Raw genomic sequence first — 71706 nt, forward strand, 5'->3', positions numbered from 1 at the left:
CCCCCCACCCACCTCCCCTCCAGCAACTCTCAGTTTGTTCTCTGTATTTAAGAGTCTCGTATGGTTTGCATCCCTCCCTGTTTTTACCTTATTTATCCTTCTCTTCCCCTATGTTCATGTGCAGTGTTTCTTAAATTTCACATATGAGTGAAATCATATATTTGTCTTTCTCTGACTTAATTCGCTTAGAATAAGACCCTCTAGTTCCATCCACGTTGTTTCAAATGGCAAGGTTTCATTCTTCTTGATCGTTGAGTAATACTCCATTGTGTTTATATATATAAACCACATCTTCTTCATGCATTCATCAGTTGATGGACCTTTGGACTTTTTCCATAATTTGACTATTGTTGAAAGTGCTGCTATACACATTGGGGTACATGTGCCCCTATGAATCAGCACTCCTGTATCCTTTGGATAAATACCTAATAGTGCAATTACAGGGTCCTAGGGTAGATCTGTTTTTAATTTTTTGAGGAACCTCCTGTTTTCCAGAGTGACTGCACCAGTTTGCATTCCCACCAGCAGTGCAAAAGGGTTCCCCTTTCTCTGCATCCTTGCCAACTTCTGTTGTTTCTTGAGTTATTAATTTTAGTCATTCTGATGGGTGTGAGGTGGTATCTCAGTGTGGTTTGGATTTGTATTTTCCTGATGATGAATGATGTTGAACATCTTTTCACATGTCTCTTTGCCATCTGGATGTCTTCTTTGGAAAAGGTATCTATTCATGTCTTCTGCCCATTTCTTCACCGGATTATTTGTTTCTTGGGTGTTGAGTTTGGTAAGTTCTTTCTAGATTGTGGATGCTAACCCTTTATCTGATATATTATCTTCTCCCATTCCGTTGGTTGCCTTTTAGTTTTGTTGGTTGTTTCCTTCGCTGTGCAGAAGCTTTTTATCTTGATGAGGTCCCAGTAGTTCATTTTTGCTTTTTTTCCCCTTCCTTCTGGAGCCATGTCTAGTAAAAAGTTGCTGCAGCCGAGGTCAAAGAGGTTGCTGCCTGTTTTTGTCTCTAGGATTTTGGTGGTTTCTTGTCTTACATTTAGGTCTTTCATCCATTTTGAGTTTATTTTTGTGTATGCTGTAAGAAAGTGGTCCAGGTTCATTCTTCTGCATGTCACTGTCCAGTGTTCCCAGCACCACTTGCTGAAGAGACTGTCTTTATTCCATTGGATATTCCTTCCTGCTTTGTCAAAGATTAGTTGGCCACACATTTGTGGGTCCATTTCTGGATTCTCTATTCTGTTCCTGTGATCTCTGTGTCTGTTTTTGTGCCAGTACCATACTGTCTTGATGATTACAGCTTTGTAATATAGCTTAAAGTCTGGAATTGTGATGCCTCCAGCTTTGGGTCTCTTTTTCATCATTATTTTGGCTATTCAGGATCTTTTCTGGCTCCATACAAATTTTAGAATTCTTTGTTCTAGCTCTGTGAAAAATGCTGGTGGTATTTTGATAGGGATTGCATTGAATGTGTAGATTGCTTTGGATAGTATCGACATTTCAGCAACATCGATAACATAAAGTCTTGCTACTGTTAACATAGCACAAGCAATGAGTGTCCCAGACACTGTAATAATTATGCCTTGCTCTAGTAAACATAGTTGACTTGGATATATGAAAACCCAAATTATAAACCTTAGTATTATAAAAGTGCTTTCTCTTTGGAAATAATTCATTGAGTGCGTTCTTTAAAAATTCCGCAAGCACAACTAGCGTTCAGATCTTGATCTCCAATAACCTTCTGGAATCAAAGCGACTGGTGCTCCTTGGGAGAATGGTTGGGTTTAGGGCTGGGCCAGGGAATATGCAAAATGAGCCTGGAATGTCTTATAGTGCCGAAAAAGTAAGAAAGCACTGAACTAAATAAGCCCAATGACAGTAGGCACATGTCAAAAGGACACGGGAGCCATCTTAAAGAGCTTCCTATGACCAGAGCTGGAATAGTTAAAACGAGAAAATAATGTTGGATTATAACCTAGTGTATAAAATAAATATTCTTGTGTCCATAGTGATATACACAAATGATGGAATAAATGGGGGAGAGAAAAGGCAAGTCTGTGCAGAAAAGTTCCAGATAATATGTGTAGTTTGTCTGCCCTCAAGAAGGTGGCACATAACTCCCGGCTCCTTAAATATGCACTGTGTAGAGAGGACAGGATGGAAAGGTGGAGGGAGAGAAGGACATATGCTAGCCCCTGCCAGGTGATACACAGAGATAAGTTGTGTTGACAGCATGACCCTCGATGTCATGTAATGAGAATGGCACTTTACCTTCGTGATCTTACCCCAAATCCTATAACTGCAGCGTAATCGTGACAAAACCATCAGACGGATCCTTGTTGGGAGATGTTCTATAAAATGCCTGAGCGATATTCCTCAAAATTGTTAAGGGCGTCAAGAACAAGGAAATTCTGAGAAGTTGTTCCTTAGGAGAAACTGGGGAGACACAACTAAATGTAATGTGGTACTCTGGGTAGGGTCCTGGAACAGAAAAAGGACATTAAGTTAAAAAAAAATTTGGGGGCGCCTTGGTGGCTCAGTCGGTTAAACGTCCAACTTCCACTCAGGTCATGATCTCATGGTTCTTGGGTTTGAGCCCCACATCGGGCTCTGTGCTGACAGTGTGGAGCCTGCTTGGGATTCTCTCTCTCTCTCCCTCTCCCTTTGTCCCTCCCTCATTCTTTCTGTCTCTCTTTCTCTGCCCTTCTCCCTCCCCTGCTCACGCATGAACTCTCCCTCTCTCTCTCGAAAGTAAATAAACATTTAAAAACAGCAACCACAATTAAAAAAAATCTAAATCGAGTGTGGGCTGCAGTTAATATTAATGTCCTCAGACTGGCTCATTAATTATAACAAATGTAGCACATTAATGTAAGTTGTTAATTGTAGGGGACACTGGGTGTTGGGTGTATTGGAACTCTTTTATTGTCATATTTTTTCTGTAAGTCTAAAACCATTCTAAATTTTTTTTAATGTGTGCTTATTTTTGAGAAAGAGAAACAGAGTGTGAGCCAGGAAGAGGTAGAGACAGGAGACACAGAATCTGAACCAGGCTCCAGGCTCCCAGTTGTCAGCACAGAGCCCAATGTGGGGCCCAAACCCACAAACTGTGAAATCGTGACCTGAGCCAAAGTCGGCTGCTTAACCTACTGAGCCACCCAGGTACCCCTAAAACCATTCTAAAATGAAGTGTTTATGTAAAATTTTATTCTTGTTTAAGATTTTATTTTTGAGGGGTGCCTAGGTAGCTCAGTCGGTTGAGTGTCCGACTTTGGCTCAGGTCATGATCTCACAGTTCCTGAGTTCGAGCCCCGCACGGGACTCACTGCTATCAGCGCAGAGCCTGCTGCGGATCCTCTGTCCCCCTCTCTCTCTGCCCCTCCCCTGCTCATGCATGCTTTCTCAAAAATAAATAAAACATTGAAAACAAAAGATTTTAATTGTAAGTGATCTCTGCCCCAACATGGAGCTCAAACTCACAATCCTGAGGTCAGGAGTCACAATGTTCCCCTGACTGAGCCAGTCAAGCGCCCCCTAAAATGCTCTTCTTTTTGTTTGAATGTTTATTTTTGAGAGAAAGAGAAAGAGAGAGCATGAGTGGGGGAGGAGCAGAGAGAGAGGGAGACACAGAATCTGAAGCAGGCTCCAGGCTCAGAGCTGTCAGCACAGTGCCCGATGCGGTGCTCAAGGTCACAAACCATGAGATCATGAACTGAGCCGAAGTCCACCACTTATCTGACTGAGCCACCCCGGCACCCCCAAAATGGTATTCGTATAATGCATTTTGAGTTACTCAGTTTGTAAATATTAGGAACATACCTTTTGAACAGTGAGTGGGGTGAAATATCTAATCAGCCACCATCTTACTGGACGTGTATTACGTGGGTGGGTGTGCCCTGTGCACTGTGTTAAGGGTGTGGCCTGGGGCCAATTTTGCCTTGTCTTAGAAACAAGACCATGTACTTGGTAAATAACCAGTGGACATGAGAAGTCTAGAAAGAAGGTAAGCTTTGGGGTTGAAGACACAGGTTTAAATTCTCATTCTCATTACATCAGGCCACCTCAGTTAATGACTTCATGTCCCTGGCCTACAGCAGCCTTCCTCGGAGACTTATTTAAATGCTTCCTAGATATAACATTAATGCATCAGCACAGTGCTGAAGATAAGTAGGTGTGGATAAAAGGAAAAAGTCACTCTTACGGATATAGCAGTAACATGGAAGGTACTGCAGAGTAGTATGTGTGACTCGGTTAAATGAGCAAGACTCAGAACTAACTGCCATGAATTTAGAAGAGGCTGATAGAAGCAGGTTGAAAAGAGAAAACCTATCTTGAAGTTAGGTAAGCACAAGACTCGGGAGGGCTGGGACTGTCCAGATGGGAGGGCGCTGTTAGGGCCAGTGGTGGGTGGGAGCATGCTTCCTGTACTGGGGCAGCATTGAGGTCTTGGGCTGCTTTAGGAAGGGAGGTGGAGGGCAGGGACTTTAAATATGGATCATTGTGAACTGATGAACTGGTAAGTCACGGTCAGCCAAGTCACAGTCAGGCTGTGACTTCTTTGTCTTCTTCACTGAAGGCTTTGCACACAGTAAAACTTCCGGAAATACTTTATCAGTTGTTTGGTAGATTATGTTCCTAATGAGTGTGTAATAAACCCAAGAGTAAAGAGAATGCAGATAGATATAAAATAGGCTTTTCAGTGGGTTTTTTCTTTCATTGTTCTGTCTGATTTTATTATGGTTTTAGGGTCGAACAGTGTATCGCACATGCTATGTGATTAGCATAGTTAAATAGACAAAGCTCCATAAAATACATTCACTAGGCTTTCCTGTGTTTCCTCCTTTTAAACGGTAAGGAGGAAGACACCCGAGGCTTTTGGTAGCTTTAAAAGGGCAAGTCTTTGGGGGTGGGGGTTCTAAGCATAGAAGCCTTGGGAATGTTCCCCCTGAGGTCAGCAGTTGTTGATGAAGTAACATGAAATACAAGGGAGCCTTGAGTCAGGGAGGTTAGAGTTGACAGAGCCTGCGTGAACTTGTCCATCACGAGGCAGCAGGCACAGACAGGCCAGCTGCTGTGAGCATGGCTTTGAGGCTCCTCTGTGCCGGAGGCAGCTAGACCCAGGGGCTGCGGCAGGGTGAGGCTGCCCCGTCCCTGGAGGGAGCACCCCGCCGTGTTCCCGCTGCTCCACCACCGGAGGCAGCCAGCGGGGAGCCGGTAAGAGACTCCCGGATTTGTTCTTAGGCAGCTCGCCCGGGATGGGACCCGTCGCCTCATGCCTCTGCTGCTTCCATGTGTAGCGACGAGTGTCTCTTTTGTTCTCCTGTCTTTACGAGCAGGTTGTCAGCTCAGGCAGCACAGTGGGTGAGATCCGGGGAGGTCTGTAAATGTTTTCCTTGTTTATTGTGCTGCCTGGAAATGAAAAATGATGCAGGTTGGGGTGCAGATTCCAGCTCTGCACTCACGCACGCACGTACGTGTGCAGACACGCGCCTGTGCCGCTTCTGTGCTTCTGGATCCATGCAGACTTCGCAGCTTTCGGTTTGGCAGTTGGCTAAACGTGCTCTGAAATGAGAAGGCAGTGGCTTTCCGTACCGCATTCTGGGCTGCGAGCCATGGTGCTGGTGGGACCGGTAGCCTGGGATGTGGGAGCATCGCTCTGCGTGAGATCGGCGGAAGGCCGGCATGGTGTGAACAGCGTCTCGCCTTTGCTTTTTCTGTGCCAGTAGGAAATTAGCATTTTCATGACCGAGGCACTGACTGCGGATATTGAAAGGAAATGGTGAGTCGGCCACATGGAAATGGGGGGGCGGGCAGCAAAATCAGGTGTGCACGTTTAGGTATGGAACAACACTCTGTGGCTAGATTCACACGTAGACTGCTAATTGCAGTGAAAAACGCCTAAATGTATAAAATGGAATCAGTGTGGTTCTGAGTACTGTGCAGGTCTTAGGTTTTGCTCCCCACTGTGATTGTGATAGCTTAGAGGCATGCCGTTTCTTCACAGGTTTTACTGTACGTGTGCTCTGAGTCTTTACCTTCTATATTGTAAAAGAAAGATTTGTGAAATGCCTTTGCTATTAGCAGATGCTTTTGTGTCTGGAGGGAGGATGCCGTTTTCAGAGAAATTGCTGCATGTACGTGTGTGTGCGTATGCTCACACATGCATACACTGTTTGAGTCTGCATTTACTGACTCCCATGGGCAGGCATTCTTTTAAAATGCATATGTAGTGGCCATGCTATTGAGAAGTAAAAAGGAAAAGGAGTTTGAAGAAAGGTTTCCAGAAACCTATAAAATGGCCTGCCGCCTTCCACACTGAAGACTTACAGAATGAATGAATGAAACATGTCACGTAAAATATCTGCAAATTGGGTGCAGGTCAGATGAAGGGCTGGCATATTTCCCTTGCGAAGCAGAATCTTTGAGGGGTATTCTATAAATATTTTTCATTATTATTTTGCAGAAAAGTATTCCACGGACAGTAGTAGGAGGTACATCTCCACATTTGCTTTTTGTCATGCATGGTGGAAGAAATATGGTTTCCTTTTCTCTCTCACATACATACACACTCAAGCTGACACACACCCCTTAAAAATTTGCAGGGTATCCTTATAGATGCACGAACGGAACACACATGTATGTTGGTGTTAACCATACAGGTTGTACGAGGCATCTCTTGCCCAGCTGGAGTGACATGGCCCTGGGAAGCCTGTGCTAACTGCCCCCTGTTTAACATGGACTGGCCGCTTCCCCCAAATCCACCTTTGAATTTCAGTGGTGTGTTGGGAAGCTGATATGTTATGTGGTTTTTAGAATGCGTTTGCTTTACTTTCACGGCCTTTAATTCTTTGCCTCTTACGTGCATTAAAATTAAAGAAGGTCAAGGTGGTAGAAACCAGGGCTGCTATTTTGTGTCCACTGGATCAACCCATCTTTCCCTGGTTAGTGGACACTTGGGTTTTCTAGCTGGCTTTTCCTTAGATAATTAGGTCCTTTCTGGGCAGCTTCTAGACAGAGCTGGAGGTCTGACTAGATCCTACAGTTACTTAGTTTTTTGCCTTTAAAAAAACATTTGCAGAATCTCTTGTGTTAATTCTTAAAGTTCACAAGCATTTTCATACACACACACACACACACACACATCTTGGGCCTGAGCACATTGCATACCATGTTCACTTTACAGTAAGCAAACTGGGGCTTAAGTGCTGGATTCACACAGCCCTTGCGTGCACTATGGCTGGTTTTTAATCTGTTGGGTTCCTGCGGATTCATGCCACCTCTGACGTTGAAAGGTCCTACAAGGAAGCAGGAGAGGAGATGGCGGTGCTCGTTGCCAAAGCTAGTCTCTTCTGACCTTTCATGTCTCAAATCCAGGATGCTTATAGTGCAGTGGGAAGGAATTGCAGTGTGGACTCCCGAGGGGGCGTGTGGTACAAAGAATCCCTATCCAGGCTGAGAGACTGGGGACGTGTATCCTGAGCTGCGCGGGTATAACTTGCAGGCTGCCTTTCTGACCCTCCGTTTCTTTGTCCATACGATAAGGAGTTTGGGGCGCCTGGGTGGCTCAGTCAGTTAAGCATCTGACTTCGGCTCAGGTCATGATCGCAGTTCGTGAGTTCGAGCCCCGCGTCGGGCTCTGTGCTGACGGCTCAGGGCCTGGAGCTGCTTCAGATTCTGTGTCTCCCTGTCTCTCCACCCCTCCCCTTCCTCACACTCTGTCTCTCTCAAAAATAAATAAACATTAAAAATAAATAAAATCTTTAACAAAAAATTATTTTTTAAAGTGTAATAAGGGAGAAGACAAGTCCTCACAGGAACTTAAATGTATTATAAAGCAACAAGAATTCAAGTAGTGCAGCAGTGGTTCAAGAACAAACAAAAGTTAATTAATACAAGAGAATCAGTAGCCCAAAAATGAGCTTATTTTTTAATTGAAGATTTAATAACGCATGAAAAACAACAGAAGAGAAAAAATCATGTCACGGGGTGCCTGGGTGGCTCAGTCGGTTAAGCAGCCGACTTCAGCTCCAGTCATGATCTCGCGGTCCGTGAGTTCGAGCCCCGCGTCGGGCTCTGTGCTGACGGCTCAGAGCCTGGAGCCTGTTTCGGATTCTGTGTTGCCCTCTCTCTGACCCTCCCCTGTTCATGCTCTGTCTCTCCCTGTCTCAAAAATAAATAAAACGTTAAAAAAAATTAAAAAAAATCATGTCTCATATGCTGTTGAAAAAAATAGATTAGGAAAAAAGTATATTCTTATTTTGTGTCATCTATCAAGTTAAATTTCATGTGGACTTAGGATTTTTTTTTTAATTAACTATAATAAGGGGTGCATGAGTGGCTCAGTCGGTTAAGCGTCCGACTTCGGCTCAGGTCATGATCTCACGTTTCGTGGGTTTGAGTCCCGCATCGGGCTCTATGCCGACAGCTCGGGGCCTGGAGCCTGCTTCAGATTCTGTGGCTCCCTCTCTCTCTGCCCCTCCCCCGCTTGTACTCTGTCTCTCAAATATGTAAACATTGAAAAAAAAAGACTGAGAAAGCTTTAAAATACTTATAAAAAAAAAAAGAAAAGGAAGGAAGGATAAAGCATTTGGAATCACTGATTTCTGAGGTCCCTTGAGACCATACTAGTTTTTCATTTGCAGGGACAGAAGCCAGGCACTGCAATCCCCCTTGAGGTCACACACCCAGCCCCCAGGTTGTATTGTCTTAGTGCCATCAACATTCATGGGAAAGAAGACCTATAAATATAAGTCACACACACACACACACACACACACACACACACACACACACACACACACATTAATGTCTTTGAGATCCATTTAAAATAAAACGAGCTCCTGTCTGCCAATGAGGTTCCTGCCTGCAGGCTTTGTTGATGGAATAGCAGTGCCCTTGACAGTCAAACCCGTCCGGTGTCCTGTGCTAATGCCTCATAAAGTCAGCTGCTAACAGATGAAGTGCTTTGGGGTATAACTTGCATAACATTTGTTATTTAATGACTCTTGCAAAGTCTAGCCAGTGGGCCCTTAAACATACTCAGAGGCCATTAAAGATGGAATAATTAGAAACTCTAGGAAGGTGTTTTAACATTTATATCCACGTGCATGCACATATATGTATATATGTGTACAACATAGGCACACTCACATATTAGACATTTTATAGAGTAATAAAGTATATAAGGTAAGCTTTTATGTACAATTAATATATCTAAAGCCTATTGGGTAAATAACCCATTTCCAAATATGGTTCAGCTGAGTGACAATAATTAGACAATCCAATGTATAGAATTTTGAGAATTTGGGGTCACATACAATTGTGGTAAGAGAAAGACAGCTGAAGCAAATGATTTTCTCTTAAATTATGGGGAGACCAGGGGCGCCTGGGTGGCTCAGTCAGTTAAGCGTTCAACTCTGGGTTTCGGTTCAGGTCACGATCTCACGGTTCATGGATTTGATCCCCACATCAAGCTCTGCACTGATGGTACAGAGCCTGCCTGTGATTCTCTCTCTCCCTCTCTCTGTGCCCCTCCCCTGTTCGCATTCTCTCTGTCTCTCTCAAATATAAATAAACATTAAAACAAAAAAGTAAAAATATAAGGAAGTTCTTTGGTCAGCACAGAGCCCTCTTTGGATCCTCTGTGCCCCTCCCCAACTCGTGTGTCCCTGTGTGTGTGCGCGCGCTCTCTCTCTCTCTAAAATAGATAAACATTTAAAAAAGAAAAAGTTTAGGGGCACCTGGGTGGCTCAGTCGGTTGAGTGTCTGACTTCAGCTCAGGTCATAATCTCACACTCTCTGAGTTCGAGCCCTGTGTCGGGCCCTGTGCTAACAGCTCAGAGCCTGGAGCCTGCTTCAGATTCCGTGTCTCCATCTCTCTCTGCCCCACCCCACTTGCGCTGTCTATCTCTGTCTCTCAAAAATGAATAAACATTAAAAAAATTTTTTTAAGAAAAACTTTAAAATATATATAAGGAAGTTCTGTGTATGATGCGTGGCATTGTAAGATACGAATGTCCAGTAGAGGTCCTGTAGACTTTTAGGATTATTTCCACACTTTCACGGTTATATAGGTGAGGCTGCAGCAAACATCTTGTGAAATACTCATGTTCTGGCATGCTGATTTCCCTAGGATCAAATTCTAGATATGGAATTGCTAGGTAGGCTTTTGGGAAATACACGCAAATTGCCTTCCATAAAGTGCGTGCTGTTTGTGCCCTACCACCTAGTAGCCTAGGGCAGTCCTGCTTTCTCAAAACTCTGGCCACATCAGACATTTATTTGTTCATTCATTTATTTATTTTTATGCTTATTTATTTTTTGAGAGAGAACAGAGGAGGGGCAGGGAGAGAGGAGGACAGAGGATCTCAAGCAGGCTCTGCACTGACAGCAACGAGCCCAATGTGGGGCTCGAACTCACGAACCCTGAGATCATGAGCTGAGCTGAAGTTGGACACTCAACCAAGCCACCCAGTGCCCCAAGTATAAATTTTTTTTTAAATTGTAATGTTTATTTTTGAGAGAAAGAGAGGCAGAGTGTGAGCAGGGAAGGGGCAGAGAGAAAGGGGGAGACACAAAATCTGAAGCAGGCTCCAAGGTCTGAGCTGTCAGCGCAGAGCTCGAAATGGGCCTTGAACCCACGAACCGTGAGTTCATGACCTGAGCTGAAGTTGAATGCTTAACTGACTAAGCCACCCAGGCACCCACATCAGACATTTTAAAAGTTCTGTGATTCGACAGGGAAAGAGCAATTTCATTTTTAACTTGCATTTGCCCAGTAACTAGTGAAGTTGAGTTTGTGTCTTGTCTAGCCATTTGTATTTTTTCTTTGGTTCATTACTGTTCATATCTTGTGTTCATTTTCCTGTTGGCGGTAGGACCTCTCTCTTCATGATCATTGTTATTTAGGTTGCAGATAGATCCCTGAAGTGCGTTGTGTGCTTTTCAAACATTTAGGGTTGTTTATGCTTAGTTTTGTCCTCTTCTGTGTATAAGTATTTAATAATCATGCCATTGCCCCTGCCTGGTGGTTTTGCACAGTCCATTCCTATCCTGCTGGCTCCTGGCCCCTGGCAGTTGTGTACTAGCCTTTGCATTAGTGACGTCACAAGCATAACCATCTGGGGCTCTGGGTCTGTGACCTTACTATGAGCTGTAGACTGCCACCTGAAACATTCTACAGAGTTTTTGCAAAGAAGATAAAACTGGTCAGGAAGAGAAGAACATAGGGGTTTCAGAGGAGTGTCTCACATGATGTTGTAGACAGAGACTAGGAGTCACAGATGAATATCTACACCCTAGCTCAGGTTATCAGTAAGTCACTTAGGCTCTGGGGCTGCAGTGTCCTCACAGGCCAGGCAGAAGTACTGGATTTTCTCAGTTATGCTTGCCCTCTGCCAATGGACGTTAGGGTAGGGTTAGGGTTGTGTGTGCTGAAGAATCGAGAAGTGCCCACCTACCCAGTACCCCAGCACCTCCGGCCACCTGCTCTGGTTGACAAGAGCCCGTCTGAGGCACAGCTGTCAGACTTCCATACCTGCCAGGGTCTGCTCGCTTGAGCACTTTTCCATGCCTGTGCCTTTCTCCTTTTCGTTCTCCCTCATCAGGATGTTTTTATGTTCATTATAATGTTCCTTTTGTGTGTTTTGCTGTGGCCCACCGCCCCAAAAGCATTTGATTGCTCAGGGTGTAAGTGCGTCCAAGTAAAATACATAGAAGCCATTTAACTACAGATACAAACACATTGGAAAGAGTAAAGGGCTACTCAGTCCCCAGTTAATATTTTTATTATGGTCATCGCTTTTTTGAAAAATTGAGGGGCTTCAGATTGTGTTTAATGGGCAAGGAAACCTAACTGCTTCTGTGAGTTGCATCGGTTCCTACAGCATTCATGCAACGTGATGTGAAATTGCAAGGACTGAGTCAGGACACGGCTGCGCAGTGGAGCTGACGCGTCTGCCTCTCATTTAAGACTAGGTCGGGGCATGGAATCTTCTCCCAGGCCTCACAGCTCCAGCATACTGGGTGCACGTGTGTGTGTGTGTGTGTGTGTGTGTGTGTGTGTGTGTGTGTGTGTGTGTGTTTGCCCCTATGTTTTAATTAGTATTCGATCAGAACCACGGGCTCTGTGGACAGGTCTTTGGGTGACATCAGTATGTTTCTGGTTACTGATCTGTATTTACGTGGTGAGGTGCCAGGAAGCCTGCAAAATGGAATCAGGTACAGAGAGAATCTCCCTTGAAGGATCTTCTCCTCTGTTGTCAGGGAAGATAATAATATAACAGATTACCGTAGACTTGGTGCTTAAACAACAGACATTTACTTTTCACCAGTTCCAGAGGCTGGAAATCCAAGATTGAAGTGCAGCTGACTTGGTTCCTGGTGAGACCCATTTCCTGGTTTGCAGACAGCTCTGTTCTTGCCGTGTCCTTATGTGGTGGAGGGCAGAGAGAGGGGCCACAAGCGCTTTCCTGTGTCTCTCTCTCTCTTTTTTTTCTTTTTAGAGAGAGAAAGAGAGCACGCACAAGTGAGGGGGGGGACAGAGGATCAGAAGAAGCAGGCTCCGTACTGACATCAGCGAGCCCGATGCAAGACTCAGACTCATGAACCTTGAGATCATGACCTGAGCCGAAGTCAGACAGTCAGCCAGCTGAACCACCCAGGTGCCCCTCATGTCTCTTTTACAAGGGCACTCTCCCACTGCTGAGGGCTCCATCTTTATGCCCTAAATACCTCCCCCACGTCCCACCCCCTAACACTATCCCCTGGGTGAGGAGGAGTTAGGATTTAACATATGAATTTTGGAGGGTTACAGAAATAAATACTGTGATGTCAGGTAGTCAGAAGGCCCAAGAAAATCAGCCTGCCGGCCTTGGCTTCCTCTCCTCCCTTACTCCCTCCCTCCTTTCTTCCTGTTACCTCACTGAGTCTTTGCTGAAGCCTGCCTTGTGCCAGGGCACTGCGTTAGGCCTACGGACAGAAGTGGGTGTTATCACCGTATCCAGGAGAAGTGATATTCAACGAAAATAATACAGATAAATTGAGTATAGTCTGGGGACAAACAGGTAAAGATTAAATCCTTATGGGGGTTCATCAGAAGAAAGGCTTGTTTGTCAACAGGTCCTGGAAATGGGGGCACCTGGATGGCTCCTCAGTTGGGCATGTGACTTCAGCTCAGGTCATGATCTTGCAGTTCATGAGTTTGAGCCCCGCATCGGGCTCTATGCTGACTGCTCAGAGCCTGGAGCCTGCTTCAGATTCTGTGTCTCTCTCTCTGCCCCCCTGCCCTTGCTTACTTTCTGTCTGTCTCTCTCTCCAAAAACAAAACAAAAACAAAAACAGGTCCTGGAAATGCTTCATGGAAAAGATTGGATCTTAAAGAAAATGGGAATGGTGTCCATGGGGCGTATTCTGAAGAGTGTGGATCAAAGCAGAGATATGGAAACCGTGAGGCATAAATGGCATGGGAGGGCCTTTGGCCAAAATGTATGTTGCAGGAACATGCATCCCTGAGGAGTGGCAGGTGGCTTGGGAGGAATGAGAGGGAGCCTGCAAGATCAAGCATGCAGTCTGGCCTTGATCTGGTGGTGGTGGCAGGAGGAGCCAGAAGTTTCTGGGGGACAGGGTCAGGCATATCTACTTTCCATGCTAATGGTGGCTAAAGCATACGCATGTTTGTAAAATGCAACAAGGGGAGGACAGAAGAAGAGTGGAAATGCCCAGGGTGGCTGATCCTTCCCATGGAATACTTTGCTCACAGTCTGGAAAGGTCACTGCAACGTGGCTTTGCTTTCAGAACATTAATTTGTGCAAGTCGTGAATAGATTCACTCTCAAATTTGTTGAAATGGGCATTTCCCAATGATTTCAGTAGGGTTTGATTTGTAGGTGTTTTTTTTCCCCAAATGTTTATTTTGAGAGAGAGAGAGAGAGAGAGCATAAATGGGGGAGGGACAGACAGAGAAGGGAAGAGAAGGAATCCCAAGCAGGCTCCACGCCATCAGCACAGAGCCTGATGCAGGGCCTGAACCCATGAACCATGAGATCATGACCTGAGCTGAAATCAGGAGTCAGATATTTAACTGACTGAGCTACCCAGGCGCCCCTGACTTGTAGTTTTAAGGAATTTTAATCTTCTACGTCTGCCTAAAGTTGGCTGTCCTTGCAGACAAACACACTACCTTACAGGGTTTTCAGTCAGGGCTGCAGTAAGTGCCTTAGAGCAATAGGGAACTTTCTGGGGCAGTGCAGTTGTATTTTGACTTGATTGTGGTGGTGAATACACAACTCTATACATTTACCCAAACCTCCCATCGCTTGAATTTTATGCTGTGTAAACAATACCTTGATAAGATTGTGGTGTGGTCATGGGATCGAGCTCTGAGTCGGACTCTGCACTGAACTTGGAGACTGCTTAAGATTCTCTCTCTCTCTCTCTCTCTCTCTCTCTCTCTCTCTCTCTCTCTCTCTCCTCCCTCCCTCCCTCCCTTTGCCCCTCCCCCTCTTGCATGCATGTGTGTGTTCTCTGTCTCTCTCTCTCCCAAAATAAAAATAAAAGATAAAATTGTGGTGGGGTGTGGGGAGGAATAGAGGTGGAGATGTTCTATAATGTCAAGACCTCCCAGATCCATAGCTAGATTTCTAGGAATACAAACACGTGTTTTTAAAAACTTAAGTGGCTCAGGAGAAAAGCTTGTACATGTAGGGCACAAGATGTAGGGTAAACCCAAATTCATGTATCACTTGTTCCCTGTGCCCTAATGTTTGCAGCTTTTAAGTTTTTATCAAGAACAGATCATACCTAATAAAAACTTATGCAGCCTAGATGTTCCTGAAACTATTATTGAGGTAAATGAAGTGTCTGCCATAATAAATCAGATACTAACCTGATTTTTCCTTCTGACTGCTTCTAATGATTTGCAGCGACAGGTTGCAACATTCACCATGGTTCACCCAAGGATGTTCACAAGAGACCATTGCTCCCACTAATAGCTAAAAAGGAGCCATTTGCAGTTATAAAATCATAGCTTTAGAGGAACTCAGCAGGCCCTCCTCTCTGTAAAGTCTCTCCTCTTTTCTCCCTTGGCATTCGCTTCATAGTACTTAGCAAAGGAGTTAAAATTGTTTAGAAATTAATATCTGCCTTGCCTTTTAGAGCAGAGTTTGACAAACTACAGGCCAAGGCCCAAATCCCCTGGGCCCAGGGTTTGAGAAGCCTTTCTTGGTGGAGAATGCAACATCAAGGCTTTATCCCTCCAAGGCTGGTACCAAGGGGTACTTAATCTCACTGTGTCTTCAGAGGATGATCGTCTGGTTTCGAAGGGACATGCCAAGCCAAGGATTAAAGCTTCAGGCATAGTTTGTAATACTCAGATCAAGTGGTTAGAACAAGGGGAGAGAAGGAATTTGGGAGGGGAGGGTCCCATAAAGCAGAGATTCTCAGCACTGGCTTGACATCCAGATTCCCAGGAAGGCTTTTGCTAAGATAACAGATTTGCAGGCATATGTGTCCTCATCAGCTCCTACCTCTGCCCGGAGCTGGCTTCTCGTGGAGTAAGTTCGAGGAGAGCTTAGATTTGTATGTCTGTAGTATCATCCCCTACATTCCTTCAGAATGTTCTTGAGAATTGGAGGGGTGGGTTCAGGAAGCTGCTTTTTACACATCTTGGAAAGAAATACGGACAGGGTAACCTCATGCCTGGGAGGGTCGAAAGCCTCTGACATTGATTACGTTTCCCGTGTTTTCTTTGATAGGCTTCAAACTGGTAATAGCTTCCCATGAGTTGCGGAAGGAGCTGCCAGGGTCTCAGAAGGCAGATAGAACTTTTTACTGTATCTCTTGTGGTTTGTATTGTGTGTCCTGCTTCAGGTATTTTCTGGTCGGATGTGGGCTGACCCATGCTGAGAGTGGGGTCCTGGCTGGCCGCAGGTGCAGCTGGACCAGGGGATCCAAATGCCCATCAGAAGAGATGGCAGGGTGCGCTGAGACTGTGGGGTGACTTGTGGCACACACTCTTGTGTCTTGTGGTTTCAGAAGACTAATCGTGCCCTGCCGGGTCACCTACTTAAAGCCTGCAGACCACAGTGAGTGCATTCTGTAGCCAGCAGTGGAGCAGTGTCATTGGCCAGCACCACTTCCCCCTGAAATCTTTATTTGATCAGTTCGGCTAGTTCTAAAACCTTCCAGTTCGGATCGGGCTTGCCCACTTTGAACTTTGCACAGAACGTATTTTTAGGAAAGCTGATAACAGAATGCCTGAAGAAAACTTTGCTAACCGAGCACGTGAAAATGTCATCTTTAGTCCATTTGTGCCTGTTTCTCACTGGTCTGGAGCTTTCATTGGCAGAGAGAATTTGCCTGAGAGAGAAAGAGTAAAGAGAAAGAGAGAGAGAGAAAGAGAGCAAGCTGGGGAGGCACAATCAAAACAAAACAATTCATCAATTTTCAAGGGTGCCTGGGTGGCTGAGTAGGTTAAGTGTTTGTTTGACTTTGACTCAGATCATCAGATCATGATCTCACAGTTCATGAGTTCGAGCCCCATGTCGGGCTGTCTGCTGTCAGCATAGAGCCTGCTTCAGATCCTCTGTCCCCCTCTCTGCGCTCCCCCCACTCATGTGCCCTCTCGCGCTCTCTCTCTCTCAAAAATAAATGAAATAAACACATTAAAACAAACAAAAATTTCCAAGTGTCACATCTTGGAACCAGGAACAAGTGTCTCTAGCCACAGAAATGAAAGAGGTCTGGAATAGATTCAAAACACGTGTTCTGAACACAGAGTTGGATACTTGAGGGGCGGTCACAGACTACAGTCTCTAAATCTAAGTATTTTCTGTGATTGGACACTAGTCCTTCAAGAAATCTGTGTTTGTACGTTCTGATTTGGATCCTCTGTGTGTGTGGAATCTATTAATCTGTTCTCCTCCACTTAACTACAAACAACTTACCAGTTTCTCTCAATTCAGCTTCATTCCTATTTACCACCCAAATTCCTGCAAGTAAAAAACAAAACCCAAAGGAAGCAAGTCTTTTTATCCATCTGTTAAGATAATGAAAAAGTAGCATTCATCTGACTTTCTAAAGTGATTGCTTTCCCCGTGTGGCATTAGAATCACAGAAGAGAGAGCCTCTTTGGGTCTGACGCAGAGGGAATAACTTTAGTGGAGACGTTGCAGTAAAGAGATGACTGGATTGAAAACGATTTCAGCGCCCCTCCCCTCCCAGGTGATTCTGCGATACACGGAATTGGGACAGGACTCATGGAAATCGCTCTCTCCCTCATCACTAGTGTACCTGTCCATGCATTTGGTAGATGTTGTTTGCATACTCGGAAACTGGGATACGACAGCCAGACAGCCTTTAGCCTCCAGGGGCTCACCATCTGGGAAATCCTGTGGTAGTCTGGCATTTCCAAGGAAAGAGTGGGTGATGCCATTATCCCTGGGTGTTCATGCTGTTGGAGACGTTTCTAGTCGTTTCCGTCCTTTCATCAGTGAATCGTTCGATTGCCTCTTTCGCTTCCATGCCTTGCCCATCATCGTCACCTTTTCCCACCTTGTTTGGCCCTGAGGGGGTGCTGTGTAGACAGAAGACCTTCCTGCGTGTGCTTCACTGCGGCCATGTGTGTGTGCTGGGAGTTCCCTGGGGCACACAAAGATCAGCGGAGACACCAGGGACTCGTTCCAGAGACTTGTACTTGTGGCATGAGCGTCCCGTGTCTGTCCAGCCACCTGGCTCGTCTGAATGTCCGGTGGCAGTGTTGTTCTTGAGACAGCCTGCCTGGTGGTGTTCCGTGCAGATACAGGGAGAGAAGCTGTGATTTCTAATAAACGGTTCCAGCCTTCGCAAAATCGCCGTCCTCCATACCCACAGGCAATGGATGTGTGCCACCTAAAACTGTGACTGTCGACCTCCACCGCTTCTGGGAGGCCTGTCTCTGCCTGGAAGGCAGCACTGCTGAGGCGCGGGGGGGCGCCACGCGAGGCAGAGGCGGCCTATCCGGTTGGCCTGTGGAGTCATTTTGTCCCGTGCAGACCTGGCTTTGCCACATACACTCGCAAGTACTGCTCTTGAACCATCTCCAGTACGCCAGCCACCCTGTCCGTCGCTGACGTCAGCGGCGGGCTGGCTTTGTGAACGGTAGGAGTTAGCATTTTTCGCAATATTGAAATGAAAGGAGGAAACACCCGATTGTTATCTTCCACCGGAAGGTTGCTCTGTCGTTCACTTGGGCAGTTCCATTCCACGAGATTGTGGCGGTACCGTAAGCGCCCCGGAGCAGCTGCCACGGGGATGCCCTTCCCCAGGTGGAGGCCTGGGCGGCCCTGCCTCGCTGTGCCGCCCTGTGGCGTGGCGTGGCGTGGACGGGGGGTACGCGGTGCTGCCGCGGAGACCTGCGTTCGGGTCTGCTCCGCCACACGGGGCACTCTCCCGTTGGGGGCTCCGCGCAGCGTGTGGCTGGTGAGGGCCGCCACATGGATCCCGCCGCGCAGGGGGCTCTGCCGCCTCTGCCTCGCGTGGCGCCCCCCCGCGGTATCCCATGGTGAGGAAATGAGGCTTGGTGACACACTGTCTCTTGCCGATGTCACACAGCTGGTAAATGGTGCTGTGATGGGAAGCGTCTGCCTAGTGAAACCCCAAATGAAATGTGGGCCAGAGCCTCACCATGGCCTCAGACATTGAAGTGCATCAGGAGGAAGAGCCGTGAGCAAGAAATGGGTGTCCAAGTCACAAGTGACCGTGTGTCCCTCTCCTCTCATTGTACCTCTAAGTACTTAGGAAAGGAGGACCCTGTGGTACACGTACATAAGTCATCCGAGAGCTAGAAATGTTTCTCTTTTCCTTGATGGAGACAATGGTTAACCCTACTTGCAAAGCAGTGCTGAATTAATGAGTGATTCCAGAGCAGTCTAAAAATATTCACTTATGATGGGAATGTTCACCTGCAAAGTTATTTCTCTGAGAACCTGACTGCCTGCATCTCAGAAAATGCAGCCTCGCAGGGCGCCTGGGTGACTCAGTCCGTGAAGCATCCGACTCTTGATTTGGGCTCAGGTCATGATCTCACAGTTTGTGAGTTCGAGCCCTGCATCAGGCACTGAGCTGACTGTGTGAAGCCTGCTTGGGATTCTCTGTCCCTCTCCAGTCCCTCTCTCTGTCCCTCTGTTCTCTCTCTCTCTTTCTCTTTTCTCTTTTCTCTTTTCTCTTTTCTCTTTTCTCTTTTCTCTTTCTCTTTCTCTTTCTCTTTCTCTTTCTCTTTCTCTTTCTCTTTCTCTTTCTCTTCTCTTCTCTTTCTCTTTCTCTTTCTCTTTCCTCTCTCTCTCTCTCTCTCTCTCTCTCTCTCTCTCTCAAAGTAAATAAGTAAACTTTAAAAAAAAAAGAAAAGAAAAAAGAAAAGAAAAAAAAAGAAAAGAAATGGGGTACCTGGGTGGCTCAGTCGGTTAAGCATCCGACTTCGGCTCATGTCATGATCTCACAGTTTGTGAGTTCGAGCCCCACGTCGGGCTCTGTGCTGACAGCTCAGAACCTGGAGCCTGCTTCCGATTCTGTGTCTCCCTCTGTCTCTGCCCCTCCCCCACGTATGCTCTGTCTGTCTCTCTCAACGATAAATAAACATTAACAAAAATAATTTTAGAAATAAATAAAAATGTAAAAGAAATTACCCTGCTCTCTGCTGACTTGGATCTCTTGAGCAGAGCTGCTCACCTCATCTCCTTCAATGTCCGGCCCCTCCCTCCTTCCAGCTACCCCTTGACCATGAGTGTGCACGCGCTCCTGCCTGCTGGGGCGCCAGCCGGGGTGCAGGGCAGGCTCCCACCTTCACACGCTGTTGAGCCTTCCCTGTGTACCAGGCCCTGAGCCCCCAGCAGGAGTGCGGAGAGAGGAGAGGAAGCATTCCTAGCCTCTGAGGGATTTCAGAATGGGCATTCCTACCAAAACAAATGCTTCAACTCGTGTGCTAACACTAGGTAGCTGACTTTTTTACTTGTTTTTCCAACGTTTGTTCATTTTTGAGAGAGAGAAAAGTGTGAGTGGGAAAGGGACAGAGAGAGGGGGAGACACAGAATCGGAAGCAGACTCTAGGCTCCAAGGTGTCAGCACAGAGCCCGACACGGGGCTCGAACCCACGAGCCGTGAGATCATAACCTGAGCCGAAATCAGACGCTCAGCCGACTGAGCCACCCAGGTGCCCCTAGGTAGCTTACTTTTAAATCTTTAACAGTCGTCTGGGGATTTTTTGCTTAAACTTCAAACGATCCTCTGCTCCCCCATCTGCCCGTACCCCACTTGCACTTTCTTTTTCAAAAATAAACATTAAAAGAAAAAAAACATAGGCAATCTTTCTAGAAGTCTCCCGGCGGCCCCAGAACCACGCAGGCACCCGTGGGTATGTACTGGCCCTGCTTTGAGAGGCAGCGAGGGAAGGCTTTAATGATAACTGTGAAAGGAAGCCTGTTGCAGGTCCCCCGACAAAGGAGAATGTCACCGAGCAGGGCCTGTTAATGTTTGCACTATTATCTGCATGAAAACGCGTGTTAAACCACCCTCCTCTCAGTCAGCAAGCCCAGGGATACACCCCCGGCTCCCCTAGGGGTGTGGGTGATTTTGAAAATGGAAAAGGCGTCCAGACGCTCAGGGTCAGGAACGCAGGCCTCCTCGACCTCCATCCCCTGTCCTGGGTCTGTGATCACGGAGGCTCCTTCCAGCTCAGTGGCCAAAGGTCTTTGAGCCTGGGTTCCCCAGCCGGAAGAGCAGGTGAGGGACCAGCGGGTTTCTCTCCTGGGTAGGCGGCGACAGCAGGGCTCGCTTTGCATTTTCAGCACACGGCTCTCCTCTTTCCAGAATCGAGTGGGTGATTGACAACAATACCACTGTGAAGATGGTGCCCATCAAGATTGTGCACTCGGAGAGCCGGCCTGAGAAGGAGAGCCGCCAGGGCCTGGCGTGCCACCAAGATGCCCACACTGCCTAGCGGGCTGGAGAAAGACCACATCAAGACCCTCAGCACCTCGGAGCAGTTCTACTCCCGCTTCTGCGTGTACAGCCGCCAGGGCGCCGAGCCCCCACCCCAGCCCCCCAGAGCCCCCGCGCCCACTGCCAAGGACAGCGGAGCCTCTCCATCCGGGCTCAGCTACATGAAGACCAAGGAGAGGACAGCCGAAGACCTGAAGTCAGAAGAGCTGGCCCGGGAGATCGTGGGCAAGGAGAAGTCTCTGGCCGACATCCTGGACCCCAGCGTGAAGATCAGAACCACCATGGACCTGATGGAGGGGATCTTCCCCAAAGACGAGCACCTGCTGGAAGAAGCCCAGCAGCGGAGGAAGCTGCTCCCCAAAGTCCCCTCTCCTGGGACCACGGACGAGAAGTGAGTAAGCACCGCCTTCAGGTGCGCGGTGTGGCCACTTGGTGCGCTGCTCCCTCTTAGCATCTGGTTCGCTCCAGGGGGCAAGTGCCTTCTCCGTGTGTCTGTTTTCATGATTGCTTCTGGGGGGCAGGTTTCCGAAAGTACTGCCCAGTGCTTACTTAGCACGTTTTGGCCATCCGGGGACCCTCCCAAAAGAAGCGCTAAGGCCCATGGCTGGGGATGACGACTCTGAGGCCTGGCAAAGATGTGAGGATAGTGCAGCTCCTGCGATGCCCGCAGGCGCCTCTCAGAAGACAGCGCTTCTCAGCTGGGCCGTCGTCTCCCTCCAGGGGACACTGGGCAATGTCCGGGTACGTTTTTAGTTGTCGCCCCCGCGAGGTGCTCCCGGCATCCTGTGGGTGGAGACAGGGAGGCTGCCCAACACCCTGCGGTGGACAGGACACCCCCACAGCCCCAGATGTCAGTCACGAAGGCTCCTGAATGTCATAGTTACTAAGGAGGCTTTCTGTTCCCGCTTGTGGAACGGAGCGAATGGATGCATTTCCACGGTTTGGGGCAACGTGCTTTGCGACCTGTCTCATTCCGTGGGCCACCTGCACAGGCGTGTGCTCACATCTGTCCTGTTTATATCCATTGTGTCCATGCACGTCGTTAACTGACAGTAGGTGGGAGTGCCCGTGAGATGCCCGAGAGAGGGGCAGAGGGGGTGAGTCGGATCAAAGCAAGAGGGAGCAGACATGGCTGCAGCCAAGGGCTGCCCCTCCGCCCCCCTTTGGCGGTCCCATCCCCTGGCTGTTGTCTTTTGGTTAGCGGCCCCATTGGCTCATCGGGACCGAGGCCGTGAGCTGGAAGGGGGCACGTGCGTGTAGGGGCACAGCCAGTTGCGGTTCTGACCTTTTTACGTAGGAGAGAGGAGCCGAGCGTGCCGGCGGCCATGTCCCTGGCCACCAGTTCCACGTACTACAGCACTTCGGTCCCCAAGGCGGAGCTGCTGATCAAGATGAAGGATCTGCAGGAGCAGCAGGAGCCCGAGGAGGATTCGGGGAGCGACTTGGACCACAACCTGTCGGTGAAGAAGGTAGGAAAGGCCGTTGCCAATGAAATCGTGCTCGTTGGCAGAGAAGGGGCCGCACGTCACAGTCCAAGTAATCTGTGCCTTCCACCCTAGTTAAAATGCTGCGGACTTCATTCTGTGACCTTCAGCAAGTTACCTGTTCTCTTTGAATATCAGGTTCTAATACCTGCAGCCAGGAGATCATAGTCCCCACATAGTGCTTGTAAAGTGCTTTGTCTACCAAGCAGCGTCATTTCTTGTCTCCTAGAACTCCCAGGCGCTTAGGGGTACAGCAGGAGACCAAACAGAATGGAGCCCTTCCTTTCCAGAGGGGAGCCTCTGTTCAGCCCACATGAAAACAAATACACAGTAGGGGGTCGGCACACTGCAGCCTGTGGGCCAAACCTGGTTTTGTGAGCAAAGTTGTATTGACACACAGGCACTTTTATTCATTTAGAGACGCGCTCTGGTGGCTTTCCTTCCACAGAAGCAGGCTTGAGTAGTTGCAGCTGACCACGCCACCTGGAACGTCGAGGATCTTTACTGTCTACCCCTTTATGGAAAGAGTTTGCCAACATTTAATGTGGTACATTGGATGGTGAGAGAATCAAAACAGAGTGAAAGAATCGAGTGAAACAAAGGAAGGTGATTCTAGAGAGGGCTCCGGCGAGGGGATGATTGAACAGCAACCTAGAGTGGTGTGAAGGGTGAGCCGTGTGGATATCTGGGTGCACTGGGGGAAGGGGACCAGCCGCTGCGAAGGTCCTGAGGTGGTAGGCTCGGGACACATTGGAGAAGCAGCAGTGGCTTTAGCTGGAGCTATGTGGACCAGGAGGCTAGGACTGAAGATAAAGTCAGAAATGAGGTCAGGGACTACATAGTGAGTGGCCATGAAGTCATGGTAGGGACAGCATTACTGCTGTCAGTGTCAATGTCATTACTGCTCTGTTAGCTTTAAATCTCCATGGTCTGTTAGCACGCCAGACCTGTGGCATCTAGGTGATTACCTAGTTTTTTAGGAAGGCCTTAGCATTAAACAGATGACGGGATTGCCAAAGAAAGTCCGTTTCGGAGGCTAGCACATACTCTTTATTCCAGGGCCTTGAGCCCGTCAAATACTACCAGGGAAAGAAAAGGAGGGAAGCAGCCTTTTGTGAACATTTGCCATATGCTTAGTACTTTGGAAAACTGCTTTCATAAAAAAACACTTTTTTTTTTCTTTAACAAAAATCTTCCCAAAAGATTATGCGTGTATAGTTGGTGGTTTAAAAACACCACTGGCTGATTTCAGATATCATAGAAGAAATATTGTGACCCATGCATGAGAGAAATTTACTTTCAGTTTGGGGAATATACGCTTTTTTGTTCAAGGGAATTAAAGGGAATAAAAGATAAGAATTTTAGTCCTGGGCTTGTATCTGGCTTCCAAAAACATACCCAATTTCTTTCTTTTTTCTTTCTTCTTTTTTAATGTTTATTTTTGAGAGAGAGAGAGACAGACAGACATACCAAACGTGAGCTTGGGGGGGTGGAGAGAGAGAGAGGGACACGCAAAATGTGAAGCAGGCTCCAGGTTCTGAGCTGTCAGCACAGAGCCCGACGTGGGGCTCGAACCCACGAACCGCAAGATCATGACCTGAGCCGAACAAAGGCAGACTCTTTTTACGACATGGCCTTGTTTCTCATGCTGTGATGAGTTTGGGGTGAGGCACGCCCTGGTACTGCCCAGCCTCCATCTGGGTGGCTCTTTTCTCTTTCTGCTTTTGGGAGGTTCAAGTTGCTGGGCAACTGCCTCACCTTAGATGACTGCTTTGGGATTGAGATGAATCCCTGTGAACTTGGCTCCTGACAGCCTACTCCCCGCACCCCCCAACCTACTCCGCATGATTATATTCTTGGGTTTTTTTAATGTTTATTTATTTTGGGGGCCAGAGGAGCAGCAAGAGAGGGGGCCAGAGGATCCAAAACAGGCTCTGAGCTGTTCGCAGAGAGCCTGATGCGGGGCTCGAACTCACAAACTATGAGATCATGACCTGAGCTGAAGCCAGACTCTCAACCGACTGAGCCACCCAGGCACCCTCGCATGATTAAATTCTTAACCCAACTGACATATCTTATTCCAGATGCAAATGTTGAGTAATTTCACAGTAAATGGCAAATGCTATAAATCACAGTTCTCTGTGGTGTTAGTGACTCAGTAATCCTGCTTTTCGGCTTGATTTGACAAAGGCAGCTGGCACCCTGTCTTTTCAGCCTTCTTCCCATAACCCACAAATACACTGTGTCGTGTGGTTGTACAAAGTGTTCACGGTGGGGAGAAGGAGGTCCATGCCGTGTGGATGTACCTGATGGGCCATAACGGTAGAGCGGCTTGACCCCGAATCGCATGTGGACCCACGTGCCCAGAGGGACCTTGGCTGTCATGGTCCCAGCATCGCTGCATGCTCACAGAGCCCGAGTGCCAACTCGGATGACCCTGTGTTTTAGGAGAAGGCTGAGGACACAGGGATGCAGAGAGGGAATTGTGGTGGCTGGTTGGAAGCATTACCCCAGGAAGGCAAAATCCATTTTTACACCTGAGGCGGCTCAGGCACACTCTGCCCAGAAAGAGGCCCCGACTGAGATATGGGATTCTTCGGCAGAAGCAGACACTCCATGGTCAACATCTGGAATCTGAGGGTTGTGGTTCTTCCCTGGAACTTAGAGGTGGGCGTGAGGCCCAGAGAGAAAAGACCTCATTCCCCCCACAGAGGGGGACAAAAGTAGGTGTGCAGGGGGCACCGGAAACAGAGGTAAGGGGCAGGAGTGCACCTGCTGTGAGACCCAGGGTGGGCGGGGGGTGGCTGGCCTCTGCCACCACTTGCTCTCCCCCCAGGCCCTCTTGAATGCCATGTGCTGCAGAACACAAGCGGATGGGCTCACGCGAGGCTCATCTGACGTGGCGGGTGAGGCCTGCTGCACCCCGGCTGGTGCTGATAACCAGTGATCCGTATGCTTCCTGGGCCAGGCCTTGTCCCAAGATCCCCGAAAGTCAGTGTCTGGCCCTTTATGGAAGAAGGGGAGGGTATTTCTAATAAAAATTTACGCACGACATATAAAGGAATCAGAGGAATTTGGGCTCCTTCCAAAACGCCCAGCTTCAAGTTCGCTCAGCTGTTATTGCAGGTTTTGAAGGCGCGTATCATGCATTGGTGTGAAATCTTTATCATGATAATTGCTAAAGAAGAATGAAACAGGAAAGTTACCAGAAGCCCTGGCTAGGGGTCCTCACACATCCACAATCCTCTGAATTGCTTGAGGTGTTCACTCGGGTTACGGGTTGCCTGCAGGTGACAATTTGGAAGGTTCTCCATCCCTACAATCCATTTTGTGCTCTTCCCTCAAGTTATGAGTGTCTGAAAAAGGCCATCTTAGCCGTGGGACTCAATGTTGACTTAAACCATCTCCCCAGATAGGTAGGTAACCAGACGCACCGAGACACAAGCATCAGCCCACATTCTGAGAGAAAATATCAGAACTGTAGACGCATACAGCTTTACATTAGTGAGGGAAGGGGCGCCTGGGTGGCTCAGTCGGTTGAGCGTCTGACTGCAGCTCAGGTCATGATCTCACAGTTCGTGGGTTCAAGCCCCACATCGGGCTCTGTGCTGACAGCATGGAGCCTGGAGCCTGCTTCGGAATCTGTGTCTCTCTCTGTATTTGCCCCTCCTCTGCTCTCCCTCTCTCTCTCTCAAAATAATAAGTAAAATAAATAAATTAGTGAGGGAAGACTAACTAGAACCTGACCTGAAAAAGCCCAAAGCAGTTTATAAATTCCATGTTGGGTGTTTTAGGAGAAAACCCATGCCGATTAATCTGCAGTGAGGACCAGGACAGCTCTCCTCTGAAACTGCTTGCCATCTTAATCAGCAGGATACCCAGACATTGCGATAAGCCCTAGGCAGATTGGACCATGAGCAGGCAGTGCCCATGCCTTTCCAGGCCGTGGACTTATCGCCATACTTACTTGTGCACGCGCATCAATGCCAGATGGGGATTCTCGTCAGCATCTCCTCCGCAGGCAAAGCGGACACGTCATCGGCTCCTGCAAAGCGTGCGATGGCTTGCTCGTGGTTCAGCGTGTCTTTCGTGCCGCCGTGTGACTTTGCCCACCTAAACTGTCATCGGGACAGGCGTTTTTTGTTTTTGAATTTTTGTTAATGTTTACTTATTTTTTAGAGAGAGAGTGAGGCAGAGCACGAGCGGGGAAGGGGCAAAGAGACAGGGAGACACAGAGTCTGAAGCAGGCTGCAGGCTCTGAGCTGTCGTCTCGAGCCCACAAACCGTGAGATCACGACCAGAGCTGACGTCGGCCACTTAACCGACTGAGCCACCCTGGCGGCCCCATGACAGGCGGGTTTTACCCCACTGTTGTCTGTTAAGCCGGGGCACCTTCTCAGCCTGCACACAGGACTGCTGATACCTGCCAAGTACGGGTACCTACCGCAAGCCGCCAGGCTGGTGATTGTCACGCAGGCACGCGTTCAGCTTTCGTGTCAGTCCTGGAGGTGCGGGCTCCTTTTCCCCTGTGCAGCCAAGATCACGGTCCTGGAGAGCTTGATGAGACGTCGCTCCCTCCAGGCGGGTGACTTCTCTCCGCTCGGCTCTGCCGGCTCCCTGTGGGGTTGGAGTCTGTAAAGGGTCCAGGACACGCGGTGATGGTGTGGGGGGACTTCATAGGTCCACTTTCTATACGTGGTGTTCCTTGTTGCAGCAGGCTGAGCTGAACATCCTAATTGGACGTGAGCGTTCACATTCTGCAGTCTTCATTTGGGTTTGTGCACCTCGGCGCTGTGGTGTGCGGGGGTTCACGTGGGCTGTGTGTGGTTCAGCACGTGGGGGTGAACGCCCTGGTGCTTCTGCTGTGGGTGGGCCTGACGGCACACAGACATCTGTGCTCGGAAGACAGTGGTTTTGGCAGTCTGGGCTCACCTGCTGCGTTCCTTTAGAGCCATCCCTGTACGTTTCCCCAGATCTGCCAGAGGGGGCAGACCATCTTTGCCACTCAAATCCTGCCACTTCAGCAGGAAGGCCAGTTTATATGTCTTGTTTCTTATTTTTGCCCCTTTAAAAGACAATCACTTAAAGGGCCTGTGGAAAAGGGGGGTGGGGAACTCACGTTTAATGGTCAGAGTGTCAGTTGGGTAACATGAGGAAGTTCTGGAGATGGGCAGTGGTCACGGTTGCCCACGACGTGAATGTACTTAATGCCACAGAGTGGTACGCTTAAAAACGCATAAAATGATAACTTTTGAGACGTATATCTTGCCATATTTATTTTATTTTATTTTATCTAAAATATTTTTTAATGCTTTTGTTTTTGAGAGAGGGGGGACAAAGCATGAGTGGGGGAGGGACACAGAGAGAGCGAGGTGGGGGGCACAGAATCCAGAGCAGGCTCCAGGCTCTCAACTGTCAGCAGAGTCCGACTCGGGGCTCGAACCCACAAACCGTGATCATTACCTGAGCCAAAGTCGGACTCAACCCACTGAGTCACCCAGACGCCCCTTTCTTGCCATATTTTTAAAAAGTTAGTAATATATGTGCATTTCGGTCACATTCAAGTCAGGTTACTCTCAAAAGACTTTTAATTTTACTGACATCCCTTTATTTTTTTTTAACGTTAAATTGCTAGTTGTGTGTGGAGCATACGTTTAAATCACGCCATTCAGTAGCAGGCGTGAGACTCCATAACTTGTGTACGTGTCAGTTCTTGCACTGGAAGATTGCAGACTATGAAGCACAGAATCTCACGTGGGCCCCGAGAATCCCGGCCAAGGTGAAGGTGAAATGAGGTTTATCTCGAGGGGCCACGTCCTACCTATCGCTGTGTGACAGGACACTAACGGGAGGAGAATAGGTTAGTTTCATGTCTAAATGTCACGCCAGGGACTTCACCGGGAGTTGTTCTCCCTCCCCGGGTCTTAGAAAGCCTCTCTTAGAAAGTTGATGCAAAATCAACTCTTCCCCACGCAGGTCACTTACGTGAGACCACAGGGCCCGGGCAGCCGCTGTAGGTGCCAGGTCAGGTCACCCTAACGAGTGTTTGCATGCCCCCCTGTGCCCTACAGCAGGAGCTCATCGAGAGCATCAGTCGCAAGCTGCAAGTGCTTCGGGAAGCCCGGGAGAGCCTGCTGGAGGACATCCGTGCCAACAGCGCACTGGGGGACGAGGTGGACGCCATCGCCAAAGATGTGTGCAAACCCAACGAGTTTGACAAGTTCCGCATGTTCATTGGGGACCTGGACAAAGTGGTGAACCTTCTGCTGTCGCTGTCGGGCCGTCTGGCGAGGGTAGAAAATGCCCTCAATAATTTGGATGACACTACTTCTCCTGGTCATCGGGTAGATACAACGTGTCTGACCTGGACTTGGCAGGGAGCAGGTTGGGAGATGGTTATGGGAAGGTTCTGTGTGGGGCGTCATGAGTTGGTGCCCTGAAGCCTCACGCGGTCCCTGCGGCGGCCTGTGCACCTCCCAGCGCAGGACACCTTCGGGTGTCCAGGGCTCTCCCTCACTTTGCTGGTAACTGAGGGAGACAGGTGCTGGGGGGTGTGGTGGGCAGGGCCTGACAGGCGTGGTCATGGGACTGCAGGGCTGCTGAGATGTTCAGGAAGAACTGTGGGCTCCTTTTCACACCTTCTCACCTGTTCCCACAGATCATTACTGCTAAGCGTCTCTTCCTAGGAAATAGTCTCTTTCACCTTTCTTGACCATGGGTGTACGTGGGTCTCACTGAGAATGGAATGCGATGTTGTCGCTGCTTTTAACAGGAGTGCACACAGCAGTCTGGAAGCAGTCGAGGACTTGTCTGCCTCTTCCCCCTCTCTTGAGGTGTGCAGCCTGGAACGTGTCTCTTAGGGGGTTTGCAGAATGCAGGAAGTAATAGCCCCCTTGTTGGCTTCACTTCCTGGGTCAAATATCAGTAGAACATGGAGTTTGCTTCTCTGTGTAGGCCCTCAAATGATCATCTTTATTATTAATAAGGCTCCTTCTCTGAAAGGGGAGCAGAAGAGTTAGCCCTCTCCCTTACTCTAGGTGAGAGCGCTTTCAGGCGACCTAAATGTTCTCGAGCGCAGCTCGCAGACGTTGTCGTTCTGTGCTTAGCTAAGTCGTTGATGACTACCGTTTGAACATACTGGATAAGCATTGACAAAATAGCCGGGACCCTTGGGTGATGTTCAGATTCCACTTTCTGATTTCCTCGTCTTTGCCACGTGTATCTGAGGAGAGGAAGATAACGCGAGGGGTGCCTGGGTGTCTCTGCCTGTTGAGTGTCCGAATGGCTCAGGTCATGATCTGTGGTTCGAGCGTTGGAGCCCCGTATTGAGCTCTCTGCTGTCAGCACAGAGCCTGCTTGGGAGTCTCTCTCTCTCTGCTTCTACCCCACTCAAGTGTGCTCTGTCTCTCTCAAAAATAAAAATATTCTTAAAAAAAAACTAGAACGAGAAAGAGATTCGTTTATACATAATTGGAATGTTCTCGAGTATTGATTTAAGTGAACAACTAGTGTGGTCTTTGCAACTCAGCTCCTCTATAATCTATCTTTCCCTCCGTGTGGGTGGAACGGACAGATACTTTATTTAGAATTTGGGGATGATGAAGGAATGCCAACGCTAAGGACCACGCACGTGGTCCTCCTGAATACCAGGCTCTGGAGCCCTCAGCATGTCCCGGGGGCTCCCTGTGAATGGAGTGTTGCATTCCCCCAGCCAGGGGCAGTGAGGAGGCCCCGTCTCCAGCAGGGTTGGCGTTGGAGGAAAATTTGCGTCAGGCAGCAGAAGTTTGGAGACGCTAAGGTTTTCAGAGACAACATAGTAACTAGTTAAAAGACACCGCAGAAGGTTTTCTGAGGCTCCCTCCAAAGACACCGCAGAAGGTTTTCTGAGGCTCCCTCCATCTTTCCAGACAGAAAATGTCCCCATCAGGTCCTCTCCCAGCCTCTGCAGCCTCCTGTCCCTAGTCAGCCTGACTGGTTTTGTTTTAAGTTTTTATGTATTTATTTTGAGAGAGAGTTCCTGCACACACCAGCATGGGAGGGGCAGAGAGAGAGGGAAAGAGAGAATCCCAAGGCTCTTTCCCCTGATGCGGGGCTCGGACTCACAACCCACAAGATCGTGACCTGAGCCAAAATTCAAGAGTCGGACACTTACCTGACAAAGCCGTGCAGGCGCCCCAGCCGGACCGATGTTAATAATCCAAAGCACACTTCTAGGGTCTGTTAGCACCTTTCCCTTTGGGTTTAACGGATTTGCTTTGCCTCCTCTTTGCGTGAGAATTCCTTGTGCGCGTGACCTGAAGAGGGCGGTGTTGCACGGGAGTGGGCAGGGGACCTGACGCCCACCAAGACAGTTTCTGCTTAGTGACGGTGGCCGCTCACGTTCATCGCGCGCTCTCTGTGTGCGGGCGTTTTACAGAGAGCCGCCGCATGCTGGACTCTCACGGTGGCTGTTGGTAACTGTGCGTGGCCACGTTGCAAAGTGGCGGAATGAGAGCGGCTGTCCTGCTGCCCAAGTAAAAATCACACGGAGGAAATGAAGCCCCGGCCTCCCCCAGCTGACGGTGGGAGACTGAATGCACTCATCTCTTCCTTTCTTAGTTTTCGTTAAACTTAGAGAAGGCAGGGACCGTTAGGTGTGTATTTTGCGGGGAGACGGTGCGGCGGTGAGTGCCACATTTTGGGAACGGGGTCGTCCGTGTCCCCCAGAGCGGGCCCGTGTGGGGAGCCGGGGAGTCTCCCCCGTCACCCTGCGTCTGTCCTGCCTGTCCTTGCTCCCTCACGCGTGCCCTGCAAGCTCGCCCAGGGGCTTTTCTCCTGCGGAAGGGTGTACACACCCTGCTCCGCAAGTTCTTTGGAATCCGCGCCTTTTGCTGCCTTTGCCGCGGTGTTGTCACGGTCAGGCCTCTGACGCGCATGGGATCCCTAAGTCCTTTACACCTTTCGAGCCTCTCAGAATTCTGTCCTTATCTGTCCGGGGACAGCTCTTCTCGTCAAGGCTGTTCCTGTGAGCAGCCTTGTTCCAGGCCAGTGGGAAGAAATGGGAGGCGGGACGAGCCTGTGAGCTCTCGAGGAAGGGCTGGGGCTAGCCGTGCCCGAGTATCTCCGTGCAGAGGCTGTCAGACCTCTGTTCCCTAACCTGGCGTCAGGGTGTCCCCTGAAGCAGCCCGCAGCGTGGCCGGCATCTTGCGGCAGCCGCCCGGAGCCCCTGCTCTCGCCCTGGTCCTCAACGGGCTTGTCTCTCTCTCTCTCCCCAGCAATCGCTGCTCGAGAAGCAGCGGGTCCTCATCCAGCAGCACGAGGACGCCAAGGAACTGAAGGAGAACCTGGACCGCCGGGAGCGGATCGTGTTCGACATCCTGGCCAGCTACCTCAGCGAGGAGAGCCTGGCCGACTGCGAGCACTTCGTGAAGATGAAGTCCGCCCTCATCATCGAGCAGCGTGAGCTGGAAGACAAGATACACCTGGGCGAAGAGCAGCTCAAGTGTCTGTTCGACAGCCTGCAGCCCGAAAGAGGCAAATAGGAGGGCCCTCCCTGGCGGAGGCCGGAAAGTGCCCCCCTGAGCTCGGTTCCGGAGGATGCACGCGGAGACCCCAGCCGGTATTTATGTCCTGCAGCCCAAGTCGTCCCCTAGCAGGATGGCTGCTTTAGAGAAGCAGTAACTTCCGTGTGTGTTTGCGATGGTCTATTTAATGTGTTTTAGCTTCCCCGTTGAACGCTGAGCAGAACATCTCACCATTAGCCATTTTGCTTTGCCAGTTACCACACGTGGCCCAGCCTCTGGAGGGTGGCGGGTTCCCACAGTATAGACTATGTAGTGCATGCAAGTGGTCCTTCTCACTGGTAGGGGTGCCCTTCCTCCCGTCTTCACATCCTGAACCAACTGCCCGGGAAGCAGCCTGAGCGAGTCTCGAAGGCGCATGAGCGGGGAACCCCTGGCTCCCGTCTTACCCTGCGATTCCTTACCCTGGGAAGCGTGGGCTGCCCTGTCGTACCCCATTCGTCCGATGGTGTGGACCCTTCCTCGTCCTTCATTTAGTCTCCCAGCAAAACCACGATGATATGATGAGAAGTTACTAACCTTTTGGAAATGGGAATGGTTTCCCAGTGGTTAAAAACCCACTGTGAAATGAACACCTTATGTGTTGGCTTCACGCATCCTGAAATCGCCACAGAAAGAATCGTGTGCATGCTTTAAAACACATGCACAGCACAAGGAGCTTCAGTCCTGGCGTCACGGTTCAAGTGATCTTTTCCTGCAAAGTGAAAGTCCTCGGTCAATAGTGTGTCCAGTAGGAGTCATGTGCTCGCTAGATACTTGTTTCATGAGACCAACAGCATATTTCTGAAATTACCTTCTGCCTGTAACACTTATTTTGTGTGTGTATGGTTGTTAGTGACAATTGCCTACGTTTCTGTTTTTGCCTCTTTAAATCTATTGCCATGCTGTAAGGGTTACTTTCCATTTACTTGTAAAAACGTTTCCTCTCTGTGCTTTCAGAGGCCCCATGGAGTATTACAACTCCCAAACCCGATCTTTTTCTGCCACAGTTTATAGATTCTGTCCCCTGTTTATCAACTGAAATCGCAAGTTTCTCAAGAGAGTCTGCTCACTAAGAAAACACTGTCATGCTGTCAGTTTCCAGTGGACAAGTCACAGACTGGGAGGAAAGATGTGCTAATCATGTCTATGACAAAGGATCTAGAACGTGTGAAGAACTTTCAGAAGCAAGAGAACAAACAGCTGGTTAGTACATGGGCAAGAAACATAACTGGGTGCTTCAGCACAGAGGCCGTGTGCACAGGCAATAAAATAAGCACGTGGAAAGACATTCAACCGCCATCGGCTTGGTTATAACTTCCGTTTAATCTACGCCGACGTAGAGCTTCTTCACAGATGCTCATCTGATTAAACACGTGGTAAATGGCAGGACAGCCCCTTGGACGACGTCATGTTGAAGTGATGATTGGACATTTGTTTGATCGAGGGATCATTTAGATCCTCGTTTCCCCTATTCCCATGAAAGTTTTCCGACAGGTGGGGACACGTCCCTTTGTCCGCGGCGACGGTTGCCTTCCCAGAACACACGTGCACACAAATGTCTTAACAGACCGCTGTCTGTACTTGATGAGCCATAGGGGGGGAGCTGGACCCCTGAGCCACAGCACTGACGTCTCTGCACCCCACGGGGGTCCCAAAGTGGCAAGCTTCAGTAACGCATGCAATAAACCCTCTTTTTGGCAATTCACTCATGCCAGAAAGCTCTATGCCTTTTCAGAAGTTTCCAGTCCTATTGAATTAAGCGATTTCTGACTTGAAAAAAAATCCCCATCCTGCCAATGACGTGTCCTCCTTTCCTCCTGCTGTAGTCCCTTCCTGTGAAAACTGGTCACTTCAGAGAAGGTGAAGTTGGCTGTCCACGGACCTCTGTCATTCTCCTCAGGGGGACAAACACAGTAATTTCAGCGTGTTTTGCTTTTAATTTAGACAAAGCATTTATCTGTGATCTTTCCCCTCGAATACAGTATTGTGAATCATTCTGATGATATACATGTAAAATGTGAGTAACAGGAGGTGTGTGTCTCTATCCAGCCTTTTAGGTCTTTTGAGGACCTTCTCTTACACACAGCAATATACAGTGCTCTGTCCCCCTTGCCGCGAAGCACATGGGGTCACTGTCCTGTACCTTCCCCTGTTTGCCTCTTCAGCGTCTAGTCAGCAGGGACCCAAAGATTCCAGTGAGTCGATGTACATATCTTTGTACATAGCTATGTTATTGCATACAACAACAATCTGGTGCTAATGTTTTGCCCTTGGCATTCTTAGGGGGCGGCTGATTCCTCCCCCTCTGTCGTAGCACAGCTGTGGAATGCTCTGTATGGCGAGATTTCAGTCAGGGGTATGGCCTGTGGCTTTTATCCTGCAGTCCAGTGTGGAAAATGTGTACATACTTCATGCTCGACCCTTACCACTTAGCTCTCATCGTATCGTCCTGCTTGACTTTTAACAGAATAAATGTGTCTTTGAGTGAATGGAGCATGTCTTTGACTTACCTATGTTCTATCTTTTCTTTTTTTTAATCAAACTGTCCTCACCATAGGTCAAATTCTTAAGCCACTGATAAATTGTGGGATGGATTCTCTATATGTGTGTAACTTTAGGCCAGCCTAGCTAAGGCTGATCAGTTTGCAGGCAGGCAAAAGTCAGGGGACACAGGTCGTATCAGTCAGCCGTGGCCGTAGTTATGCTGTGATGCTGTGTAACAAGCAACTGTGAGATCTCAGTGTGCAGTACGGTATCTCTTTAGCTCACGCATGCGGCGATCATGGTACTCTGCTCCGTGTGTCTCTTGTCTTTCTCCTGGAACCGGCAGCCTGGCCTGGGGAAGTCCGTGGCGGATGCACGAGAGAACCGACCTGGGCACAAAGGTGTTTTTCCACATACCTGATTATATCACACCGCTAACCTTCCGTTGCCAAAGCAAGCCCCACAGCTGAACTCAGAGAGGTGGTGGGATGTGCCCCACCTCTTCGGTGGGAGGAGCCGTGTCGTCACGTGGCAGAGTGTGGACACCAGATGTGAAGAATTCGGGCCACTGATGAGCTGCATCTCCCACGCCGGCATCTGCTATGATGGGGTAGCGCTCAAGCGTCCTGGACCCAGAAGCCACGTCCCCAGGGCGAGGCCACCTCTGCCTGCCACTCCCTAGTCGTATGGCCGTGACCAAGGTACTCGGGCTCTCCGAGTTTCGTCCTGTGTCACTGGAGAAGGCCTGGGGAGCTCAAGCAAGCACATGTTGTTCATGTGCTTAGAGGCCACACTAGGCCTGGACAAAAGTGCTGCGGAGGCGTCTACTCTTGTGTGTGCATCATTCTCTCTGGTCTTGGAGGGACAGGCCTTCCCTGAACGATCTGCCAGAGCTGCGCAGGAGACGGGAATTTCTGTTGCATGGGAGGATGAGAAAGGGTTCTGGTCTGCAGCAGGTTTGCGAGGCGTCAAGGCTGGATGGGAGCGGGGAGAGTCTCTTTAATAAAAATTATTCAACGGGCGCCTGGGTGGCTCGGTCGGTTAAGCGTCCGACTTTGGCTCAGGTCACCATCTTGCAGTTCATGAGTTTGAGGCCCGCGTGGGGCACCGCGCTGACATCTCAGAGCCTGCTTCAGACCCTCTGTCTACCCCCCCTCCCCACTCTGCCTATCCCCTGCTCTATCGCAAAAATAAACATTAAAGAAACAAATCTCATAAGTAAAAATTATTCAAAATTAGAGTGGATATTTACTGAGAATGAAAAACTCACAAGTCAGATTTTTTTTTCAGTGGATGAATACCACACATTTTGTTTTTATTTCTGGCTTCTGCCAGGTGACTTCAGCGTGTCTCATTTGAGTTCTGGAATGGTCAAGAGATTACTAACTGGGGGCAGTTCAAATGCAGCCCGAGAGTGCTGCTGTGGTGCCAGGCTGGGCCGTTCTGCAATCTGTGTGCCATGTTCCATGACCCACTGCTGACAGCGTGCAGGGTTGCGTCCCTGAGAACTTGTGTGCTCGGGCTGGTGAACCACATTGGTGACGGCTTGGTCTTTGGTGCGGGCCCGTCAGACTTGTACGGGATGAGCTGTGTTGGGTACCCTGAGACAGCCTGGGATATGGGGACACCAGACACTCGCTCCATTTTCAGACCTGTCTGCCGGGACTGCTGCAGGTCTGTACCTACAAGCACAGACATTCTGAGAGCCTGGGTTGTGCACTTCCCGTTAAGAGAAGAAAAGCAATGCACGGTGTGTTTATCGTTCGTGTGTGCTACATCTTGAGTCCCGGTGACCCACATAAACATCCCAGTCAACCCAAGCTGGATAGTGCACCCTCTCCTCGTCTCCTCCAGGTCCCCCAGAGGCTTGTGGTCATTCCGGCACCTCCTGACACAGGCAGGCGGAGAGGAATGACATGGTACACCTAACAGAACGTGATGACGATGTCTTTGGCAAATTTCACGAAAGCATGGGGCTGTGCCAGATAAACCAGGTCATCAGATTCAAAGACGAGGCCTACTAGATGGTGTGATCCGTCCCGGCGAGGACCACGTGGAGGTGTATTCAGGGCTGTCAGTCGTAGCTCACTAAACCCTCAGCCCTCAGAGCACAAGGCAGGGTTTTGTGTTTGTCTGTGCTTCTCTGCTTGGTGCCCGGTATGAGTAGGCGCTTAATTTATACACAGGTATTGAATGGGCGAAGAAATAAAACCGGTTACACAGTATGGATCACCGAGCAGCGTGAGATTTCCTTTTTTTTTCCCTCCTCCTGGGTGCCGTGTATGGAACACCTGTGTGCCAGGCACTTGAGGTCGGGCCATGGAGCACGTGCTGCTGACTTAACGCACAGAGGGAAACAAGGACCGAGTTCGTCGCATTACCGTCTCAATCTTGCTGCCTCTACCTTTACCCTCCCAGGTCCTCCCTTCAGCCTCTTCTGCGTCGGTGTCCGGAGATAGAGGGATGTTGCATGGGTCACAGGAAGCGAGTGCCTTGATTTTATTACTGTCAAGCCTGAGACCAGAAAGGACATAGAACGCAAGGTCAGCAGGGAGGAGCCGATGGGGTGTGCCAATTTTTGAAGGTTCCAAACAGGAACAGCCCCTGGGATCTAAGTACTGAAAGGCACGCAGGATAGTCTCCAGAGAAAAGCCAAGAGGAAAACTATCCAGTGAGCCTGGGTGTCTCTGCTATGTATTTCTCTCGAAGAGATTCTTGGAGTGTAGTGAAGTTTCCAAGGAAGCCTGCAATAAAGACTCGTTTTCAGATTCACTCAGGGTTTCCAAATGTACTTGAACTTGGATTGCTTCCACCCTGTGTTTAAAAAGTTAATATATTGATTTATTTATTTTATTTTTGAGAGCGAGCAAGCAGGGGACAGGCAGAGAGAGAGGGAGAGGGACAGAATCCCAAGCAGGCTCCGCGCTGTCTGCGCAGAGCAGAGCCCGACGTGGGGCTCGAATTCGGGAACCGTGGGACCATAACCTGAGCCCAAATCTAGAGTCAGATGCTGAACTGACCAAGCCACCCAGGTGCCCCCAATTTAATTTTTTTTAATTTTTTTTAATGATTTATTTATTTTTGAGACAGGGAGAGACAGAGCATGAACAGGGGAGGGTCAGAGAGAGGGAGACACAGAATCTGAAACAGGCTCCAGGCTCCGAGCTGTCAGCACAGAGCCCGACGCGGGGCTCGAACTCACGGACCGCGAGATCATGACCTGAGCCGAAGTCGGCCGCTTCACCGACTGAGCCACCCAGGCGCCCCGTTCTAATATTTTTAATCAGTCAAAATGTCAGCATATCTTGAGAGACCCAGTGATAAGGATGGCCACCACTGGTGGTAATGGAGCACTGTGAGTGTTTGGTCTAGGGGGCTCCCGTCCCCAGAGGTGGGGGGAAAACCTAAGTCTGTCTGTCTCCGTATAAGGCCGCGGTCTTCAAATTCAATTTTGTGTAGATTATCCAAATAAGCTTTGGGTAAGATGGAAAATACACAACAGCCACAAAAAACCCACATACGCACGTACGCGTGCACATCCGTAGCTAACAATATATGCTTAATATTCTGTGCCAAGTACATATTTGGCGTTTTCTCCCCACCAGTAGGACGTTTGTCCCCACCAGCCGGCATTCGATTATAGGTCTCCGGGCACACGCCTACTGTCCCCACATCCATTCCTGCCATCCCTGTGGCCCCACCTTCCCTATTGACATCTCTCTGGCATGCCAGCCACCCCTGGCGACAGCTCTGGGACTTTCCCAGGAGACATGAAAGTCTACTAGGCCCATAGCACGCTCTATCCCATTCCACGCCCACAGCGTTCTTCCGCATCCAGTGCCCGTGAAGATGCATGAGACATAATATATTCACAGGTCTTCCCTTCTCCTCTCTCTCCTGTCCTTCTTTTTTTCTCCCGAGAAACAGGAGTCTACTAATCATGTTGTTGAAGTCTTTACTTAGGGTGCCTGGGTGGCTCACTTCAGCTCAGGTCATGATCTCCCAGCTCAAGCGTTCAAGTCCCACATTGGGTGACCTCAAGTGGCTCAGTCGGTTAAGCATCCGACTTTGGCTCAGGTCTTGATCTCACAGCTCCCGGGTTCAGGCCCCACATCGGGCTCTCTGCTGTCAGTGCACAGCCCACTTCGGCTGCTGTCTCCCTGCCTCTCTGCCCCTCCCCAGCCCGTGCTTTCTGTCTCTCAAAAGTAAATAAAAACATCAAAAAATTGTTAATGATAAAATAATCTTTTTACTTAGCAGTGTTGGGAATTTTCCTCTAGTTATCTGTTAACATCGCGTTTAATTGTTGTGTGATAGCCCACTATAAAGGTACTCAATAGTTCATTAACCGTATTCTCAGAATGGGATTTTTCCTATTTGTTCCCAGTTGTAACCTTGGTTATAAAGGTCATTGGGTGTGTGTGTCACTTACATCTACATATCTCTCCTTGTTTGCCTGGGATAAATTCCTTACAGAAACACTAAGCGATTCTGGTGGAATTTTGGCTTCTATATAAAATCTAGTACCCTGAGTGCTGGCTAGCTGACATTATGTGATTTTTTGGTAGCCTCCTGTCTACGGAAGCCCCATTTGAAGCTATTCCCAATCTTCGGTCAATTTCTCACAAATGAGGAATTATTGTACATACTCCATGCTATTTTACCCACGTGGACTATGTGTCAACAAGCCTGTAATCCAAGCCTCAACTAGGAGGAGGTCCTTTCCCATGAATTAAGGGTATCTTTCCTAATATGTCAAATGTCCATGGTCTTTCACAACTGAATCTTGCCCTTGTGGGTACCACTTCTGCTAACACCTACACATATATGTTGCCATAGCTTTTTTTTTAATTGAAATTTTTGTTTTAATGCTTATTTATTTTTGAGAGAGAGACACAGCACAAGCAGGGAAGGGGCAGAGAGAGAGGGAGACACAGAATCAGAAGCAGGCTCCAGGCTCTGAGCTGTCGGCACAGAGCCCAATGCAGGGCTTGAACTCGTGAATGGCGAGATCATGTCCTGAGCCGAAGTCAGACACTCAACCAACAGAGACACCCAGGTGCCCTGGTGTTGCCATAGCTTTAAAAAAATTGTCATTACTTCCTGATGGTGTGGGTTAGATACCATTTCTGGGGGACAAGAGAGCAAATGAGTAGGAGACAGGTCTGAATCAGATACATCTTAAAAGTGGACTTTGATGGTCCATTAGTAAACATTACCCGCCCTCCCCCGCCAAAAAAGAAAACTAAAACTAAAACAAAACAAAACCAAAAAACGATATGCAAAGAGAATACATGATTCAGAAAAGAAACCAAAGAGGTGCGGTGATCAGTTACAAGATGGATGTTGCCTTGGAGTCCGGGACCTAGCAACCAAGAACTTGGAAGGCGCGGACAATGGGTGACAGAATGTGCTCACAGTTTAAGGCTGAGGAGAGGAGAGGGCCTTCAGACTGAGCTCCAGTCACGCTCGGTGGCTGAGTGCTCCTGTCTGCCCGCTCGGTGGCTGAGTGCTCCTGTCTGCTCTGCTGAGGGGCCGGCCATGGACAAGCAAGGATGCTGTGCTGGATAGAGGAACAGTCTGTGCTCTGCACATCTGACCCAGTAGCTAGCCATCGTCCTCCCCAGACTTCCGTTGCATTGGAGACTGCGTCACTGGACAGTGGAGGTTCGGCCTTCTTTGTTGTGTGTGTCTTACTGTGGTGAAATAGGACATAATCTTGATCATCTTACCATGCGTTAAGTGTACAGTCCAATGGACGTTTAAAATGTTAGGTCAACACCACTGTCGCATCTCCAGAATGTCTTCGGCTTCCCAAACTGAAGCCTTGTCCCTGTTAAACAGTAACTGCCCCATTCCTTTCTTCCCCAGCCTCTGGCAACCGCTGTCCTACTCTCTGTCTCTGTGAAGGTGCCCACTCTAGGGACTGCATATAAGTGGAATCACAGTATTTGTCTCTTGGGGACTGGCTTGTTTCAGCGTAAGGTCTTCATGGTTCATCCATGTTGGAACAAGTGTCAGAACTTCCCTCCTCTTCAATGCTGATAAATGTCCCATGGTGTGTCAAGACCACATGTTTTCTATCCATGTGTCCGTGGACAGACATTTGGGTTTAGCATGAAGGGCACTACATGAACGTGGGGGTGCAGGTATCTGCGGTCTCTTCTGTTGGGTAGAGAGCAAGAGGTGGGATTGCTGGATCACGGGGTAATTCCACGTTTCATTTTCTGAGTCTGTGTTGTATTTTCTCAGTCCCTCTTGTATTGTGTTTTGACTCCTTGGCCACACGAGTGTTTGTTTCGCTCACTGTCCATGATTAATTGGCTGTTCGTTGCTTTCACATTTTGATGCCCGGTCCTGGACTCTTCTGACACGGATTCGAGTGGCACCACATCAGTGTCACTCAGTGGTGAAGACTAAGGAAGGTGGAAGGGGCAGACCCTTTCCGTCGGGCCACGTAATCCCACTTAGAACTCTTCAGGGCTCTCTTCATTCTGCAGCCTCTGTATTGTGACACGGTTGTAATGTAATGGCATCGTGAGACAACCTCACGGGGATTTTTGAGGTTATTGTTATTTATTTTATTGGCGTTTTGTCGCCCCAGTTCAAGTCTGTCTCACACATCCACAGGCCCACCTCTCCTGAGGCCGCTTCTCTACATGGGTCCGCACAATCTACTTCCTCTTTTCTTTTATATTCTCCAATTAGCCAACATGTGTAGCCCTCAAATTTAGTCTCCTTGGCTGGTGAAAATAAATAACCTGCCTATCTCTGGGGAAAGGCAGCCATATGCCATCTGTTCTACCCTTGGAAATGAAGACTTGCTGGGTGGCTGGGTGGCTCAGTCACGAAGCATCTGACTCCAGCTCAGGTCATGATCCCACGGTTCATGAGTTGGAGTCCCACACCAGGTAAGCACAAGCCCTGCTTCAGGTAAGAAGCCCTGCTTCTCTCTCTCTCTCTCTCTCTCTCTCTCTCTCTCTCTCTCTCTCTCTCTCTCTCTCTCTCTCTCTCTCTGTCTCTTTCTCTCTTTCTCTCTTTCTCTCTCTCTCTCTCTGCCCCTCCTGGGATTCTCTCTCTCTCTCTCTCTCTGCCCCTTGCCGACTTGTGCCCTCTCTCTCTCAAATAAAAAATTTTAAAAAGGGAGACTTTCTAATCTGAACCAAAGACATATCAGAACTCAGGCAAGTATAAGGTGTATGTTGCACACGGGAAGCTAGCACCTGCTTGAACACTCCACCAGAAGGTTTCCCATCTTGGGTAAAGCATTTCAGAGTTCATGAAGCTCTGTTAAATGCAAGGGATAGAAATCATATTCAGGTTATGAGCCAGAGACTGGTAAGAATAGTCGTGTCTTAAACTTCACGAGGCCAGAAAACTACAATTAGGCTCACTTTCAAAGTGCCCCTTGTCGCCAAGGTTCCTTTACACTGAGCATACATCGTGCTTCCATATACACAATAATCAAAACCCAAACAGACACACAGTAACAAAGGTTATGAGAAGGTGGAGAAATTCGAGCCCTTCTACATTGCTGGTGAGATTATCAAATGGTGCCACCACTTAAGAAAACAATTTGGTGGTCCCTCAACGTGTTAGACATAGAGTTACCTTGTGACCCAGCAATTCCCCTCCTGCCAAAGACAAATGAAGACACATCCACGCAGAGACTCACACGTTAATGTTCACAGTAGCATCATTCATAGTAGCCCAGAAGGGAGAAGAACCCAACTGTCCATCACCTGCTAAACAAACTGGTATGTCTATACAGTGGAATACTACCAGGCCATGAAAAGGAATGGAGTCCTGATACATCTGTGGATGAACCCCTAGCACATTATGCTGAGTGGAAGCAGCCAGACCTAAAGGCCACATATTGTAGGACTCTGTTTATAGGAGATATCCAGAAGAGGCGCATCTGTAAACATGGAGGACCAGGGGCCAGGGGAGGGGAGAGGGGAGTGATTGCTAACGAGGACAGCATTGTTTTTACGCTTCTCTTGGGTGGGCCTTCCTTTTAGCAAATGGTAGACAAAATGGCTATACTTTCCACTCAGCTCCCGTGTCACAATGGCCTCATTCTAACACAATTTTCTTGAAGGGTTTTAGAATGTCAGGTAAGTGCATGTGTAGGTTTGTAAACGGTAAGTAAACGAGCCAGGGGCTTTGATGGGATGAGATCCAGACTATCGCAACAGCATCCTTCAGAGTCCCCTTGGTCTCATCACGTTGTGGGTTGGGCATGGCCCGTTAGGAAGAGGATGCCAGCTGCCTGATGGTGAAGGGGTATCAAGTCCCTGTGGCTGGTACCTCCAGAAAAATGGCTGGACGTGGCTCTCCTCTGGAGCCAAAGACAAACGTATCAATTTCTCCACTTTTCCCATTAGGTCATGGAGCTTGATAACATTGACCTGAGAGCAAGAATGTTGTCACGTTCCTCTCGACCACACGGCATAGGTTTCAGAGACTCTGGGGTTTCAGTTAGGAAGTTCTGATTCTACAGGCCATCAGCGCTGGGTACAGTTTCTTTTTTTTTTTTTTTTAATTTTTTTAATATTTTTTTTTCAACGTTTTATATTTTTTTATTTTTGGGACAGAGAGAGACAGAGCATGAATGGGGGAGGGGCAGAGAGAGAGGGAGACACAGAATCGGAAACAGGCTCCAGGCTCCGAGCCGTCAGCCCGGAGCCTGACGCAGGGCTCGAACTCACGGACCGCGAGATCGTGACCTGGCTGAAGTCGGACGCTTAACCGACTGCGCCACCCAGGCGCCCCTTTAATATTTATTTTTGAGAGAGAGAGAGGGAGACAGAGTGCAGGCGGGGAAGGGGCAGAGAGAGAGGGAGACACAGAATGTGAAGCAGGCTCCAGGCTCCGAGCTGTCAGCACGGAGCCTGACGTGGGGCTTGAACTCACAAGCCGTGAGATCGGGACCTGAGCTCAAGAGTCAGACGCTTAACCGACTGAGCCACCCTGGCGCCTCAAGATTCTTTTAATTTCTAAAAATGACTGGATACTCAATACTGTCATTAAGTACATATGATGATGGCATTTTTAGCTTACATTTGATCTTTATGCTTCCATTTATACTATCAGAGTTTGCATTTAGAAATGAAATAGTAGTCTAGGAATGTGAATTATTGAGGCGCCTGGGTGGCTCAGTCGGTTAAGCGTGCGACTTTGGCTCAGGTCATGATCTCACAGTTCATGGGTTCAAGCCCCATGTGGACTTCTGCGCTGACAGTGAGGAACCTGCTTGGGATTCTCCGTCTCTCTCCCTCTGTCTCTCCGCCCCTACCCTACTCTCTCAAAAAATACAATAGAATAGAAAAGGAATGTGAATTATGAGGGAATTTCTTCTAGTCTCAGACCCAGTGCACACATAAGGTATAGGTCTTCAATTTGATTTGCAAATTGGACTCTGAGGGGTTGGGGTGGGCAGGGGTGACTTTTCTGGAGGCCCTGTGTGGCTCTGAACCTACAGACCTTCCAAGCAGTAAGCCCTCTGTCAACTTCTGCTTGCGGGTGCTGTTGTGGTCTTGGGGATGTTTGCAACGGCTGAGGGTTCTGGCAAATGCTAAGTTTCTGGACAGTCCCACAGAAGATACTCTAATATCCCCGAGCGTGTGTGGGGTTCCTTCCAGGGAGGACAGTGAGGTGCAAATACGAGTTATTACAGAGTACTTATGTACCAGAATTAATTAATCCTCCATTGCTTTACAAGCTTAATGAAGCCTTTTGTATAGTTTTTATTAAAAAAAAAAAAATCACGCTCATGCCAGAAGTACCTAAAAAGCTTGAACAGCCAGACCTCATTTAACAAGTCACAATCCAAGGTCACAAATACAGTGTTGAGTGAAAGAAGCCGGGCACAGAGGAACGCCTACTGCAGGATCCCTGTTTTGAAAAACAGGCAGAATTGAAGCAACACTTTTGGGGGCCCATGCTGAAGGAAAGCCCTGTAAAGACAAGTAAGGAAGTGATTCCGTTATCTATCCTCCACCAGGTGGTGCCGACGGGGTTATTTGCCCCGTGCCAATTCACTGAGCAGTACACTTCGATTTCGTGTGCTTTTCTGTACAGATGTGATTCTTCACAATACAGATAGCCAGAACAACGCTAACCCAGTGAAAAATGTCTCTTACTAACTTAGTAGAGACTTCCAGTTGTGTCTATGTGCATGGTGACATTCTATGTACTCTTTTGTAAGTTCCCGTTTGGGCTCGATCCGTGGTCAACATCTTCCTTCCGTCATGTTTTACTGGAAACATGAATCAATATAATCTAGAAGACTAAACCTGTGAAATGTTGGAAAAGAGGTCGAGAAAGTGGAGCCTTCGTGCATTGCTGGTGGGAAGGCAGAATGGTGTAGCCACTTGGGGAAATGGTCAAGCACTTTCTGAAAAGTTCAACATCCACCTATCATATGCCCCACTAGTCCCACTCCAAGGGACCTACACAAGAGAAATGGGAATGTAGGCCCATACAAAGTGTTAGGAAGAAATGTTTATAGCAGCCCCATAATGGCCCAAACTTGGAGAGAACCCAAATGTCCAAAAACTGATGGGAGAACAAACGTACGTCCAATTCAATAGGACTCAGTAATCAAAAGAAAGAAACTCCTCACACATGCTACCACACAGATGAAACCTGAAAATACTATACAAGACGAAAAGAGACAACACAAAAGGGTACACCTTGTTTGATCCCTGTTAGTATGTTTCATGTTGGCGCATAGCTCCGTTTCATGGATGCAGCATGAAATATTTAGCCAAGCCCCATTGTTAGACTTGAACTTGTTTCCCATTCTTCAATATTACAGATAGTGATTAATAGTGTACGACTAAATATCGGTGGCCAATCTTAATTATTTCTTTGGGCAAACGCCCAGAAATGGAACTGCCCGTGTGATAGTCTGTCCATTTTAATCCAAAAGGCCCTTCCCAAAGTTTGCTCCATCTGTGTTCCTACCAGCAGGGCATGAATGTCAAATGGCACTGGTCTCAAACTATAGCACAGCTTACCACACAGTGGGGGTGGGGAAGGCACTCTTCCAAGCCTTGGAGCCCACCCTCATGACACTCTGTATTTGTTTGCAGTCCCCCTTCATCCCAGGAGGCAGCCTCCATGGTCTTGCTCATCAATAGGGCCAACCGCCAAGTAGCATGTTTTGCTATAGCCGCCATAGGATGGATCCTTACTGCCAATTACATGGGCCTTGTGGAGTGGTGAGTGTGGTACATGGACAACACCTCTCTCTTTCCCTCTGGCATGGTCTGTGTGGGAATGTGGAAAGACTGTATTTACCACCATGTGAACAGCTACAACAGAACCATAGGGTATCACCATTACACCTACCATGATACTTACCTCCCTTTTGATATTCGTGTTTCCCAAATTCTCCTGATGGTCACCAGCCTCCTAGGTCTTTTGGGGAGAACCTCCATCATCTTTTCACTTAGGAATGTGTTCATGGTAATTCTTAAGGAGAATGCCACCATCAATTCATTTGTTGCCTCAGGAATTCTGAACATAGCTTCTGGTATCTGTATTTCAATTGCTGTGATCTGGAATTACCGCTCCGTGATGAATGAAGAGGGTATCACCTTCCCACTGTCTCTCTCTATACCCTTCAAACCCAATACTCAGGAGACTGGCAGTGCCATTGTGGTGGCATGCCTGGCTGCCTTCATGATGTTGTTGAATGGGTTGCTTTTCCTATCTTACAAATTCCCCCAGGTTAACCAAGTTCATCCTGAAATTACAGAAATGTAAAATTCCTAGTTGCAAGTGCTTTGCAAATGCAAGATTGCCAAGAGTTTATGGGAAGTATCAGCAAGATGCTCTACAAATAGCTCCAAGGATTCAAGACCATGCCAAAGTTTTGGGCAGAAAGTAGCCGCCTGTTTCCCTCGATAATCCTCTGTGCCTTTGGTTCATTGATTCACGGGTTCATTGTTTGAATTACAGAAATTTCATTTAAAAAATCTTCCCTGGAAACCAATTTGACAATAAATTTCATATTGAAAAAAAACCTATTAAAAAAATCTCCCCCGCCTGCCAGTTGGTCTTATTGGATCTGAATTTTATTTGTTGAATAAATAATCAATACTATGAACCTAGTGTATGGATATAAGATTTTCTGTGATTCTCACATTTCCCTCTTAAACTTCTGCTAAAAACAACCATGTCTATTTCCTATGTCATGATGATGATAACATTGTACTATCATGTAAATTTTCCCGAATGTGCAGAAGCAGAGTGAATAATATAAGGAATCCACCATACCCATTATCAGACTCAACAATTATCAGGATTTTGTCACATTAGCTTTATATCTCCTTTCTTCTCCCCTTTAATCTGTTTTTTCCATCGTATGCCAAAGCAAACCCCAGATATGTGTCTTCATTCCTGTATGCTTCAATATTACTCTCTGAAAAATGGACATTGCCTTGCACAATCATATGCCTTAAAAACTTTAACAGCTATTGGGGTGCCTATGTGGCTTAGTCAGTTAAGCCTCTGGCTGTTGATCTCAGCTCTTAATCTCAGGGTCATGAGTTCCAACCCCATGTTGGGCCCTGTGTTGGGCATGCAGCATTTCTTGTTTTTGAGTATCAACTCAAATCTTGAATATGAACTTGTGAGATTGTTTCCATGTTTTTATTATATAAATTTTTCAGTGCATTCAGAAATGGACAGGTGATTACTTCCACTTCAAGATTGTCACTATGTTTCCAAAAGTATTTCATCTGTATCCTCCCTGACACTTACCAATCCCGCCTTGGATTACTTTGTAATTAATCCCTGGCAGTGTATTATTTTTATTCTTAAATACTTCAATACACATCTCTAAATACCAATAAATAAATACCAATAAATGTTAGTAATTCCTATTGTAATGAAGTATGCTGTTAGTGTTCAGATTCCCTTTATTGTCTCATAAATGTCTTTAATGTAACTGGTGGTGTCCATATATTCAAAGTGTTTCACTCAGTTGCATTGATTATTCCTTTTGTGATCAAACTATTGCATTGTTGGCAGTAGAGTCACAGGGACATATGGCCTTTCACATGTATCCATCAGTATTATTTGAAGATTTTTTAATTTTTTTAAATTTATTTTTGAGAGAGAGAGACAGGGCATGAGCAGGGGAGGGGCAGAGAGAGAGGGGAGACAGAATCCGAAGCAGACTCCAGGCTCTTAGCTGTCAGCACAGAGCCAGATGTGGGGCTCAAACTCACAAACTGAGAGATCATGGCCTGAGGTGAAGTTGTATGCTCAACTGACTGAGCCACCCAGGTGCCCCTAATTTAAGATTTTGTTTCAAAAAACTTTTATTCAAGACAATCGTAACCTACTGATTCTGTCAAACAACTCTACTTTCTTAATAAAATTCATTATATAAACCTTAGTTTCCTGAACAAAAAAAAATAGTAAAGAGAAGCACATATCAGTAATACAGTTAACAACTATATTCATCAAATGTTAGAAGTTAAAATAAAAGAATATTATTTACTTTGTATCCAGTTACATTTAATGCCCATGGTTCTTAAGTTTGTGGACATTCTCTGTAAGACAAATACTACTATACACACAAAATTTTGCACTGGTTCACAGTTCTCTTTTGAAATCATCATGGATCTTATTTTCTTTTTCTCTTCTCTTCTCTTCTCTTCTCTTCTCTTCTCTTCTCTTCTCTTCTCTTCTCTTCTTTCTTTTCCTTTTTTTTTTTTTTTTGCTTTTTTTCCTTTATTTTTAACCAAGCTCCATGCCCAGTGTGGAGCCCAATGGGGGCTTGAACTCAATGACCCTGAGATCAAGGCCTGGGCGCAAGACCTGAGCTGAGATTGAGTCTGTCACTTAACTGACTGAGCCACCCAGGTGCCCCAAGGATCCTATTTGCAAAATACGTGACAGTTGTCAACCATAGATTGCTCTATGGAAATACTAGAAACCCCCCTTTCTCATAAAACTAATTTTTTAAACAAATTAATTTTACCAGCTAAAAACCTACCTGCAGTATTAATAAGTACAGGTACACCCTGCTTAAAATCATTTTATTAACCAGTTTTCAGTGACAGTTTCCATGTTTAACATTTAAGGGGAAAAGGGGTTTTGTTTTTTTTTTAAATAATCTCTGCACCGAATGTGGTGTTCAGACTCATGACCCTGCCCTCAAGACTTGCATGCTCTACACTGAGCCAGTCAGATGCCAGAAGAAAAGCATTTTTAATAAAGTCAAATCATTACTGAAATAATTTTCCTTTTCTTTTCAAGAGACATGACTAGAAAACATGTTACTATTTCAAGAGGAAGAATTCTGCAGAAACACTATCTCAGGAGCAAAAGAAATTCTCAACACAGTATGATCATGCAGCTATCTTTCCAGTCTCGAGAATTTTGAGACATTAACCTGTTAATAATATGTGTGACTGTAATATATGGGAATGCTTGTTTCTTCAGCTTTTTGCCACTTCTGAGAGCTTGTCATCATGTTGAAGAAGACTGCTGAAGTTCATGGACATGATATTGTTTTCATCTCAGTTCTTTCAGCGTGTTTTTCAGTATGTTTACAAACAACAACAACAACAACAACAACAACAACAACAACAACCTCTTAAGTCTTTTCCCAGAGCCTGTAGTTCTTTCATGGCTGATGCCTGTTTGGACGATGCTAAGATACTTCTGCAAAAACATTGGATTCTTGGCTACTTATACCATACTTGTTTTGCTTGAAAAATATGTTTTTGTATTCAGTATTTTTTTTTCATGTTCTTCAGCTATGCTACATTCTATGTCATAGTAAAATTTTTGTAACTTTCCAATTCTCTGAGATTTCCATTATATACCAGCAAGGTTCTGCACATTGAAAACCCACATTGTGTCAGTATGCTCAGCACACATGGGTATTATCCATATTCCTCCTCTGGAATGCAGAGTTGCAGTATTTAATGAAACTGTTTACTAGCTGATTAATTCTCTGACCATCCCTATCAATTAAGAGAGACTTCCTATGAAGAATCATGATTCTTGTGGCCTGCACAGTTGTAGTGATGGTAGTTTCCATTCTATTTCTGTTATTCAAAATACCTTATTTTAATAATATTTTAATAACAATTTCTCTGTTATTTCACATACCATAAAATTTACTCTTTAACAACTACAAGTGTGTGCTTTTTGGTATATCCATATACCTGTACAGCCATTACACTTACCTGATTACAGAGCATTTTTATCACCCAAAAAGAAACCCCATTATGCAGTCCCATTTAGTCTTTGAGGCCTTTTTGTGCCTCAACAAGATGTCCCAGGCGAATCACATACATCTGAGGCCCAAGATCTTGAACCCTCATGCCATTCCTGATCCTTAGACATGGGAATGGTATTTAGACACCACAGTTTAGGCACTGGTAGTGCTCATTCTTTGCTTGTCTTTATATGTAGGTATTTTAGTGGGAAGAACTAGGATACATGAATTTTTATGAAAAAAATCATCACATATATATGAAATATATATTTAACTCAATCTCAAAGAATTTTTTCTAACTACAATTTTATATTGCATTTCTCCCAGATAAAAAACCCAGTGATATTAACGTACTTATTTGCTTTATTCTGTGATATATAAAATTTTGACGATATTACCAATAATCATTATTAGCCACAAGACTACTGAACAAAGCTTTTTTTTTAAGAAAAAAGTTTTTTTTTTTAAGAGCTCTTTGCCTCAGGGATGCCTGGGTTGCTCAGTCGGTTGAGTGTCCGACTTCAGCTCAGGTCATGATCTCACAGTTTGTGAGTTTGAGCCCTTCGTTGAGTTCTATGCTGACAGCTCAGAGCCTGCTTCAGATTCTGTGTCTCCCTCTCACTCGGCCCCTACCCCAACTCATGCTTTCTTTCTGTCTCAAAAATAAATCAACATAAAAAAATTGAAAAAGAGCTCTTTGTCTCTAAAATTTATTGTATAAGATAAAGATACATATCATCAAAATACATTATACAATATTTTGATCATGAATCATTAATATCATTAACGATTAATGATGGTTGTATAGTTATATATGGCTGATAAGTAATTAGATTTATTCATTTCATCTTATTTTCTTTTTAATTTTTTTAAAATTTCTTTTCAAATTGTTTTAACCTTTCTATTTTTTTCTTGAGAGACACACAGAGTGTGGGCAGGGGAGGGGCAGAGAGAGAGGGAGACACAGAATCCAAAGCAGGTTCCAGGCCCTGAGCTGTCAGCACAGAGCCCAATGTGGGGCTCAAAGTCAGAAACTGTGACATCATGATCTGAGCCAAAGTCAGACACTTAACCGACTGAGCCACGCTGGTACCTTCATCCTGTTTTGCATTTTTACGTTTGTGGTTTTGACACAGTTTTATTTTTGCATTTGTGAAATATTTACATATTTTCAAAGTCAAATTTACTTTAGAAGATTGTCTGAATAAACTTCTGTTCCTATGCATATCCTATTCTCTGCCATCTTAGGTAACTTAAGCATTTTTTGTTTATTATCCAAAATTTTCTTTTGCAAATACAGGGGTTGTGTGTTTGTATTTATTCTATGTTTTTCAAAAGGCAACCATATTCATATACATATATCATATATATGTGTGTGTGTATGTGTATATATATATATATGTGTGTGTATATCTATATCTATCTACCTACCTATATCTACATCATCTATATCTATCTATCTATCTATCTATCTATCTATCTATCTATCTATCTAATCAATAACTTCCTGCAGGATCACTTTGTCTTGGATATAGAGATCTTTCTCACTGTTTTATGGCTGCATGGTATTCCATTGTGTGGCTTTACCCTAGTTTATTCAGCCAGCTACGTGACTCTGCATATATGCATATTTGTATTATAACTTTGTGCATACATACTTTTGTAGTTTTGCCAGTGTGTGTTTAAGTTAGGTTCCTAGGATGATTGCAGTTCTCCAAGGGGTGATACAATTCACATTCCCATGAGAAATCTGTGAGAATGCCTTATTCTTCACAGCTTTGTCAACAACAACAACAAAAAACACCACAAATTTTTTGAATTTGTCTTTGGTGTCATAGGTGAGAAATGGTATCTCTATATTATTTCCAATGTATATTTTTCTTGTTAGTAAGAGTGAATATTTTTCCAAATGTTTTAAGGCGTTTTTTTCATTTCTTTGGTGATATGTCTTTTATCTGTATCTGTGTAACACATTAGCCTACAATTTAGTGGCTTAAAGCACGTTTTAATTTGATTTATTTTACTTATGATCTTACAACTTCTGTAGATCAGTAGTTTGACAACAGCTTAGCTAGATCCTCTCCTTCATGCTCTCTCACCAAATGCCAGTCAGGCCTTGCACTCATTTGAAGGCTCAGTGGGGAATCCACCTTATAGCTTACTTACATTGTTGTAATGTAAGTACATTTCATTTCATCACCTCCTCATTAGCTGTGGGCTATGGTCTTCAGTTCCTTCCCAGATGGCCCTCTCAGTAGAGCTTCTCAAAACATGGCAGCTGCCTTTGTCAGAGCAGGTAATTGAGAGAGGAAGAGAGAATGCCAGTAGGATGGAAGTCATGATTGTTGTTTGTTTTTTTGTTTGATTGTTTGTTTGTGGCTATGTTTGTATAACCTAATCATAGAATCACATGCTATCACTGTTGTCATTTCCTATTCATTAGAAGCAAGTGCTAGCTCCAGCTCACACTGCAGGGGAGAAGGTGAGGACATGAATATGGGAAAGGAGGGGATCATTGGAGTCCATGTCACAAAATGCCTACCACTAACCTGCTCATATTCCTAACCCGTTCTTATCCTGAGGTGTTGATATTCTTGATGTTTAGGAGAAATTAATATAGTAAGTGTATTTGCCCTTTGCCTTTTGAGCCTTCACTTACAAATATTCTTCTTAACTTGGCTTTTACTTGGGAGCTTTGCTTATTGCATTTTGTCATATGAATGCTTTTGGTAAACTTATATTGTCAAATTTATCAATCTTTTATTCCTTGTGGTATTTGAGTCATGATATATATTTCTCTATTCCCATGCTCTAAAGGCATTTTTTAAGTTTTTCTTCATTTTTTATGTTAACATTTCATTTTTATTGTATTCATTTGGAGTGTAACCTGATGTGTAGTGCAAGATAGTAGGCCAGTTTTACCTTTTTAAAATGACTCTCCTGGGGTGCCTGGGTGGCTCAGCCAGTTAAGCGGCCGACTTCGGCTCAGGTCATGATCTCGTGGTCCGTGAGTTCGAGCTCAACGTCAGGCTCTGTGTTGACAGCTCAGAGCCTGGAGCCTGTTTCAGATTCTGTGTCTCCCTTTCTCTGACCCTCCCCCATTCATGCTCTGTCTCTCTCTCTCTCTCAAAAATAAATAAACGTTAAATTTTTTTTTAAAAAAAATGACTCTCCTTTGGTGCCATATCACCTAATAAAGAAGAAAAAATACAAACAAACAAACAAAAACAAGTATCTTTTCTACACTGATTTGAATGCTGTCTTATTTTCATAAACTAAATTCCATAGATATTGTGTCCATGTATGGACATTCTATTGGAATCCTTTAGGGCATCAGTGTATGATGTGCCAATAACATACTTTTTAAAAATTTTAAAGCCCTAATTAAATAAAATCCTATTGCAAGTAGTATGCTTATTCTCTCCCCATTCTTACGATTTCTTAATTATTCCCACATATCTTTAATTTTTAATGTTTATACATTTTTGAGAGACAGAGACACATCATGAGTGGGGGAGAGGCAGAGAGAGAGGGGGACTCACAATCCGAAGCAGGCTCCACGTTCCAAGATGTCAGCACAGAGCCTGATGCGGGGCTCAAACCCAGGAACTATGAGATCATGATACGAGCCAAAATCAGTCAATTAACTGACTGAGCCACCCAAGTACCCCTTTCCCTCTTATCTTCACATATGAATTTTATACTCAACTTGTGTTACTCCAGACTGGAAAAAAAAACATGATTTTTTAAAAATTAAGATCCTGCTAAGTTTGTACGTCAACTGAAGGATAACTTACATATTTATAACATGAGTCTCCTTATTCAAGAACGTGGTATGTCTTTTCCTCTCTCCAGTTTCCTCTCTCAAGACTTTGTTTTAAAGTCTTATTTATTTTAAGAGAGCATGAGCAGTGGAGGGCAGAGAGAAGAGGAGATAAATAAATAATCCCAAGCAGGCTCTGCACTGTCAGTGTGGAACCTGATGTGGGGTTTGTAGTCATGAGCCACGAGTTGAAAACAATGGCTGGATTTTTAAACTACTGAGTCACACAGAACCCATATTTACTTACTTTTTACTTTAGTGAGAGAGAGCATGAACGAAGGAGAGGGACAAAGAGAGAGAGAATCTCAAGCAGGCTTCACACCCAGTGCAGAGCTCTGATGCATAGCTTGATTCCAGGATGCTGGGATCTTGATCCAGGATCAAGAGTTGGGCGCTTAACTGACTGAGCCACCAGACACCCATCTACTTTGTTTCTTGAGGATTGTTTAAGATAGTCTTTCTCCCCCACTGAGTTGTTTCCAGAACGAGGCAATTATGGAGAAAGGTACTATACACACTTGCATTTGGATTTATGAACGAATGCAATTTTATTTCTCTTAGTAGATATCTTGGAGTAGGACTTGGAATAGGGACATATGCTAAGTCTCACTCATTCTTAGATGTTCAGTTCATATTTACTTTTTCTAGTCAGCACTTTTATTTGTGTGTGTGTGGTTTGGGGCGGGAAATATCTCTTCTCTTTTGGTGATATCAATACAACTGTTAATGTAATTATTTTTAAGTTGTATTAGGAGTATAGGTCTTGTTTATACAAATTTAAATATATTCTTCCAGAACCCTCCCCAGTAGGTATGACCTTTGTGGACTTCTTCTCCCAAACTCTATAGGTGGCCTAGTCAGCTTCGGCTCCCAGGGTAACTTCTAATCCCTTCTATTGGATTGCATTCCAGAATCATGCTTAAGACAGTCCTTCACCCACTGATGAATTCTTTCACCAAAAATTCATTGGGTATCTTTCACATGCAAAGTGCCACCAAAACATTTAACCAAGAGCCTTGGTGATACCGAGTATATAAGACTTCTACCTTCTACTTGTGCTGCTTGGTTGCTAATAGGATTCACACTCTTCAGATGTTTAAATGACCTCAATTAAACTAAATGAATGACTGAAAAAATAAGGTTTTAATAGGTTAAGCATTAAAATGAAGGTGACATACTCATTTTAGTCTAAAGCGACAGTCTATGGCCCATGCAAAATTCCCAGAAGAGAAATCAGAGGGCTAACATGGAATGTCCTTCTTTCCAAAGAATATTTAAGTCTTTGACGGCATAGTGTTTGAACTTTTTTCCCGTGGTAACATAAGTCTATCAGCTGTTTAAATATTTTCCAAAACCACTGCCTGTAGACCCAAGCGGGCAGAGTGCTCTGGTAGAATGTTAAACAGGCACTTTGCCTTTAGGCTTTGTATTATGGTTTCTGGGCAACAAATTCTTCCTCTTGATGCAGATTTTGGAAAAAAAACAAAAACATTTTTTTAATGTTTAGCAGAGACGGAGAGAGAGAGAGACAGACAGACAGAGACAGAGAGACACAGAGAGAGAAACAGAGTTCAAGCTGAGGAGGGGCAGAGAGAGAGAGAGAGAGAGAGAGAGAGAGAGAGAGAGAGAGAGAGAGAGAGAGAGAGAGAAAGACACAGAATCTGAAGTAGGCTCCAGGCCCTGAGATGTCACAGAGCCTGGCGTGGGGCTCAAGCTCACAAACCACAAGGTCATGACCTGAGCAAAAGCCTTACTTATGCTTAACCAACTGAGCCATGCAGTCACCCCTGAGATTTTGTAAAATTCTAATAGCATTCTAATATTTTTCAGCTGGCCGTTACTTACCTGACACCCTTAGCTCTCAAGTAGTGGGCAATGGGAGAAAATCCCATCCTTTTCCTTTAGTTAAAGAGTTCCTGGCTCCCTTCCCACGTCTTTGAAAAGACATGATGGCAAGTCTGAGTCCCATTCAGACTTTCAGGGTGGCCTAGGCCTGAGTCCCACATATTCTCCAGGAAACTGTAATGGCTTGTACAGTGGCTTCTGGGTAAACATCACGTTTCCCCCAACGAAAGCTTCCACTGTAATAAGTCTAATTAAGGCCCACTTCACAGATAGGGGCTTCTAAAGCGGAGTTGTGTAAATTAAGAGGATCCATGCCGCAGGTTACTTGGAAAACATAAGGTTGTAGAAGACATGCTTATGAGAAAAGGCTGCCTCAACCCACTTCTCTCACAGGAGTCGGTGACCACCAACAGAGTGACACACCTGCCACCTGTTGGTCACAGGGGAGTGGCTGAATTGCCTTTGGTGGGTGTTTGGTGGGTGTTTGAAGCTCTTTTGCCTGCAGTCTCAAGAGAGAACAACCCAGTGGATCATAAGGACTTTAGATACATAAAGCAAGGGGATCGCCAGGGCTGGGTTTGCCTTGGGGGAGATGGGTAAAAGAAGAAAAGGAGAAAAATGAGTTTCAAGACCTCCCAAATTACCTCTGGGAACGATTATTTTTTACAAGAATAAGCAAAAAGAATATGTCCTGTGTATTAGACATGGGAATGTATCTAGCACTGACTTAGGTACCAGAGGATGCTATGAGGGCTGGGGGCATTTCTTACATTCTTTCTCCCTCATGGATATCCTTCCAAGGTAATCAGGAGCAAGAGGGATTCCATATGGCATCTGGGCTGGAGAAGAAATCGAAAGTGCCAGAATATTTGTTGTTGAGACTGGGAAATAGGGAGCCACATAAGAGTGACCGCACTCCCTGACCAAGGCAGGGAAGGTAGCACAGGCTAATGCTGGCAACTCCTCATCCTCTCCAGTAGTCCCAGCTCAGGTTCTGAGGAAACACCAGGAGGTGACAGTTATCATAATGCCCAGTGACTTGATGTTTCATGGTTCATGAATTGCTTTTACCTTTCTCTGTCTGGTAGCCCTGGAGAATGTGCTTGATTGCCTAAGCACCGGGAAGCACGGAGTTCCTGTGGCACAGAAAGGATGTGGGGCAGGTGGCTCCCATCCTCCACATGAGAGATCAAAATATAGAGATTCTAAGTGGCTTGTCACTGGTCAGAGGATGAGCTGGGATGAAATCTGAGGTCTTTTGACGGTCCTCCAACATAGTAGTCGACACAATAATAGAATTATCTGCGGGGGAGTAATTTTTATGCTCCAAAAGCTATTATTCACATGACTGAGTGTGCTATCAGAGACTGCACAGCCCAATCAATGCCCTCTGCATATTTCTCTAGGATATATATTTTTTCTCAGCAAGAATGACGCAAGTCTTGTGGAGAATACAAGTTTCCATCCACCTGCCTTTCCTGGCTTTCTCCTCTTCTAGAAGACTCCCCCCAAACAGGGGAGCAGCAAATAGTGTGTGGGTTGTCTGTGAAGTGTTAAAAGTCCGTCTAGATTCCTGACTTGCCACATTTCTTTAGAAAACTAACTCTACAGGCAGGGGCAGCTAGCTGATTCTGTTGGTTGAGCATCTGACTTTGTCTCAGTTCAGGATCGGATCTCAAGGTTCATGAGTCTGAGTCCTGCATCAGGCCTGTTGCTGTCAGCACAGACGCTGCTTTGTATCCTCTACCACTCACTCTCTACACGTCCATAGCTCACACTAGCTCCCTCTCTCTCCCTCTCTCTCCCTCTCAAAAAAAAAATCTAATTCTACAAAACACAGATTTCCTAACTGCTGCTTGAGCAAATGAGTTGACTTGTAAAGGAAATATATGCTTTATTCTTAAAATATTAATAAACTCCTCCCCATAGTAGCCCCAAACTGGAGACAACCCAGATATTCATCTACAGAAGAATGGGTACACAAATTGGGTATGGCCAAACAACGGAATACTATGCAACAATAAAAATGAACAAAGTGATGATGCATTCGACAGCACAGGTGAATCTCACAAACAGTATGCCAAACGAAAGAAAGCTGACAGCGAAGATACGTTACATTCCGTGTGTTTCCATATATGTGAAGTTTAAGAATACACAACCAGGGGCACTTGGGTGGCTCAGTTCGTTAAGCTTTCAACTTCAGGTCAGCTCATGATATCATGGTTGGTGGGTTGGAGGCCCACACTGGGGTCTGTGCTGACGACTCAGAGCCTGGAACCTGCTTTGTATTCTGTGTCTCCCCCTCTCTCTGACACTCCCCTGCTCACGCTCTGTGTCTCTCTCTCAAAATTAAATATACATTAAAAATTTAAAAATAATATGCAAACACATTTATGGTAGAGGAAACTAGATTAGTTGTTTACACATGGGTGGGGGGGGCAGGCCTACGTGACTATTGACTAGCAAGAGTCAAGAAAGAGGTTTGGGGGACTGGAATATTCTTTTCCTTTAAATGGAAGTTACTGTGGGAAATAGGTAAATCTTCCCTGAGCTGTACATTTAAGGTGAGTATTTTTTACTCTTTGTAAATTACACCACAGCTAAAGTATGAAACAAAAAGAAATAAAAAAATGATAGTGTAAGTTTCTCTGTACTCTCCCTATTTGCTATAAACCTTTCTACCCTTGTGTCTCCTCTCTGCACAGTTCTGGGTCTGGTTCACTTAACATCTTGCTTACTGTGTGAGTTTTGATAATTTTGATCGTAGCCTTAGATTAAAATTATATAAGTTTACAACAATAAGCATAGCTGGCAACAAAAGGGGGGAGAATAGAACTGATCTTTCCAACTGAAACAAAACAGAAAGAGGCCACATATGAGACCTACGTCAATATCTATCCACACATCCCTGTCCACGGAAGCTTAAGGAAGGTGCATTCCTGTTGGCCCTAACTTTGGCTCCTGTCATGACACATCTTTCTTCCAATTCAATATGGACCTTCTTATAGTTTTCCGACTTAAGACTCTCATGAAGTACAGTGATTATTTGATGTAGGTCCTCCAAAAATAAATTTCTCTTCTAGAAATATTTGTCACCTCTCCAAGGGGTGTTTCACTGCTCTGGTGCTCTATAGCATCTCTTGGAATGTACCTGCCACTCATAATTCACAGATCCGCACTTGCAGTCATGGAAAAAGAAGGACATTTGTTTGTTTGGTAAATCACCTGTAGGCCCAATGTGGGGCTGGAACTCACAACCCTAGATCAAGAGTCAGGCTCTGACAGCTGAGCAAGCCAGGCACCCCAAGAATAATTTGACTTATTTCCCTTACAGTTTGGCAGCTACTACGACTCTGTGTGTCCTTAGAAAGGCTTTTTTTGCCACAGTAGGGAAACTACTGTGCTTTATCTTTTTCCCTGGCCAAGGAGAGCCTTGAGACATCTTGGGGGTCATTTTAGTTTAATCATTTCATCTTGTCTGTGAAGAGCTTACATGTCATTCACTGGATGGTCCAACAAAGAAAGTTAAGTCCAGGGCCCTGTTGTTCTGACATAACCCAGCATCTTCACATTTTTACCATGGCCTACTAGTCTCTATGCCATCGGCTTTTAAAACTGAGTTTATTTGAGTATCACTTTGATTATGAATGAAAACTCACAATATGGGGTAATGGCTCCCCGCCATCATACCTGTCTTTCCATGCCACAGTGATATGACTGTGTGTTTGTGGGAAAGCAAACTTGTAAACGTTACTGGTTGTAACTTAGAAATGCAGGGACGGTGTTGCCAAACCACGGGATGTCATTTCTTCGATAGATTGAACACAACTCTGTTTTCTTTTTCTTCATAAAATACCTGCTTTTTGTGTCACTTTTTATGGTAATGACATATCTATCACAAAGAATTTTTCATTTAACCATTTTGAAGCGTTCTGCAGCATTGGCGACATTCACATTGTTGTGCAACCCTCACAACCATCCCTCTCCAGAATTTTTTCATGTTCCAAAACAAATTCGGTACCCATTGAACACTAAGTCCCCTTCCCATCCACTATTGAACTTTCTGTCTTTATGAGTTTGATTAGGTTACTCATAGAAGTAGAACCATAGAGTATTTGTTCTTTTTGTCTGACTTATTTCCCTCGTTATAATGCCCTTGAGGTTCACCCATGTTGTAGCAGGTGTCAGAATGTCCTTCTTGTAGAAGCCTGAATATCATTCTGGATATGGATAGACCACATTAGCGTATCCGTTCATCCACTGACGGGCATCTGCGTTGTTTCCACGCAAGCTCTTGTGAATAATGTTGCTACGGACATGAGTGGGCAAATTATCTGTTTGAGTTCCTGCTTTCTCTTCTTTTGGTTGTACATATCCAGAAGTGGAAGGGCTGCACCACATGGCAATCCTAAGTTTCAATTTTTGAGGAATCTCTGTACTGTTTTCCCCAGTGGCTGTGCTATGTAACATTCCCACCAGCAATGCACATTGTTGACTAAGCTTGTAATTTATTTTCCGATATGTTGCTGTCCTTCAGGATTCAGCTTCATTTTTTATGGGACATAAAATATGGGCCACTATTATAATTGTCATAGAAATTGCCTATTTTTTTAAGTTTACTTATTTGTTTTGAGACAGAAAAAACAGAGGAGAGGCAGAGACAGGGAGAGAGAGGGAATCATAAGCAGTCTCTGCACTGCCAGCACAGAGCTCCACGTGGGGCTTGAACTCACAAACTGTGAGATCATGTATGACCTGAGATGAATCCAGAGTCAGACGCTTAATGGATTGAGCTGTCTAGGCACCTGTATTTTTTATTCTCTTTGGATGTGAATAAATGCCATCTAGTATCAGGAGAGCCATGAATAACTCTGTCAACACCAAGAGCTCTAGAGTCTGGCTTTGCCATTTATGTCTATGTGACCTAGAGTAAGTGACTCAACCTCTCGGAGCTCAAGCCCCTCGTTTCAAAACTGGGGGTCATAACTCTATATCTATCATTGGGATGCTATGAGAATTGAAATGGGTTAATGTGAATTATCTGGAATAGGGAATGACCTTTACAAAATGCAAGCTATGTAGAATAAACATTTGGTAAGAGGCAGGGTATGTTGGGCTTTCTTCGGAGCCCCAAACTCTACATTAACTGTAGCTTTTTTTTTTTTTTTACTATAGGTCGTTCCTCTCTCCTTGTGGATCTTTGAATGTTGGCTTGACATTTTCCCCTTCCAGTTTAAAATTCCTGCTGCTATGAAGAATATTTACCATTCTTTAATCTTCTGCACACTGGAGTCCTTCTACGTGGCATATGGGTAATACGTTAACATAAGATACAGGGAGTGTTTAAAATTTGATCACCAGGAAAAATATGTTCTCATTCCACTGGTTCCACACACAGATGTACCCAAACTTCCTTGAACTGGCATACTTTTCTGCATTTGTAACATTCTTCGTCCTGATTCTTCATGCTGTCAAAACTCCTTGGTCCTATGGACCATTCGCTCAGACCTCCGTGGGCAAGGAAATATCATTCCTGGAGAGTGACGTCATCAAACTGGCAGTCAGCTCCAAACTCATCTTTCTAATTTTACTAAAACTGCTGCTTTCATGCAATGGGGAAGTGCATTCCCCAGAAGATTATGGAACAGAGAGGATACAGTGTTGGGGATATCAGGCTTCATAGCAAGGAGATGTAGTTTGGACGGTCCTAAAACTCTTCTACATGGGTGGTTGTTTATGTTCCCCACTCACCATTCCACTCTGAGCGTTCCACTCTGTCTCATTCTTTCTGCTAATCATCAGAGGGAGAAGCCCTAGGAGTATCATTTTCTGATTATCCTTGCCACAAACTCCAAGGGTTAAAACTGAAACAGATGCAAACAGGTTGGGTCATAATCTAGATTTTGCTTTGTAAGAGATATTTGCTTCATGCCAAACACACCAAGCTATTTTTAAGTTGGACCCTTAAAAGAAGCCAACATCTAAAAGGAGAGTTTTAAGCAAGGGATGGATTTAAAAAAAGTAAATAGGCATGAATTTTTTTAAGTAGGCTCTGTGCCCAGTGGAGGAGCCATGTGGGGCTTTATCTCATGACCCTGAGATCAAGACCTATGCCGGGAATACAAGTCCGACAACTGACACTGCCACTCAGGCACCCTTAGCATGATTTGTTGTGTGCAACATGTTACAGATCATCAAGGTTACGTTTATTCTGTTTTCCATTTTAAACTATACACCATACAGATTATAGAAAATATGAAAATAAGAAGGAAATTCTCTACTTCTGTCAGTTGATCAGGGTTCCTCTTTTTGTGTGCATCCTTCTAAACTTTCAAAAATGTATGTACATATCTATACTTGCAGATATATAAAGAAAGTTGTGAGTTTTCTTTTCTTTTCTTTTTTTTTTTTTAACGTTTATTTATTTTTGAGACAGAGAGAGAGACAGAGCATGAACGGGGGAGGAGCAGAGAGAAAGGGAGACACAGAATCAGAAGCAGGCTCCAGGCTCTGGGCCATCAGCCCAGAGCCCGACGCGGGGCTCGAACTCACGGACCGCGAGATCGTGACCTGGCTGAAGTCGGACGCTTAACCGACTGCGCCACCCAGGCGCCCCATGAGTTTTCTTTTGACACAGATTGTCATACCATATAGTTTTCATTTTGCTTTCCCATGGAGGTTTCTTCAGGTCATTTACATGGATTCACTCCTTCATAGTAATGGTCGTGTAATATTTCACTATAATCCTTGATGTACTATAATTTAGTTAATGATTCCTCTATTAGTAGACATTTACTTAATTCCAATTTTTCTCCCTGATAAATGGTGCTGAAAAAAAACATCTCTCTATGTATATTTTTGCAAACTCTTAGCAATAACTTGGCAAAAGTCCTGGAATTGGAGTTGCTAGATAAGAGATATTGAACAGTTTGGTGGTTGAGAGATATGTCACCCTGTGTTCCAATATGGCATGTAAATTTATACCGTCACCGGGGTCATTTTATCCTTACATAAAACATTTAGAAAACTAATTGAGGGGCGCCTGGGTGGCGCAGTCGGTTGGGCGTCCGACTTCAGCCAGGTCACGATCTCGCGGTCCGTGAGTTCGAGCCCCGCATCGGGCTCTGGGCTGATGGCTCGGAGCCTGGAGCCTGTTTCCGATTCTGTGTCTCCCTCTCTCTCTGCCCCTCCCCCGTTCATGCTCTGTCTCTCTCTGTCCCAAAAATAAATGGAAAATGTTGAAAAAAAAAATTTAAAAAAAAAAAAAAACTAATTGAAAGCGAATACATATATAAGACTATTAAATATGACGCTTAGACCAGAAGGACAAGACATAAATATTGAGCACTTTCGGAAATGTGATACATTCATTCTGTTTCTTTTTTCTCTTTGCTGTGTTCCTGGTTTAATTTCATGATGCCTCTACCCTGTCATCAGTCAACTGGAATTGAAGCACCTGTTCCTCAAACTGATGGGACTGTTTTTCAGTTATCTGGCCTGGGCTTTTGGCATCAGTCTAGCCAACAGCAGATCCTGGCGCGTGTGGGAATTTAACAGCAACATTGTTTCCATTGTGTATATTGGACTTTGGGAATCTTTCTACTTTCAAAAATTTAACATCTCTGGTGCAATTGTTCAGTTGCCTATGTATGAGAGGATCAATGGAAGCTGGGTCATTTCAGATGAAATCTGGTATGGGCAGGGCCTGATATTGTTGGCAAATTCTTTGAATTGCATAGTCCTGATTTTTGGTTCAGTGGCACTTGTGGTCCGCTGGATCCATGTCCCATACCCAGATTTCCTTCGATTGTGTTACAGCATCTCTGCCTTCTTTCTCATCTGTAGTTGTGGTTGTACTGCAATTACAGTGAGCTGGAATTTTGCTGTGGATTTTTATGGCCAAACCACCCTTGATTTCCCACTTAGTTTTCCCATTGGAAAAGAAATGCTGATAAGGAAACGCTTCTCCTATGTATTCCCACTAGGAATCACAACTGCCACCCTCTCGCTAATAAGTGCTGCCATGTTCTTCTGTGGAACATTTTCCACAAAACAGAGGAGTAAAGTGAAACCCATGACTGTACGCAAACATCCCCCAATAAAAGGTGTGAATGAAGGTCCTACTGTTTGCAATGGCTGCCAATAAATTTCTTGAAGAAATGTCCTACATACATATAATATTGTTGTGATCATCTAAAATAAAACCTATTTGTTTTCAGGGTGTGTCTGACGTTTTATTCTCCTCTTCTACATTTTTCTGCAAACAACTTCCTTTCTTTGAAGCCTTTCAGTTTCTGAAATGTGTAGGCAAACATGTTGTGTGCATACACTGTCAAAAAATAAAGTTAGGAATAAAAAATATTTGAATGCTGCAAACACTCGGGTGCAAGCAACAACGCATGCAACAAACTCTAAGCTGAAACTTAGATTTTAAATAAGCTTACGTATACACACAGAAAAATAATCATGTCAAGAGCTTAGAGATCTTTAAGGCATTATAATTGGTTAGGATAGAACGGGAGTTCTCAAAATCAGCGCCAACGACATTTTGGGTGAGATTTGTTGGGGGTGGGAGACTATGTTGTACCTTGTAAGAGGTGTATACCCATCTGTTGCCTCTACCCATTTGGTGCAAGGCATGCTTCCTCTCCCCTTGTGTTGAGATAATAAATCTCCAGACATTTCCCAATATCCTTGGCGTAAAATTCCTCCCCATTGAGAACCTCGGGGTTTCAGGTTGCCAAAGGCCCTGGGTAATGAATGCTATGGCATGTTGGGAGGATTTGGGGGAAAATATTGAATAAAATTGTATTGGATCAGTATATGATAACATCCTGGGCCTTTCATTACCTTAAACTCAAGGGTCTACTGGGAGTGATTTTGTTCCCTCCACCATGGAACATTTGGCAATATCAAGAAATATGACTTTTGAAGTATAAAACTGTATAGTAGTGTTAGGTAGCTAGCTAGATAGGGGGTAAATATGAAGAAGTTTCCTGAAACAGAGCCTGGAAGATAAACATAATTTAAAACATGGAAGCACTTACAAGGCCTTGAAAATAGAATGAGAAGGCTCTGTGTATGTCTCCAGGCATTTCCGTGGAATACAGACTGTGAAAAACTTGACATTTGAAGTGACGTTGAAATTTTTCCAGGGTTGATGAAATAAGTGCAACCTCAGAATGAGAAAGTACACTGAGTCTTGAGTAGATTCACACCTACCCTAGTGAAAATGCAGAAACTTCAGACCCATGGAGAAATCCTTAAACGGCACTAGAAGAGAAAACAGAAATTAAATGATAAAAGATCTACAATTAGACCAACAAATGCCATACTTCTCAACAAAGATCAAAAACAGTAAAATGTTCCCTTCAAGGTGCTGATAGACTATAATGGTCAATTGGTAACTCTGTGTCTATTAACCCACCACTTGAAAATAAGGACAGAACAAAGACATTTTCAGATAAAGAACATAGAAAAGGAGCCCTTTGGGAAGACAGTAATTGCGTCCAGAATGAAGGAGTTGATTCAAGAAGCAATCATAAACAAAGAAATTGGTGAACAGATGGGAATATCTAACCAGCACTGATTATATTTTTAACAAATCAATGCCATGGAGGTCACATATGGCATGTTAGACAAGAGAGGAATTATTAAGACTAATGCTTTTTTAATTGCTCGTTTATTTTCAGTCATTGAGTAACTTGATATTTCATACAATTGAGTATATATGCTCAATGTTAAGGATAACCACTAGACAACTAGGAAGAGGATGAAAATAAATTAAAGGCATAGGTACTGGAAAGGTGGAAACAAAAGTGAAAGTTTTCCAAGACAGCATGATTATGTAGGAAATCCAAGAAAAGACTGCATAGTCATGATTTCATTCATGTGAACTCTCTAGGATGAGTTAAGATGGCAGAGGGGCAGCGGACCCTAAGCTCGTATGGACCTTCAGCAGAGCTAGATAAATATCAAATCATTATGAACACCCAGGAAATCAACCTGGGAACTAAGAGAACAAAACTGCAAGTCAACAAGTCGAAAAATATCCACCTCATGGAAGATAGGAGCTGTGTAGAGTTGATTTGGAGCAGAGAAGAACTGTCGATGCTATGGATGGAGCCCTGCTTATAAAGATTTCCACAAGTTCCTTTATGCAGCAAAGCACAAAATCTGAAAGTTTACAAGGCTGCCATCACCAGGGTTATGCCTGCCTGCCTTTTTCACTGTGGGGAAGGAAGGCAGTGACCCAGGTGCAGACAGTGTGGCTTAATGGTCCCCTTTATCGCACAGGTAGAAAAGGTTCCCTTTCTTTCAGTGCATCGGGGCATGGCAGCAAGGCCTCTCTCAGGAGAAAAACTCATGGCTCCAACATGCCACACTGTACCCAGATGTAGAAGCAGAGACAGTGGCTGAGGCCATCAAGCTTTGATGTTGGCCTTCTGCTGCAATATGCCATGAACTCCAAACTGTGTGGCCATCAATCACTTTCCTGGGATGAACTGGAAAATGGGAAAAGGGTGGTCAGATTCAGCAGTGTTTTTTGATGTGGGAGTCCCTAATATTTGGAGTTTAGACATCCAGCGTGTCCCTGAGATAAGGCACGGGGATACTATGCTGCCTGGCAGGCAGATGGACTCAGGCACAGAGTGAGGGAAAGAATCTTATGAAAGTCAGGTACAAAGGAGTGGTGATTGTTTGCTTTTCCGAGATAGCTTCCCAGAAAATGGCAAGAGCAAACTCTCCATTCCAGGGATGACAAATCAGGGAGATGCCATTTCCTGCCCCACCTAACATCAGTGACTGACCTCGGTGAGCTAAACAGTGCCAATAAGTGGCTACTAAAGCCAATTACACCAGGACTCACCCCTGTGCACCTCACAGGTGCATCTCCACTAAGGCATGAGATTAAGCTCAACATAACCACCGTCCCCCAGAACACCAGCACAAACCCTCACTCAAAACAAGTGTACTGATTAAGAAGTGGAATCCTGCAAGAATCCTGAAAGAAAGAACAGGAAGAAGAAGTAATGTCCAGGGATTTAATCAATGCAGGTATAAGATGTCTTCACCAGAATTTGAAACAACAATCAGGGTGCCTGGGTAGCTCAGTTAGTTGAATGTCTGACTCTTGATTTTGGATCAGATAATGATCCTAGGGTCATAGAATCAAGCCCTATGTTGAGCTCCACACTAAGTATTGAGGCTGCTAAAGATTCATTCCCTCTATCTCTGCCCCTTCACCCAATTGTTCATGCTCACTCTCAAATCATTGTTATCGTCGTCACCCTCCTCCTCCTCCTCCTCGTCCTCCTCCTCCTCCTCATCATCATCCATAATCATCTCAGATTTTTAAAAATAAAACAAACAATCATAATGATACTTGCTATCCTGAAAAAAGCATAAAACACCAGAGAATCCTTGCTGCGGATATACAAGACCTAAGGTCAAGGCAGGCTGAAATTTTAAAAGCTATGACTGAGATGCAAGCCTGAATGGATGCCATGACAATGGGGATGGATGAAGCAGGGGAAGGAATCAGTGATATAAAAGATAAAAAGTATGGAAAATAATGAATCTTAAAAGAAGAGGGAAAGAAATAATTGAATCACAAATGTAGACTTAAGGAACTCAGTGACTCGTTAAAGTAATATAATTTATATCATTGGAGTCTGAGAAGTTGAGCAGAGAGAAAAAAGTGCAGCACGTTTATTTCAGCAAATTATAGCCCAACACATCCCTGATCTGGGGAAAGTCATAGACATTGAAAGGCAAGAAGCACACAGAACTCCCATTAAATTAAACCAAAGCGAGCCATCACCAAGATATATTGGAGTCAGATTTATAAACTATACAGACAAGGAAGGAATCCTGAAAGTAGGAAGAAAAAAAAACACAAAGAAACAACAAACAAACAAACAAACAAACAAGAAAAGAAACAAACAAACACCTAAACCTACAAAGGAAGACAAATGAAATTTACAGCAAATCTGTCCACAGAAACTTACTAGGCCATAAATGAGCTGCAGGATATATTCAACTGCTAAATGGGAAAACTATTCAACCAAAAATACTCTATTCATAATAGAAGGACTGATAAGACATAAGGAGTCCCCCAAATAAAAACTAAATGAAGGTGTGACCGCTAAACCAGACCTGCAGGAAATGTTAAAGGAAACTCTTTGAATGAGCAAGCAAAGAACACAAACAACAAAGTCTAGAAAGGAACAGAGAAAACCTCCAGAAATGACAAGTTACAGGTAATTACAATGGCAGTAAAGTCATATCTACGGACAATCTGCCTATAAATGCACTAAATGCTCCAAACAAAAGAACCAAAGTAACAGAATGGATTAAACAATAAGAACTATCCATATTCCGGTTACCAGAGACTCATTTTATATGTAAAGCCACATGCAGATTGAAAGTGATGAGGTAGAGAACAATCTATCATGTTAATGCAACTCAAAAGAAATCTAGGGTAGACATATTTATATTGGACAAACTAGATTTTAAACCAAAGACTATAAGAAGAAGTGAAGTTGGGAAGTATATCATAATTAAAGGGTCTAACTATCAAGAATATCTAACGATTGCTGTGTCTCTGACATCTTTCTTCCTTCTTTAGGAAAGCCTGGCTTGCTAGATAGTTTCCTCTTCTGACTGGCTTTGCTGCATCCCAGAGGTTTTGAGTTGTGGTGCTATCATTTTCATTGACTTCCGTATACATTTCAATTTCCTCTTTAAACCGTTGGTTAGCCCACTCATTATTAGGATGTTCTTCATTCTCCAAGTATTTGTTCCCTTTCAGAATTGTTTCTTGTGGTGGATTTCGAGTTTCGTAGTGTTGTGGTCTGAAAATATGCACGGTATGATCTCGACCTTTTTGTACGTACTTAGGGCTGATTTGTGTCCCAGTATATGATCTATTCTGGAGAACGTTCCATGTGCACTGGAGAAGAAAGTATATTCTGCTGCTTTGGGTTGAAATATTCTGAATATATCTGTTAAGCGCATCTGGTCCAATGTGTCATTCAAAGACATCGTTTCCTTGTTGATTTTTTGATTAGATGATCTGTCCATTACTGTGAATGGGGTGTTGAAGTCTCCTCCTCTTATGGTATCACTATCGATGCGTTAAAATGCTTGAGATTAATTGATTTATATATTTGGGTGCTCTCACATTTGGCACATAAATGTTTGCAATTGTGAGGTCTTCTTGGAGGGTAGACCCCTTGATTATGATATAAGCCTCTTCTGCATCTCTTGATGCAGTCTTTGTTTTAATGTCTAGATTGTCTGATAGAAGTATGGCTACACTGGCTTCCTTTTGTTGACTGTTAGTATGTCGGATGGATCTCCATCACCTTATTTTCAATCTGAAGGTGTCTTTACATGTAAACTGGGTCTCTTGTAAACAGCATATTGATGGATCTTGTTCTCTTATCCATTCTGTTAACCTATGTCTTTTGATTGGAGCATTGAGTCCACGGACATTTAGAGCGAGAACTGAAAGATACGAGTTTATGGCCATTATGTTGTTTGTAGAGTTGGAGTTTCTGGTGGTTATATGATTATGAATATATTGAATATATATTCATATTCATCTTGTCTCCCCTCAGAGTGTCCCCCTTAAAATTGCATGCAGGACTGTTTTAGTGGCCACAAACTCCTTTAATTTTTGTTTGTCTGGGAACTTTTTCTCTCTCCTTCTATTTTGAATGACAGCCTTGCTAGATAAAGAATTCTTGGCTGCGTATTTCTCCTATTCAGCACTTTCAATATGTCCTACCACTCCTTTGATGCCTGCCAAGTATCTGTGCGTAGGTTTCCTGCAAACGTGGTCTGTCTTCCCTTGTAGTTTAGGGACTTGTTTCCCTTGCTGCCTTCATGATTCTCTTCTTGCCTGAGTATTTTGTGAATTTGACTGTGATATACCTTGCTGAGCGTTGTTTTTGTTGAATCCAAGGGGGTCCTCTGTGATTGCTGGTTTTTGATGTCTGTGTCTTTCCCCAGGTTACCAAAGTTTTCTGCTATGATTTGCTCACATAACCCTTCTACCCATATTTGTCTCCCTTCCTCTTCTGGTACCCCTAGGATTCAGATCTGGTTCCTTTGGCATGAGTCACTGATTTCTCTAATTCTTCAATCATGCTCTTTTCCTTAAGCTCCCTCGATTTTCCTGCTTCCATATTCTCCATAAGTTTGGCCTCTATATTGCCGATTTTCTGTTCTGTCTCATCCATCCTTGACACCGCGGCATCCAGCCGTCACTGCAGCTCAGTTATATCATTTTTCATTTCATTCTGGCCAGTTTTTACTTCATTTTTTCTCTGCACAAAGGGACTCTAAACTCTTTTGGACTCCAGCTAGTATTCTTACAATCGTGATTCTAAATTCTGCGTCAGACACCTTGCTTGCATCTGGGTCGGTTAAATCTCTGGCTGTCGTTTCTTCATGCCCTTTCTTTTCAGTTGAATTCCTTCCTTTTGTCATTTTGAATGGAGAAAGGAATGAATTCATGAGGTAGAAAAACTTAAATGAAAAAAATTCAAATTAAATATTAATATTAAAAAATTCAGCACATGAATATAAAAAGTAGAAAAATGATGCAAGAGTCTAGGCATGTTTTGTCTGGGTGTTGAAAATGGTTTGATACAGTTGAGGCAAAAAACGGGGGGAGCAAAATAAGAAAAAAATAATAAAAATTTTAAGATGAGAAGTCGTTTGAGAATTTGAAAAATAAATACACTGAAGTAGACTAAAATGAGATGATGGGAGTAAAACAGATTTAGTGAAATATACACAAAATTACAGAATAAAGTAGAAAAAGTTAAAGAAAATTAGTAAAAATTAAAAAAATACGAATCTTTTCTCTTTCTGTATTCAAGAAAAAGGAAAGAAACGAAGCAGAGAAAAAAGATTTACTAAGGTAAAAAAGGAAATAGTTTGAAAATTTGAAAAAGGGAATACACTGTAGTACACTAAAATACATTATGGAAGTAAATAGAATTTGGAAAAAACTATAAGCCAAAACTTATAGCAAAAAGTGGAAAAAAAATATTTTAAAGGAAATTGGAAGTGAAAATGAAAATTTTCACCTACTGCAATCAAGAAAAAGAAAAATGAAGAAGAGAAAAAAACAAAAACAAAGAAAAATGGAAATCGTTTGAAACATTGAAAAGGTGAATAAACTGAAGTACACTAAAATACAATATTGGGAGTAAAATAGAATTTGGAAAAAAAGTACACAAAAGTACAAAACAGTAATATAAATTAAAGAAAACATATTTAGTGAGAATTGAAAATAAAAATGAGTTTTCTCTCTTGCTGTATTCAAGAAACAGTGTAAAAGAGAAAAGGAAAAAAGGAATGAAAGAAAGAAAGGAAATTGAATAGATGGACCTGCTAACAGACTGAAGTAGGACTGAAATTATTTCTCTTTCTCCTAGAAGTCAGTCTATGTACCGCTTTATAGTCCATAAACTAAGCCGGGTGTGAGACTTGTGCTGCTGAGAGCAAAGGTGGCCCAGTTAGGCGGGGGTCCGTGTAACCGCTCTGTTGTCCACTAGATGGTACTGCCAGCCCACTGGGGTGGATTGTTGCCGCTCTCCTTGGTGCATATGCACATGCCCAAGAGCGGTGAAAATGGCGCCACCCAGCTACCCAGTCTGTTCTCCTGGATCAGCAATCACACACCCGTCCTCTGTCTTCAGCTTCTGTCCACTGCCCGCTTTTGCATTCTCCGTGACCAGGCCCCAGGGAGTACCTCTCTCCTGAGTTGTGTCTCAGATGCGCTTGTTTTCCCTGGCCCCTTACTTCTGAAGGACTGCGGCTTTGACCCGTCCCGTCCCTCTGCAGAAGGCTCTCACCGAGCAATGGCCGAATGAGCAATGGCTGAACGTAGGCTGCACCTAGGAACGCTTGCTGGGCCCTGCTGCTGCCTAGGCAGAGCTCCTTCACCCCAAGGACACATGGTCACAAATGTCCTTTGTGCCTCTGCCTCTGCCACTGCCCCACCTGCACGTCAGCCAGGGCCACTGCAGTGTCTGAAGGGCCACAGGGCCGTGGGCATGCTTCCCAAATGCTAGTGGGCTCCAGAAGGAGGCAGCAGGCATGTAAAAGCCTTGGGCCTGGACACTCCACCTGAGGCCCTAGTCTGGAGCCTCATGCCTCAAGTTTCCTTTCCTTGTGCTCTGTGACCCAGGCCTGAGATTGGGCTAGGGCCCCAAATCGCATGAGTCATGGTCCGCAAAACACTGACATTCCTGACAATACCAGGCCTCCATTCTGCTGGAAGAG

The 71706-nt window shown here is 45.4% G+C and overlaps 2 protein-coding genes and 1 non-coding gene across 3 annotated transcripts; all 3 read left to right on the forward strand.

Annotated features, from left to right (window-relative positions):
• Positions 1-18664: 18664 nt before the first annotated feature.
• On the forward strand, positions 18665-32077 carry LOC131503580 (protein Shroom2-like). Its single transcript, XM_058715036.1, is given in 6 exon segments — positions 18665-18702; positions 20842-20946; positions 20948-21364; positions 22271-22442; positions 28529-28801; positions 31712-32077. Coding segments are annotated over 6 exon segments (1272 nt in total). The 3' UTR covers positions 31979-32077.
• On the forward strand, positions 25976-26060 carry TRNAC-GCA (transfer RNA cysteine (anticodon GCA)). Its single transcript has one exon. It is a non-coding gene; the product is annotated as a tRNA-Cys (tRNA).
• A 28439-nt stretch (positions 32078-60516) lies between the features above and the next one.
• Positions 60517-63615, forward strand: LOC131503564 (uncharacterized). Its single transcript, XM_058715017.1, has 2 exons — positions 60517-60713; positions 62839-63615. The coding sequence occupies exons 1-2, from the start codon at positions 60652-60654 to the stop codon at positions 63545-63547; spliced, it is 771 nt and encodes a 256-aa protein (XP_058571000.1). The 5' UTR covers positions 60517-60651; the 3' UTR covers positions 63548-63615.
• The last annotated feature ends 8091 nt before the right edge of the window (positions 63616-71706 follow it).

The sequence above is a fragment of the Neofelis nebulosa genome (genome assembly GCF_028018385.1).
Source record: "Neofelis nebulosa isolate mNeoNeb1 chromosome Y unlocalized genomic scaffold, mNeoNeb1.pri SUPER_Y_unloc_1, whole genome shotgun sequence".
NCBI lineage: Eukaryota > Metazoa > Chordata > Mammalia > Carnivora > Felidae > Neofelis > Neofelis nebulosa.

What these genes read in the sequence shown, in the direction of transcription:
- LOC131503564 (XM_058715017.1), top strand. Translation starts at nt 60,652, where the DNA reads ATGAAGAATATTTACCATTCTTTAATCTTCTGCACACTGGAGTCCTTC. An exon ending in TCCTTCTACGTGGCATATGG is followed by an intron (nt 60,714 to 62,838) that starts GTAATACGTTAA and finishes CCCTGTCATCAG; the next exon opens with TCAACTGGAATTGAAGCACC.